Source organism: Bactrocera oleae, chromosome 6 (assembly GCF_042242935.1).
Source record: "Bactrocera oleae isolate idBacOlea1 chromosome 6, idBacOlea1, whole genome shotgun sequence".
In the NCBI taxonomy this organism is placed as follows: domain Eukaryota; kingdom Metazoa; phylum Arthropoda; class Insecta; order Diptera; family Tephritidae; genus Bactrocera; species Bactrocera oleae.
The window spans coordinates 37,288,716-37,349,663 of record NC_091540.1 but is presented as its reverse complement, the minus strand read 5'-3'; the positions used below and the strand labels follow the sequence as shown (position 1 = coordinate 37,349,663).

At 35.2% G+C, this 60,948-nt stretch overlaps 3 protein-coding genes across 6 annotated transcripts; 1 reads left to right on the top strand and 2 right to left on the bottom strand.

Moving 5' to 3' along the window:
- The first annotated feature begins 313 nt into the window (after positions 1–313).
- On the top strand, positions 314–10,172 carry CNMa (CNMamide). Of its 3 annotated transcripts, none has more exons than XM_036364391.2 (4): positions 314–1,236; positions 7,689–7,979; positions 9,022–9,274; positions 9,557–10,172. In XM_036364391.2, exons 2-4 carry the CDS (start codon positions 7,749–7,751, stop codon positions 9,625–9,627), a joined length of 555 nt encoding a protein of 184 aa, XP_036220284.1. In that variant the 5' UTR covers positions 314–1,236; positions 7,689–7,748; the 3' UTR covers positions 9,628–10,172. The 3 variants fall into 3 exon arrangements, 2 of the variants coding, with proteins under 2 accessions (XP_036220284.1, XP_036220280.1); XR_011396961.1 differs by lacking the exon at positions 314–1,236 and adding an exon at positions 5,481–5,598 and having other exon boundaries at positions 9,022–9,467; XM_036364387.2 differs by lacking the exon at positions 314–1,236 and adding an exon at positions 5,481–5,598.
- A 3,819-nt stretch (positions 10,173–13,991) lies between these two features.
- Pym (partner of Y14 and mago) lies at positions 13,992–16,164 on the bottom strand. The gene has a single exon (XM_014237039.3). The coding sequence runs from the start codon at positions 16,037–16,039 to the stop codon at positions 15,332–15,334; it is 708 nt and encodes a 235-aa protein (XP_014092514.2). The 5' UTR covers positions 16,040–16,164; the 3' UTR covers positions 13,992–15,331.
- Positions 16,165–16,559: 395 nt separating this feature from the next.
- On the bottom strand, positions 16,560–20,380 carry LOC106619069 (probable basic-leucine zipper transcription factor Q). 2 transcript variants are annotated; one of them, XM_070111150.1, is made up of 4 exons: positions 20,069–20,380; positions 18,190–19,976; positions 17,901–18,120; positions 16,560–16,828 (listed from the first exon to the last, which is right to left on the bottom strand). In XM_070111150.1, the coding sequence occupies exons 2-4, from the start codon at positions 19,831–19,833 to the stop codon at positions 16,788–16,790; spliced, it is 1,905 nt and encodes a 634-aa protein (XP_069967251.1). In that variant the 5' UTR covers positions 19,834–19,976; positions 20,069–20,380; the 3' UTR covers positions 16,560–16,787. The 2 variants fall into 2 exon arrangements, with proteins under 2 accessions (XP_069967251.1, XP_014092516.3); XM_014237041.3 differs by having other exon boundaries at positions 18,190–20,380.
- Between the last annotated feature and the right edge of the window lie 40,568 nt (positions 20,381–60,948).

Here is a 60,948-nt window from a genome sequence, read left to right as displayed (position 1 = left end):
CAAATCTTTCATTATCAGTGATTAGTCAACTCAAAATCCAAACCTGCCAACAGTGACGAGTTAACTTAATCGAAACGTTGAACTACTAAGAAGCAACATATACCATAGTATATGAAAGTGAAAACCGCTTATGTGTATGTTGGCTTTTACATTTATATTAATGCATTTCAATTTAGGTCCGAATTGGCGAGTCGCAGATCGTTCCAACGCTTGCTGATCGTCGGAGAGATACCAAACGATCCTCTGTTCGAAATTAGCAGCTTCATATAAATTATTGGCGTGTGCCATGTTTGGCTACAGTTTCACTTATGCTTTGAATGAATACGCTAGATTCTATTGGGGAATCGACCTACGCACCGCACAAACGCAATAAATTAACGCTGAAAGAGTGATGGAATTGCAAAATGTTAATTTTAAAAGTCTCAATTGCAAAAAGTCTGACAAGACGGTGGAATACGTGATTGTATGCGCCATAAAATATTCGCGGTCAATTTGCTTGAAGTTGAAAAAAAGAAATCAAAGATGAGTGATTAATGGAATATGCGGAAAGAAGGATATTCATCATAATATCCAACAATCGCATACTCGCTCATGCGAATTGGAAAAAGTTAGCAACGCCAAAAGACGTCAAAGCGCATCAATTGGCATATACATACATATTTATAAACTAATAACTAAGTGAAAGCTCAAAAGTCAGCATTAGCTGTAACTCAACTTTTGTTAGAAATGAGTGTTGGGAAGGACAACTAGAATCAACGAGTGCAGTCGGGTTATTTGACAACATTCGAAGGGGTTGAATATCACACCTCTGTAGAGGACTAACTTTCAGCTATATACATATATATATGTGTATATAAGTGTGTGTGTGTGCATGTTATAAAATCGTGTTTTTGTTGTGTAATCTAACTGCTTTAAGAGTTTTACAAGTGGCAGGCGCGAGGATAACACTTGAACAGTAAAGTGGTCAACAAAAGGGAAACGTTGAAGCACTTGTTGCTGTGTTTTTTGAAGAATGAAGGCAACAGTAATTATATTCGTGTCGCCATTTGCATATAAACCGAGTCTAAACCGAAAACCAGAAACATTTTAGTGCTGACCGTGGCGCGCTTAACAGGACTCGGTTTGATTCGTCGCGGAACAGGAAGTGTTTGCACGGCAGTTTATTTTAAAGTGTGAATTTAACAAGTGTTTGAGCAAAATTTGTTAAAGAAAATATCTGGAAAACGTGGTAATTTGGTAGGTAAAAAAAGTAACTTACTTCGAATTGCTGCAAAAACGTTAAAAATTTAAAAAATAACACTTGTTTAGTTTTCTTCTGAATAAACAAATTCATATATTAGAAATCCAACTTAGTTTAAGTCTCCTTAGGCTACTATATCGCTACACATTGGCAGATTTTGGGAAATTATCTTTTTATTGAGAATTTGCGCATTTTCACATAAATTAAAGCTCAAAAAGCTCCAAAGTAGTGATTAATATACATAGATCTACATTTTCTGTTATAATAAAGTTGACACGAAGCGAATCGGATTTTGTCAATGTATAATTTTGTCATGGCGTATAAAGCATTAGAGATAAAGCAGTTTCACTATTAAGCTTTGGAATTTATATACAATAGAGGTTAGGACCATTACTGATCTGAAAGTCATGCGCTCGTTTTTAGAAGAACTCATTTTTCTGGTACAAATGCGAATTGAGTAACTATTCGGTTAGCCGTTCGTTTTTTTTTTTTGTTGTTTTTTTGAATGAACGCTTACTATTCGAATAGTATAATAAGGTAAAAATTAAAGGCTGCTTGAATTTCAAACAATTTTTGAATTTGCAGCAGAGCAAGTATTTAAATAGTCGCAGAAAAACGACTATTACAATCCGGATATTCGAATAATCGGTTTTCCGGTTAGTCGAATAATTTTAAGAGCCCTAATACGAGTATGTATGTAAGTGTAACTATGGTGCCTAAGTCGAAAAAATTTGGCCAAACGGATGATTTGTCGCTCTGAATTTGAGACATAGGTATATACATATGTATGTATGTACATATTTATATATGTATGTATATACATATATATTTATATTATTATACATATGTATATATATTGAGAGAGATATTTACGTTCATATGTATCTTTCGTGATCACATTTTTACAAGAATTTAGTTGCATTAATAATTTGAAACGATTCTTCGCTTGCATTGCATCTTTCATCGAGCATGTGTTTGCGGCGTTTAAACTAGATTTTTAATAGTAGTTGGTGTTTTAAAATAAGACTATTATAGACAAGTAGCAACTGACGACTCTTAGTTTTACATTTACATATGTATGTATATGGTATCATCTGCTTTTATAGCTCCTTATTATAGTCCAAAATATTAATATTAAATATTAATTGGCTTCATGGAATATCTTATATATAACAAGTAAGGAAGGTCTAAGTTGGGGGTAACCGAACGTTTCATAGGAGTAGGAGTCGTTGTGATCCGATTTCGCCTATTTTCTCAGTCTATTAAGTATGTCTGAGTAACCTCACACACCAAATTTGGTTGAAATCGGCCAAGTAGTTCCTAAGATATAGGATTTCACCTAAAGGTCGGCGGTGCACAATTGTCCAATTTTTACAACTGATCCTATAAACCTATAATTTTACTCATTTTCACTCGGTTTAAAGAGGTGTTAAACTACTTCTTCTTAGCATTTAGTTGATTTAGCTTGAGTGGTTTTGAAGATATACATAATACATTCAAAGATTTAGGAGGCGAGACCTCGTCCACTTTTAAAAAAGTTTTGGCTCACAGGTGACCATGCCAACTGCAATCACTTCTACTAACTACCGTTTTATATCTTAATTTAGTGCTTGGCACCTTAAAATTTTTCGTTTAATAGTGTTTTGTGGGCCTGGCAATATCGGATTCCGTCCATTTGCAATACCACCCTCCGTTGGGTTCCAAGGAATATGTGTACCAAGTTTCATCAAGATACCTCAATTTTTACTCAAGTTATCGCTTGCACGGACAGAGAGATGCACGGATAGACGGACGGAATGACAGACAGTCACTCGGAATTCATCTCGTCCCGTCATTCCGATCATTTATATATACATAACCCTATATGTAACTCGATTAGTTTTAGGTGATACCAACAGCCGTTAGGTGAACAAAACTATTATACTCTGTAGCAACAAGTTGCAAGAGTATAAAAATTAAATGCTATTTCTTTATGTACTCGCAGAACGTCCGAACCACAGCACGGAAAGACATGAAATTTTGCACACTTATTCGTTTATTCATGCAGAAGGTCCTAACGAAGGCCTTTTTTGCAAAGTCACCGTCGAGGGGAGCTGCAGGTTTAGGCTAGTATTATGGTAAATAAAACAAAAAAAAAACGTTGCATCGAAGTTATAATACTCTTCATATATACAAAAGAATACACGAAGTTAATTTGGATCGGTCAGTTTGTAGGCAGCTATATGCTATAGTGGTCGGATTTAAACAATTCCTTCGGTGATTTTATTGCTGCTTTGGGCAATAATCCATGTCAAATCGTGAATCGTGAATGGTGATCGTTAAGATATCTTGCCAAATAAAAAGTTTTCCACACAAATACTTAATATACCCTTTTCTGGGAGACGGGGAATATTGCTCGAATGTAGTCAGGAGTAAGCCGGAATATTCCCATGAAAGAACACACTCTAATAATTGCCTCTTTTTATATTTTACACATTTGCGCCTGCAGTCACGCCAACACACTATCATCCCTTGTTTTTTAAAAAGCGACCGAACTGGAAACGAGTCGCAATCTAGGAAATAGAGTAGCTTTTGGTAGTCATTCACTCGCGTTTAATAGTACAAGGTGACCACTCAAGTTGAGTTAATCCGACATGAGAATTTCAGAAATTAGTAACTTAAATAACAAAATAATATCAGTCTATCTAAAGCTTCTGCAATTTTTTCTCCCTTGTGGCTCTATATATCGAAAATTCATGTATCCATGAAAATTGCGGTTGTAAGTAATTCTTCATAAAACTGTAGGTTAATGCCTTCCGCATCTTTATCGTACTGTTTGTATTAGATTGTTATTTACTTAATGTTACTGAGTTCAAATAAAGTGCAGCACTTGTGATTTGTGTAATTTTAATTGCATCTCGGATGAAAATTAGCGTTGAATAAAATTTGTACATATGTAAATTTCTTATGAATAATATGGTGCGCATTAGAATCACGTGAAACCACTTGCTGGTTGATCTACTCGGCCCTAAGCGGCATTTAGCGGTTTCTTCCGGTTTGATCGGCTTAGCTAGTTCTTATATACTAGTCGCATCTTGACATATATTTTATATATAATATATTTAAACGAGCGCGTGCATTTCTAGTATAAACTGCCACGAATTAAATTAATGTTCTTGTTTTATAATTCCGAGTGCTACAGCCTATTTGGTGGGGAATATTAATTTCACAGAGCGTGTGATAAATGCAAATTAGGTTACACCAACGTTATATCTCATATGAAAAGGTAAACAACCGGACCAAAGAGTAATATACGACATAATTGCGTAAGAAAGAATAAAAATATTCGGCAATAAAAATACTTCCGCTCACAAGTGTTTGGACATCATATCGTGGTGTCACTAATTATATGACAATTTGACAGCTGTGATAAAATGCTTCAAAATAACAAAAACGAGAACAAAATGTACATAGGTATATGTTTGGGCGTTGAAAATGTGAACTCCCTGTTCGCATAGCCAAAAGTAGCAAAGACCTATCCAGTTTTCGTGCTAAAACCTCAATGTAGCTCTCGATGTTGCCCAGCTAACCGACTGCTGTTTGGATTGCGCTGACTAGCGATTGACTATCGACATACCAAAAAGGAACTGTGAATTACGTTGGCTAAGCACATCTTATCACTGGAATTAAATTTTGCTCTGATTTTACTGATTGACATGGACGAATGTACAAATACCAGGCGACAGGTGACAGGCGGCGGCGAGCATGAAGATAATGCAATAGACAATACAACGAACGGACGTGGAACCTGTATACCCCTACACATAACGGAGAGCATAACCGAAGTTGCCAAAATTAGTTATCAGTATGTACATTTGTATGTGTAAATGTGTGTATTGGCAGAACGGATCCAACTACAGGCGCGCTGTGTATATTTGTAGGTGTGCAATGCCATATCCGTGTATACAAGTGTAAAACCCATTGACCTGTTGCATATATTTTGTACAATTCGTAATTAAGTATGTATGTCTGTATGTTTGTCTATGGCGTGGTGTGTATTCCCTTATTGTGCATATTTAAATGGGCTTGTAGGAAGGGGCTTAGAGTGTGCTTACAGTTTCGGTATGATTTCAAATAATTTTTGATAGTACCTGTCAATTAGTATACCGCTGTTGCTATTGTTGTTGTCATTATTGATGATTGTGTTGGTAGAGATGTCATCATTACAGTCACGCTATAAAGCGTTTGACCAGACAAACTGGTGCTTTATTTAGCATTGACTACTGCTGGTGCAAACAGCTTCAGCTTAACGGTGAAATAGTACAATTGTTTCGGTGCAATTTAAAGCCTAAATATTTTTTGTTGCGATTCTTCTAAATGTAAGTGCAAAATAGTATACTTAGCTTTATTTTAAGCAAATACAACCGAGTTAACGTTTCGAGTGAAAAAAATATTTCTTTTAAAAGTTTGCTTTAATAACGGTATACCTATATATGGCAAATGTGTGAATGTTACAGGTTTGGAATAAGCTTCGGTCTTAAGTCTATATACTGCAGTTCCCAGTGTTAATAGCGGAATATTTACTAAGTTAAGTCCGATAGAAGTTGAATAGTTAACCAATGTATAGAAGTTGTTTCTTTTTTCTTGACTTTGAGCATTGCCAATAAGTCCATTAGGAAGAGGATATTAGTTCAAACGGCATATCGTAATTGAGGTCATTTCAGCGACATTCTGCGACGTTGAAATCTCTCAGATGAAAAATGGAAGATTTCAAGTTCTATCCATTTCAAGTGACGTTAAGCGTACTTTTGATGCCAAGTTCTCAATAAAACAAGAAAAAATGCACCGAAGCTATAATACCCTCCACAAATAAAAAAGTTCCCATACAAGAACTTGATTTTGACCATTTAGTTTGTATGTCAGCTATATGCTAAAGTCATCCGACCGAAATAATTTGTTGAGAGATTGTAGCATTGCCTTGTCCAATAATCCATGCCGAATTTTGTGAAGACATTTCGTTAAATAAAAAAGTTTTCCACATAAGGACTTGATTGGACGATCAGTTTGTATGGCAGCTATGTATATGCTAAAGTGATCCGATCTAAATAATCAATAATAACAATATTGGAAGATCAGTTTGTATGTAAAAAAATTCTTGTCGATATCTCAAAAACAATGCGACTAGTCCGCGTATTTACAGACAGACAGACGGACATGGCTAAATCGACTTAACTAGTTACGTTGATCATTTATATATACATTTTATAGAGTGCCCGACGCTTCTTTCTGGGTGTTACAAACTACGTAGACGACTTAATATACTCTGATTCAGGTTATAAAGAGAACAACAAATATCGAAAAAAAGGGCTTTAGATAGTTTTCTAGAGAGATATAAAGAGTAATATTCGCATATCTGCTTTTACATTCTCTTACAAATTTATGCATGAATATTTAAAGATCATTTTTAATGAAAAAGGAAGCCCTTCAGTTTTTCTACTATTTTATATTTTAAATATTCACATTATCAATTTTGATAATTTCAAATGATTTACAATATTATTATTGTTTGCAAATAAGAATTTATTCGAGATGAAACATTGTTTTGTACACAATTGTTCTAATCTAGCACTCATGGTCCTTCTATCAGAATGAAATCAATATTATCAACAAATTAGTTGTACTACTTCATGTATCAACAGTTCATTGTGTTAATAAGTTACGTTACCTTGACATCCGTATGTGAGACCCTCAATCAATTTTTAATCATATATATAATAAAGAATTAAAAATGTGTTTTTAAAGAGATCGTGCCCAGCAATGAGTACTTTTGTGATTAATTACTTTGAACATATAAATAAAATAACTTTGAAACATTTGAGCGATAACTGTATTTTTCTTTAAAAGAGCCAATATTAGAAACCAAAATTATTGAAACTGACTGGAAGAAACATTCCACCTTGTTCAACTACAGTTACGGTACTTACGTGTGCCGCAAAGTTTCAATAGCTTTACACTGCAGCTAAGTAATGTTTCAGCTGTCACGTGCAAATGTGCGTGGTACCAGGCGTGTGCGCATACCTTATAAATAACTTTATGCAACGTGAGAGCCGTCAAGTGTTGAAGTTTCTACACTTGTTGAACTTTTGGTTTCAACTTACAAGTTTAATGCTTGCTGTAATCGAAACCCCTTAATGCACCCATCTCCTCAAAACATGTAGGCGCACCTGAATTCCGCTAAGCCCTTGAAATGCTTACATGCAAAAGAATGTTTTAAATTAAATTTAGGTAATATTTAAGAATTATAGCATACTTTATAGCGCTAAATGTTGTGCGTCATTGCGAATATCGATGCCACATGAATGTTGCCTGTTTATTATCCTCCAGTTAGTTGTTTGTGCTGACTTGTATTTTTTGTTTGCTTTTATTCATATTTATTTATATCAGTTGACATTTTCTTTTCTTTTTGCAGCGAGTGCCCTTGATCACGGAAAGTAACCAACAGCAGAGGGTCTTTCATTTCCCTATTAAAATGGCACAGCAACATACTACTACTGCATTGGCAGCCGTCAACTATCATCAGATATATCTCACTTTGGTACTGTCAATTGTGTGGCTGGCGAGTGACGCTTGCGCATCGCCGTTGGTGAACGCGTTGGCGGGCATACCGCAATATGGCACGCGTCAACAAGCCGATAAGCAACTGACATTGTTGAACGAATTGTTTAACAACGTTAATGAGGAAGCACTCTTCAGTGAATTGGTGAGTATAACAAAGAGTGGAACTTACAATGCATTCATGATTTCTTCAGAATTTTTAATGTAAGAGAGAGATACTCTCAATTTTACAATACTCGGATAAGGCTGTGTGGCTTCAATTAATACTTTGACTCGAAGAAAGGCGAGTAGAACAAACAGCAGGTTTCGATTCAAGAAGAAGTGGCATACTGAGCTGTGAAGCGGGGCCCGTGGATGATTGTAGGGAATTATTGGAGAAAAAATCTGCAAAAAATTGTTGCAAAACTCTGTGCTCCCCTAAGAACTCCGGGCCCGGGAGGAAATATTCCCGATCTTCTCCCTCCGTCTCTACTTCACTGCCATAATCTATTTGAGATAGAATAACAAGATATTATAACAAATTTAATGAGGTATCCTCAACAGCTCACCGAAACTTGGAGAGTGGCGATACGAATAAGCAATCAAATATGATAGTATAGGAATAGGTCATAACCCTTCATGAAGTACACTCTTGTATGCAGGACTGTAGAGAAAAACCGGGGTAGGATATAGGATGCAGATCGTGATCGATCAATTTATTCATATTATATTTTATTTATTTTGAGAAAAAATTAGTTTTTTTTTTACTATATGTATGTATATTTATTACTGCTGTTATATGTGCTCGAGTACATATTTATATGATAACATGAATGCTGATCTAAACATTTTTTTTATTGATGATGACCGCTGAGAAGTCTGCAGGAGCATTATTTTAAATTATAACATTACACACAATTATTATTGTGAAATGATAGCAATTCATAATAGCATCAGCTATAGCATTGTTAGAGAAAAAAATTCTGAAAATATTGTTGCAGAGCACCGGGCACCGCTGAGAGCCTCGGGGCTGAGAGGAATTGCCCCAATCTGCCGCTCTCTCCTTCACTGCTTGTTTGTATTAGACTCAGATGTAGATTATATTGGAGCAGAAAAGTATTGAATTGTAAGCGACTATAATTTTTAAAATAGGTGTGGGTTTTTGTATATAACAATTAGGACTGAACTCTTTAATAATTTTTTTTTAGAAAAAATATCGTCGGGATCAGTCCAATTATCTGAATAAGTGGCCTGGTCTACGTGATCTGGCGCTAATGGCTGACTACGGAGAAGTCGCTGTCAATAACGAGGATGGGGACGATAACTACGAGTTGCCGAGCATCGAGGAGCGTCTAAGACAGATATCAACAAATGCCATAGATGGCGCAGTGATTGCTCATGATTCTCCAGCAGGCAAGAAAGACACCTACAAGAATCAAGGCGTTAAGAAGAATTTACAATGTAAGTCATGAGTTTTGGTCGTAAATGATTTTCAAACGATTTCGTAGCATAACATTGTCGGACTAAATAACTCTTTTATATCATTATTGCATTCACATGACGCTGGGGCCTCCTGTTACTGACCAAACTTATTTCTGCATGCCTCCATACACCCACATACCCATGTATGTCTTATATATAGTACATAAACAATGTAAGTATCACAATAACAATTAATCATCGTTATTTACTCACAATGTAGAAATGTAACCTCAAAATTAATATTGTGTTCTCTCTCTGCAGATATGTCGCCTTGCCACTTTAAAATCTGCAACATGGGACGAAAGCGGAATGCCCGCTACTTCGAGGACTAATTACCGTTAGTCGCTAATGTCACATTTGTGTAATAAAGAAAGAAATTCTGATCGGCCAAAGTTACTTAATAATTCAACTACATACGTACATACATACATGCACTAAATTATAGTATAGAGAATATAACGGAGTTGTTGTAAATTTGTAGGGAATCCATCGCTGGGTGGGGGAGACGAACGAAGAGTATTTACATGTAATTTAAACACATTCATTCACATTTATGGTACATACAGTTTCACAAAAAGAAGAATCTACAAAAAAAAAAAAAAAAAAAACAGTTATTGGTGTCCAAATTATGCAGTAGCCAAATAAAAAGTATTTATTGTGTTTTATCGTATTTACATGTACACATCTACACATATACATATGTGCGTAGCGCTAGTTTTACTTAATACCTATGTCAACAAATTATACACGATGTGAACACACACCTATTTATTGAATCTACATATTAAATTAGCGAGAATTGTATCACCAAATTATCAATAATTATAAAAAATTAAAAATGATTGAATACCGCAATACATTCATACTTACATACGAATATGCTAAGAATGTACATATTTTATTTTTGTTTATGGTGAAATTATATGAAAACCACAAATTGGTAAGTTTCTTGTTTTAATGCTGTTATGACTAACTAGTAAGGAAGGAATATATTTTTTCTTGTCATAAATTCTGTTACAACATTTACAATGCATACACCGAGGAAAAATTCACAGAAACAAATAAGGAAGTTCTAAGTTCGGGTGTAACCGAACATTTTAAACTTTCGCAACTTGCAAGGATCAAAGCCCGATAAATTACTACAGGGGTTGGCAAAATTTTATATTAAAAGAAGTATTCATCCGATTTAAATTATATATCTTACACATTAACCAATATTTTCGGTAAAAAGCCAACTATAGGCACTATGGTCCACATATTCAGTACCTAGCTTGAACAGTTTTGGTTCGATTTAGACAATTTTTGGTCACAAATGGTATACTTTAAACGCATTATTCACGCAAAGTTTAACCCCGATACAATTATTGTTGCTTGATTTGCATAGTGGAAAGTGAAAAAATCAGATGATTTATCAGAGAGATTTATCGCGCTTTCAGTAGTTTTTAACAGTACCGTTATATGGGGAGAGGGCGGAGTTGTCACCTGGTTTCACCCATTGTCCCACTGTCGATAGAGGTGAGATCATTTGTTCTTAGTGAACTTTTGTTATTGTAGCTTTAGCGGTTTAGGATATCAAATGACAGTCTTGCATCTTATTGTGGAGTTTAGTTATGGCAATTTATTTGTTTTTGATTAATGGCGTTTTGTGGGCGGGGCAGTGGTCCGATTACGCCCATCTGCATTATCAACCATCTTACGGTACCAAGAAAAATGTGTACCAAGTTTCATAAAGACATCTCAATTTTTACTCAAGTTGCAGCTTGCACAGACGGACGGACGGACAGACATTCACCTGGACTTCAACTCGTCTCTTCATCCTGATCATTTATATATACATATCCATATATTTAACTCGATTAGTTATAGGTGATACAAACAACCGTTAGGTCAAGAAAACTATTATACTCTGTAGCAACAAGTTGCGGGAGTATAAAAAATAATCAGTTCAGTGTTTGCTTTCTCTTATTAACAATGGAGTGTGGAGCTAAAGAACATCGTATGTGGTGATTGCCTTACATATGTGTGGAAAACGAGCAAGTGAAATGCATGAGCCTCTCAAAAAACTTAATATTTCGAGAATGTTTGTTTACCGCACTATGAATCGTTTTTTCTAAATATCTACAGTTGATGACAGAAAGATCGAGGTCAGTTTAGCCATAAAAAACTGTTCATGAACACCTTTACAAGGGAAGTGTATATATCGGCAAGATTATTGTCAAGACTTATTTGAGATGACCTCCACATGAAAGCCTACTGTCGGTCACTGGTCAGACAACGAGCTTGAAGCAAATTTGATGCAAGCGGCTTCTTCAGTGACACGCGGTTATAGGTCATGAAAGTATCCTTTTTACAGATGAAAAAATTTTTCATGTTGAAGAAGTTTTTAATAAGCAAAACGACGAAATTTACACAAAAACTTTCACAGACTCAAACAATGTCCTTTCAAGGGCTCAACGTGGTCACCATCCAGTTGCTGTAATGTTTTGGTAAGGAGTCTCCTGTTAAGACGTTTCACCTCTTCACTTCTGTGATAAAGAGGTTAAAACTGGGAAAAAAGTCTATTAGATGGAAGTTTTAGAAGACGTGATTAAGCAGTTAAACAATATTCTCTTCAATGCAAAGCATTGGATCATCCAGCACACAAGGCTTCATTTAATAATCCTGGTTTTACAGCTGCAGATGATTAGCCGTCGGAAAGTTTAGAATCCACCGGACTACAGTGTATGGTCAGCGTTGGAAAACATGACCTGTCGAAAAATCCACAGAAATTAGGAGAGTATCAAAAAATCTTTAGTTCAAACAGCGTCGTCAATACCAATAGAAACTGTGCGTCCTACAATTGATCAATGGCTGAATTTTTTGAGGGCTTGTATAAAAGCAAAAGGGGACCATTTCGAACGAAGTTTTGTAGATAGCTGATGTAAAATATGCATTATTAAATAAAATAACCTTTATTAAAAAATATATTATAGTTTCATTTCTATAATGACCTAAACTTGTAACAGAACTTATTGCGGAACTAAATATACTATTTGAGCATTTTAAAACTTTGGCAATTATTTCGATATTTCTCTGCGACTAAGACAACGACTTTTTGTAAAAGTTTTTCACGGAAATATAGTTGGTAAGGTTGTCGATCAAGATAATGGAAAAATGGTATATGTCTTCATTTGCGTAATCTGCTGAGCAGTGAGTTGCGATTAACCGTTTCTCTTAGAGCGCACATGCTGTAATTTCTATGTCACGAAACTCCAGCAACCATCTAAATGAATTTCCATTCTCTCATATGCAGATGATTGTCGGATATTGACGACAGGCTTTGGAATTAATGATATTGTGTTCAAAAGTAAGCAGCTATCTCACCAATCTTCCTCGCTTCATCTCTGCAAGGACTCTGACACTCTCTCATTCTATATCCACCGCTACCATATTCATAAACTGGACAAAAGAGTACAAACCGTATCTTAATATCACAGTCGGTGGCATTATAGTTCTGGTTAGCGTTTATATCTCAAAAATTTTGTGTCGGCTGTAGCGGTTATCCAATTCCCGCTTGGGTGGTAAGATTCAGGTTGATGAGTCAATTTCGGTAACATAGAAACGGCTGTTTTGGGAATTGTTGTGTCTCAAGAGTTTGATGCTAAATTAATGAATTTATGAATAATATTTTTACAAGCTTATCTGTCTGATTTATTTAAAGTGTTCCGAAAAATTTAAAGTTGAAATTTCGTTTTTGGGCAGTTATGTATATATATACGACTTGAAATACGATTCACTGTCTGTCCGTCCGTCTGTGTAAGTGATAACTTACGTACAAATTAAGATATTTTACTGAAACTTGGTATACGTGTTCTTTGGGAAAAAAGGGAGGGAGGGAGTTCGTAGATGGGCGTAATCGGACCATTGCCACGCCCACAAATCGCCATTAATCAAAAACCTACAAATTACCATAACTAAGCCTCAAATTAAGATATAAACAGTAATTTGGTACAACGAATCGCAACAAGAGATGACACAAAGGGCGTTTTGAGAAGCAGGTGTCGTTATTTGGACGATGGGCGTGGCACCACAGGTCTACTCCACAAATTTCTACCAATTTTGGTACATATGAATATTTTGACATTCCCATACAACAAAACTTAAAATTCCATTCTTTCCATTATGAATTTTTTACTTTCCAGTATATAAATCAAGCACTAATAAATATATTGGTATCGGTAAAATTTGCAAATCGTGCCTTAGCTCCCATATAACTGATATTCACGATTTTGAAACGTCCGGCTGAATTTACTCCATATATATAATATGTTTATATTTATATATTTATAAAATTGCTTGAAAATCAGGTCCCATGTATACCTGAGCAATGTCAAAAAATATTCAAATCAGCTCTTTCATTTATATATCTCCAATGATTTTTGTACAATTTTCGATTGCGGGAAGTTGAGCATAGTAATAAAACTAAATGAGTCTATGACCTTCAAAATAAGTTAATATGATACAAAATTTATTGTAATCCATTTACCATTTTGTCGAACAATGAAGTTGAACTTTTTCGCTAAATCTCTTAATATAATATAATGTTTAGCCAACATCTGAAGGTATTTCCTCTGTTTTGACCCTTGCAAATTTTTAAACAATTAGCCTTGTTTTACGCGAATTAACCCTATTTCTCCTGAAGAAAGACGAATACAGATTTAATAGTCATCATAATTTAAGCATTTTATTGATATTTCATTGTACATAATACGTATTTTCTTACTTATCTTTACAAACACTCTTTATTTTTTGATAAACATTTATTGAATTTTAAATGTCGCTGGAGCTTATATGATTCACAACTTTGTTAGTATTCAATATTGATTTCACCGCTGCAAACTTCACATAAATACTATATATGTATATATATATACATATATATGTATGTATACACATATATATATATTTTTCGTTTAATATTTATGCAGTAAAAACTACAATAGACCTCACATAAAATTGTAAAACTATTTTAAAAAGTAAAAGGACATATTTATAATTCGTTTTTACTTACTCTTATTTGAAGCATCTTCGTACACATTTAAACTCTATTTTACAAATACCTACAGTTTATAAAAGTAACATGGCTGCTTTATACAGTTCTAGTTTGATTTATCGTCTTCTTTGGATTAATGTTCACTTATTTTGTTTACTTACTTAATGTGTTTTTGACAATCTCTATATTGGTACGGACATTTTTTAAATGCTTTTCGAAATTTTTACACATGCTAAAACACCCAATCATTGTTTATTCTTATACTAAATCCATGATAATTTCGTTTATATTATTACTCTATAATTTTGTCTTTGCTTGGAAATTGAATGTGCAAGTTTTAGGCAGTTGTATACTTGTCTTATTAACGACTTAAATATGTAGATGATCATTGATTTTAAAAGAACATCACAAAGACTTCTAGTTTTGCGTTTTATAAAATAAAGATTGCTTCACTAATTTGTTTTTGATAACCTAGTGTACAACGCACCGATAAATGTATAAATATATTTATATGATGAAATTATGCAATTTTATATTAATAAATATTTTACGTTTTTGTAAATAAAACGAACTCATTATATCGGCGCAACAAATAATTAAATTACCTTAAAAACATGCAAAATTATAACGCTTGCACAATACAGTACATACATAATTTAACACTAAATTGAACTCTGGGCAAACAGGTCATTGTTCTTGAGGTTTTAATATACAATATTTACCAAACTGGTATTGTATTCACAATTTTTTCGCAAGTACAATAAAAAAAATAAAATATTATTACATCTATAAGACGGCTCTTTTAAAAGAACAAGTAAAAACCCAAAAAATGTATGTAAGAGTAAAATAAAATAATGAACTTTTAAATAATAACACTAGAACGATTATTTATGTGTACGTATACTCAGTGGGTGGTGACGCACAGCAAATATAGTGCTTCGCTTAGTTGTTCCATGGCACTTTGGAGTTTTATGGTGTGCGCATAAGATTTCGGCATGCTTATTTTAATCGCTTCCTTTGACTTTACACTGGACTTCTTCTTCCTCTTCAAGCTGCTTGATTTCTTTTATCACATCCTTTTTTCGCTTCACTTTATCTAATTGATCTTTTTCGGGTTTCTTAAGTTCTCCACTTTTGATTCTTTGCTCGATTGTCTCTATTTCACGTAACTTTTTTCGAAGCTTTTTCAATTTTTTCGATGTATCAAGTCCTTCATCTAACTGCACTTGCAGCGAGGCCTGCAAATCGCTGGCTAGTTTAACAACAGCGTCGTTGTTATTTGTACTTGTCTTGTTAGCATTAGAATTAACTTTGGAGACTGTTGCCGTTGAGGTTTCGTTCTTGGGAAGAACGAGTAACCCAGGTATTTGTTGTGTTTGTGATTGAGTTTGCTTAACTTTTTTATTGTTACTCGTTCCACCACTAATTGATTTAGAAGCTACGGAATTTTCCTGCTGCTTTGCGACCTTCTTTGCTTTGGCACGCTCTTGTTTTTCTCGCTCTTTTTTGGTCTGTTCGGCTACCAGTGGACACATACCAGGCGGAAGCGTGTTCTTACGTTGCGCAAATTGCTTACCTTTGCTTTCGTACAAGGGCACCTCTTCCTGTGGCACATAGCCATCTTTAACGCGGCGAGCTTTGCGCCAAGTACCATCCGGTCGTTGAGTCGCTGGAATAAATTTTCCATCACTGTCGGTAAGATAAGTAGTCATTTTTTGTAATGTTGGTAATGTTTTCTTTAATAGTACGAAAATCACAAAATCGGCGACAAACTGCTTAATTTTTGCAGTAAAACAGCAAAAAAACGTTCACTGTCAGACGTCAAATGTCAAATTATATGGAATAGTGTTGCCGGATGTATCTAAATAACCGGAATAGTTACATTGACAAAAGACTTTCATAGATGGCGCTGTTATTGGAAATATTATCCTAAAACCGAGAATGTTAATTAATAGAGAAGGCGCAAACAGAGAATGGTAAATAATATATAATTTAAAAAATTAATAAATAAAGAGGGGAAAATTAATTTTTGACGTGGTGTAATTTAATTTTCGAATTTGCGCATTTTCGATTTTCACTTTTAATAATTTACATCTTAGTACAGCTAACATTTGCGCCTTCTCTATTTATTAACATTCTCTGGTTATATACTGAGTACATTTTTTGTGGCAATTTGGAATCTTCAATTATGACACTAACTTAATCGCGCACAAGTGAATACACATTTGTAAGTTTATTTTTAAAATATTATGTTTTATTATTTTTTAACAGCATTTCAAATTAATGGAATACATAAATACTTTTTACAAACGAGTCTAAATAGAAACTTGTAAAACTAAAGAAGAATAAATTAAGAATAAATAGAAAAAATTAAATAAATTAGAAATTCGCTAAATGTCAGTTAGTGCGGCCTGCCATTGGTGTTTCGACACCTATGTATTTGATCTAAATAAATTCGGTCTACCGCGTGTTACAGGATCCTTTGCTTTGCACCGTTACATCTATAAAAAAATAAAATAAATGTGAATTCAATGTTTTCAGATAAGTGGTTATGACAGTAGAATTAATTTTTTTGTTTGGATTTACGTAAAGTATAATATCTTTGAATATTCTTTGAAAATTTGAAGTAAATCCGTTTTTTCCCGAAAATCTGGAAATGTTTTTCTGAGACCGCCATGTTGTTAATTTAAAAAAAGATTATCTATTCATAGAAATACATTATCTTTTTGTGCGTTTAATTTTAGATGAATCTCTAGGTAGTGATGGTCAGCGCAAGGAGCTTCGGTTGGTACTTTATTAACACAAACAGCCATTACTTTTAACATTATTATTATTTGTTTTTTTTTCAAATATCTGTCAAGTCAAGTCAAAACCTTATTTAATGAATGAGTAAAATAATTTTCGGCCAAAACAACAACAAATAATAGTTTGAAAAAACTAAAAAAAAACGCTTTTCGATAGTTTCTGATATATAGGATTTCACCTAAAGGTTGGTGTTGCCACGCCCATTTTACAATTTTTACACCTCCTCCTATAAAGCTCTTCCATACCATCTTATTTGTGAAATTTAATGCTTAAGGCGCATTTATTTCGACAGTTATCGCACTTTTAGTATATTTTAACATAACTGTTATATGGGGGAGTGAGCGTAATTATTATCTGATTTTGCCTATTTTCCCAGCGTATGAAAAAGGACTAAAAGGACTTCCTCTCATCAAATTTGTTTGAGTTAGCTTTAGCGGCTTGGAAGATATACACATTAAACCATTTAGGGGGCGGGGTTACGCCCACCATTAAAATAGTGAGAAACTGTTATCAAATTATTGCATTGTCATCGGTCCTTGACACGTCAGCAAAGTTTCAAGTCAATCAAACTTCTGGAAACCGGTCAAAATTGAGCTCTAAGATTCAATTACATACATACAATCCAAGCTAATAAAAGCGTATTAAAAATGATTTCAAATTGTAATTTTTTCATGACTCAGAATTCATCTAACCCCATAATTCAAATTAATAGCGAGTAATTGTATGTGGGAGCCTTGTAACGAGTATTTAGGATTTGTATTTACTCACCAATGTGGAGGCATGAGGCATAGCATTCCATTTGGGACTCGCTCGTGTACATGTAGCCATCTGAGCCACATACGATCTCTTCGTCCTCGTCTTGCACATTGGCGCACATTCGCTCGCAATAGTCTTCGGTGTCCTTCTGTTCGACCGGTGCTGGTGGTGTTGACATTGAAGGCGCATCAGCTGGAGTTGATTGATGTACTGGTAAGCGCCCATAGAAGTCCTTAATTTGACATTAGCGTCTGTCTTGTTAGAGCTACTTTTTTAATATGGAAGAGTTTTGTGGACTTACCGAACTACCGCTTTGTACATCCTCGTCGTCCTCTGGGTCATCCGAATTGGACGATATAGCGCTACCGTAATTGTGGGAACTTGATACAGGCAAGTCTTGCGTAGTGGAAGAGGATAATGCCGCAGCAGCGGCTCTAAAGCGTAACTGCTCATTTCCATTTCTGAAAGATTGCAGTGGGGAGTTAGTGTAGGACGAGTGCACAGCATCGCGTTCAGTAAACTCGAAGCGCAGCGGTTCAGGGGTGCGGCTATGCAGCGCGTTATTGCGCACTTTAGAATATGCTGGAGCCAACGTTGTGGGCGCGATTGTGGTGGGTGCAGGTATTACATGTTTAACGGCCTTATTACCATCCGAATTTACCACGAATAAGTTGCTGCCGGTCTGATAGCTGCCACGTACAATTGCGGGGACGGGGTCTTCTTGGTAAAACAGCTGCGATACTTGCATGGGACTGTTAAGGTAATTGTTAGCGGCGAAAGAGTCCGAGCCAGAGGCTACATTATCATTGGTTGTCGATGGCATGTCGTATTGAAGATGTTGTGTATGCTGCTGCTGAGATTGCGTGTAGTGTGAATGGCTTCGTTGAACCTGCTCTGATGTGGCTGTTTGCTCACGTTGCAGATACTCTGGGTGCCGCAACTGATGTTTATCGCTTTGTGTGTCAAGCTGTTTATAGTTCGGTTCATGCTTAGGTAGGAAATAGTCATTTGAGTTCATAAATTTTATATATTCTTCAGCTTCTTGCGCCGCCGCGCTTTCCGTATCTGTGTGTTGTGGCTGCTGACGCATGTTTGCATAATGATGCGTAGCTTCTTCGGTCCGTACAGTGGGAGGATAGTGTGCATGGGGATGCAAGTACGACTCTTCTTCTTCAGCCAGGTCATTATTTTCATAGACGGCATATCCCGCGCTATTGGGGACACGGTGCTCATGCTTTACGTGCGGATGCAGCACAGGCTCTTCGTGCGGCCGAATCATTTCATAATGAAAAGCTGGTGGTCCGTTGGGCGATTGTTGCTTGCTTTGGAGCAATCCTGGATAGTGCTGTTGTGTGTGTGGTTTCTGCACCTGTTGTTGTTGTGGTATGGGATATTGTTGTACCATATGGTGGGATTTGCCAGCATACTGCTGTAGCTGTTGAAGGTGTTGTCTATAATTTGGATCATGCGGTTCGAGTAGGGGGCGTACAATCGCCTTGCCATTGTATGGTAGCGATGCCTTGAAATTATATTCTTCGTGTTGTTGCAGCTGTTGTTGGTTTTTTACCGATTGAGCAGGCGCCGTCGACTGAGCTATCAAAGCATTTTGGTGTGTTTGTGGCTGTGAATGCGCGAACGGGAAAGGCGGTCTGTATACGGACATTTTGCCAGCGTTGAATGGGACCGGGCCTTTGGAAGGTAAATGGTTTATAACCCCCTTAGGCTTCTCAAAGGTAAAATGCGGTGGCGCGCCATTGAAAGGAAGACCGTTCTGTACGCGACGCATAATGGGCGGACGCGGTTTTTGCTGAGGTGGAGAGCCCGATAGTGGCCGTCGGTTAGGCATGCCTGATGCTTGTAAATTATCACCGCGCGCAATGACGCGTTGTGCTACGGCCCGGTAACGTTTGGCTGCTAAAGCTTTCGGGTCCTGCAATATTTTCATTAGTCGAGCATAGCGTGTGCTATTTGTAGCAGGTTGTGCAGGGTGGGCTCCTGCGCTTAGAGGAGCTTGTGTGGACGGTAATTTCGGTGAAGGTATGGCTTCGGTGGCGCATTGCGCGAAGCTGCACAGAAAAGCAATCACAGCTAATAGAAATGGGAAAATAACTGTTAATTTCGTCATTTTCGAAGGATTCGTGACTAATATATTTCGAAAAATGTTATGAATAGTTTATTACTGTTTATTTGTTTTCGTTTTATTTATGCGGAGTTTTTTGTCCAACACTTTATTTGACTCAAATACATTTTCATTTATTGAAGAAGGTGGGCACTATTTTTTTTAAATTTATATCGTTATTAGTCTTTTCACAACGTAACACTTTACTTAAAGTCTTTTTGGCTTTTCATTACATTAGTCTTGCTCTCCATAAAAGTTATCACTACTTTTTTAACTTATGCTTGCATACAACACTGACAAATCCTTTAGAGCATTTAGCACATCCGCGTATGTTGACCGTTTAGAAACGCGTTCAAATCACGTTTAAAACTGTGATGAGTGTTCGCGCATGCTCTTAGCAAAGTTCCAGTGCCGGCGTCGGTCTGCACTCTGTCTCGCTGTTACTTTTACAAAAACTGGTTATATCTCTTTCTATTGTACTCCATTGTTTTATTTCTTTTCTCGTGCATTTTCTGGCTTTGTGGCTTCTCGTTATTGCTCCGTAAGCGCAACTCTCTGGAAGTTTATAGGCTTTGTACAAACGCGCCTTCTTACGTACATACATATGCGTATGAGTGGCTAGTTGGCAGCACCAGTTTTGGTTACTGCTCAGCTGGATTGAGCTGCTATACCAAATTATAAGTGCTTACGTACGTAGGTGTATAATTTTCTTATCACAGTGTTCGAAAAGGAGGGTTCAATAAGAAGATTTGAATATTTTACGAAAAAGTTGAAATTTCAAATACTAGGAACTTTCAAATGTCCAATATCAGCTATTAAAGGGTGTTTTTTGGACACGTGGTTTTCAAGAGGAATTAAAACGCATATAAATTGGAAAACGCGGATGGCACGAATAAATTTCAGCCGAGAGGCCTGTGTCCAGCAATAACGCGCCAAATATTTAATAATTATTATTATTATATCTAATATTACAAAATATTAGACAAGCAACTTCACATAACCCCACAAAAAATCGTCCAATGGTGTTAAGTCGCACGATCTTGGAGATCACGCCACAGACAACCGACGGGCGGTAATGCGTTCACCAAAGTTTCCTTCAATAAATTGTCGACCGAATATTGAACGCAGCGAGCGATGTGTTGTGCAAACCGAACTATGATTTTGGTAATAAATTTGCACGAGATGTAAACGTTGTTCCTTAGTAAGTTTATTTATTATGAAATGGCAAACCAAATTGAGTATAAATCAAGTAACAGCTGTTAGAAAGATCCACTTCGAGAAAAGTATTATCTCATTGATGTTCTTTAAATAAGAATACCAGATATTCCAAATTTAATATCTTGATTCCAAATTACCGAGTTATAATAATAATGTTGTCAATTTAGTAGTAAAAGGGTAAGTTAAAAAAGTTCTGTGTAAAAAAGGTATAATTTATTGCAATAATTTATTCTTTATATTATATATTTATAACGCAAAGTTTTTATACTCTCGCAACCTGTTGCTACAGAGTATAATAGTTTTGTTCACCTAACGGTTGTTTGTATCACCTAAAACTAATCGAGTTAGATATAGGGTTATATATATATAAATGATCAGGATGAAGAGACGAGTTGAAATCCGGGTGACTGTCTGTCCGTCCGTCCGTCTGTCCGTCCGTCTGTCCGTCTGTCCGTCCGTCCGTGCAAGCTCTAACTTGAGTAAAAATTGAGATATCTTTATGAAACTTGGTAGACATGTTTCATGGTACCGTGAGACGGTTGGTATTGCAGATGGGCGTAATCGGACCACTGCCACGCCCACAAAACGCCATTAATCAAAAACAAATAACTTGCCATAACTAAGCTCCGCAATAAGATACAAGACTGTTATTTGGTACACAGGATCACATTAGGGAGGGGCATCTGCAGTTAAAATTTTTTTTAAAAAAGTGGGCGTGGTCCCGCCTCTAATAGGTTTAATGTGCAAATCTCCTAAACCGCTAATGCTATAATAACAAAATTAACTAGAAGCAAATGTTTTTAGTACTTCTATTGACGGTGTGAAAATAGTTGAAAGCGGGTGGCAACTCCGCCCACTCCCCATATAACGGTACTGTTAAAAACTACTAAAAGCGCGATAAATCAAGCACTAAACACGCTAGAGTCATTAAATTTTATCTCTGGGATGGTATAAGATGACTTTATAGGAACCGCGTTCAAAATTAGACAGTGGGCGTGGCACAGCCCACTTTTAGGTGAAAACCCATATCTTGAGATCTGCTCAACCGATTTCAACCAAATTCGGTGCATAACGTTCTTTTCATGTTTTTATGTCACAGTGCAAAAATGGGCGAAATCGGACTACAACCACGCCTACTTTCCATATAACACCATTTTAAATTCCATCTGATTATTTCACTTTCCACTATGCAAATCAGGCAACAATGACTGTATCGGGATAAAACTTTGCGTGAATAATGCGATTAAAGTATGCCACCTTGTGGCCAAAAATTGTCTAAATCGAACCAAAACTGTTTAAGCCCCTAAGTACTAAATATGTGGACCCCAGTGCCTATAGTTGACCTTCTACCGAAAATATCAGCCAATCCACAAAGAAATCTCAAACGAGTATACTATTTGACTTTGCGAGAGTATAAAATGTTCGGTTACATCCGAACTTAGCCCTTCCTTACTTGTTTTGAAATAATTTTGGCCTGACCACAAAACCAATCCAATATTATCAACAGATGTCGCTATCAACTCCAGCTTGTTTAGGAAAAAACCACTTAAACAGAAGTATGAATGCATTGACATACCATGTTTAACACTACTTTATTATATATATTGATTTTATTCGATCTTTTTAAATAAAATTATTAATAATATATTTAATTTTTTAGTTTTTTTCAGTTAAAGCATGTTTGAGACGTCTGGAACATATATACATTTTAACCATATAATTAAAGAGGAAGAATTAACTTATTTAGAATACAATATTATATTTAACAATTTTTATTTTGAATTTTCTTCATTTGTCCCACTGTGTTCCTCGTAATACTACAAAATTCAAACGTAGTTATTGAAGTTTAAGTGCAGCTAATGGCATGTAATGTTCGATATCTACTAAAAATATAACTTTATACAGGTGCTCACATATATTTATGGGTGAATTGTTAGGAGGAAGTGGGATCAGAAGATCAATCGTATGTATACACAGTGGAGCTTAATAATTTTGTGGCTTCAACACGCCACTGAATGGTTGCTGTATAGGGGTCAATTTGTAACAAAAAGTACACATATTCAATCAAGTTCGTGTTAAATTAGAAAAAGAAAGGCATGAGAAGGTAATTTGCTCAATTTCCGGCCTAACGAACTCCACTGCGATGGTCAGATTGCATAGATCAAAATATTCGAGAAGTTGGCATTTTTTCTAGTCAAATTACTAGCTGCGCGTATATTAGATTAAAGTGGCATTCGTTTCAAATATGCTTACATAAGTATATATGTATTGTACATATGTGCGGTTGGCTTGTAATAAACAAAATGATTTCGCTGTCGAATGCCGATAATAACTTTCTTTTTATTATCTGAGTTTTTTTCTCATTTTTGGAATTTCAATCCAAATCTGTTGCAGACATACCTATGTAAATAGAAAGAGTGAAGTGGCCGAAAGTCCAAGTCCGATGTCAAACAGCGATTGGAATTGAGTCAAATTAGCTTCGAGCAATTATCGCTGGCACACTGCGGCTGTAGCACGCTTCTCAAGCTAAACGGTTCGGTCGGCAAATAGCGGTACGCGAGTGTTCTTTCTGCCTCATTTCGTCTATCATTATACGTATATATTATTTGTACGTGTGTATTTGGAATTTCATTCAATTAATTGAACCGCATTGTTGCGGCTAACCACCACACCTCATCTCCAATTTTAGCAGCTCTGATTCCACTACGTCGGCCGTCTGCGATTCAAAAAGAAAATAGATTAAAATACTTTTAAAGCAACAGAAGTATCGGTTTGCTACTTGCAGCCAAACTACTTTATTCTTATTCTTCATCATGTGGCACTGTCTCGTCAGTCGCTTCATCTGGTGCAGAGCAAGCTGGTTTGGTAGTTTTCTTTATCACATAACGGTTTTTCTGTGTGTTCAATTTGCTTATGATATATACCAAGTCATATGTAAATATGAAGGTGTTCCATTCTACAGCATTTCGTTGGTTTCCTGAAATCGCAAAGTGTTTTGCCCTTATGCAGTTTATTTAAACTAAAATTAGCTAAAAACCAATCGAATATACCATTCTTAACTAATAACCGCCACAAATTCCATAAATAATAGTTTATTTGCTCAACTTCTCTTTAAAACTTATAAATGGGTGAGGCAGCACTTAGCGATTTGATATTGTTTATGGAGATGCGAATTTCGGGAATTTTTACGCTTTAAAACATGATTTACATCGATGGTCTATGTGATTGATGTGATGATTTCAACTGTTCTCATCAAAATTAGGAACCTGTTAAATATTTTTCGATAAACATCGGATATCAACTGTGGGATGAGCAAAGTAAGAGCGGCGTTTGGACGACTGCAATTCGTATCGAAAAGCTCGCAAATCTCGACAAGCACAAAGCTCAGAATATTTTCACTTGCGTGAAATCGACGCTGGTGTATGGAAACGAAACATGCTTAAATTCGCAACCTATTAGAAAGCATTCTTTAGCACGTGACCTAATTTTGGCCAAAACAATAAATAAGCAAGCACTATGGAAACAAATAAAGAAGCAACCAATACCGATACCAATTAATCGCTATTATCCAGCAGTAAAGCGTAACAACATAGCGGAGCTCCGGAGTGTTTTCATTTTAGTAACAGCGAGATTGAGATGCCTTTCCTCGCTACCTCATCAGTTTTACAGGTGTAGCATCATGACTTATGATTGAAAATTCTGCAATAATTAGGATTCCTGAAACTAGTCCTAATAATAGACTTCTCGAACAACCTTCCCATTCCTAAAAGATATCGATGCCACCCTCCTCCAGCGGCTCTCACTCATATCAGCTTCATTTATTCTCTTGGGGCTCATTACTTACTGAGAGGATATTTTCACTGGAAGTATTAAGTCTATTGTCTAATTGATCATTGCGATAACATTGCTTTCGCACAGAATTAAAGAGTAATGATGGGGTCTGAACTAAAGTAGTTAGATCTTTCATCAAATTGCTTATATAAGCACATAACATAAGTTGTCAGGTTATTTGGAACCTGAGTCAAAATTTTGAAAAAGTGGGCGTGGTTCCACCCTCTAATAGGTTTACTGTGCATATCTCCTAAGCCGATAAAGCTGTAATAACCAAATTCACTCAGGACAAAAAATTTTTAGCATCCCTATCGACAGTGTGTGGGTGAAATCGGATGATAATCCCGCCCACTCCCAATATAACGGTTTTCATTAAAACTACTGAAAGTGCGATAACTTATTAAATAAAAAAGTCACAGACGTTGAATTTTACACATAGTATGGTACAATTAATTTTTATAGGAGCTAAAACAAAAATTGGACAATGGGCGTGATACCGCTCACCTTTAGGCGCAAAACCATATCTCGGGATCTGTTCGACCGTTTTCCACCAAATTCGGTATGTAACGTTCTTCTGACATTCCTATGCTACAGTGCGAAAATCGAACTACAACACTTTCCATATAACACAATTTTAAATTCCATCTGATTCTCTCATTTTCTGTGATGGTATGTGAGGTACCTTAATGAACCCCTGGGAGCATTTTATTAGTCTATGTGGTATTGGCAAAAATTAGTAAAATCGGGTCAATGCTAAGCCCAACTCCCATATATTACTTATAATGATTTTCGTTATTCTTACAAGTATTATGCCGACTATGTCGGTCAGTGAGTACTATTAATATATAAAATTGCTTCAAAATATGTTCCCGAGTATACCTGAGCAATTTTAAAAATAATGCAATCGTCCCTATCTCTATCGCCAATATACCCAGCAACATTTTTTCCGTCTTTTCACCTGTCTTTAAACCTTTTAAGTTGGTCAAAATGTGTGATATTTTAGTGAAATTAAGTGAACAAGGAATTGGTCTATACCTTGGTCTAAAACTCATATCCTTAATATTTATAATGAATTGAATTGAAGTTTTTCACTTCAACTCAATATATTAAACTTAGCCGCTTTGGTCGAGTTATAACATATCATTTGTAGGTGTTTTTAGTATAATTGTAGCTGACGCGATATAAAATAAAAGCAATTAATAGCATTATAAGTTTATGGCCTTCAATATAAATCAGGAGATACTAAATTTGACTTTAATTTATTAACTATTTCATCGATTAATGAATGTTTAATTTTTTCGCAACATTTTTTAATATAAATTTTTCCAGCACCTGTAGGAGTTTCTCAGGCTTTGATTCTTGAAAGTTGCAAGATTATTAAATTTTCGGTTATACCCGAACTTAGCCTTTCCTTACTTGTTTCATTTTCTTATAAAAACACTTACTACACACACCCACGAGCATAAATAACTTTCTTGCCATTAATATTAAATGATGCATGAATGTGGATATTGCATAAATGAAGAGTTCGTTTTGGTATTGATTTGCAGTAAATGTGGTGAAACATAAAGTGAAACAAACATTTTTCAACTGCAAAGATAACAAACATTGCTTGAAAGTCATAAGCCAAGGGAAAAACGCACACATGAGAGTAAACAAAAGGACAGTAGCAGTAAAAAAAACAGCATAATAAACACTGACGTTTGTACACATGTTTGTGTGGTTGTGCAAAGGTAATCAACGACATGACAGTTACTTTCATAAATGTGATAACTAGAAGAAAAAGTGGACACAAAATACGTTTGTGGCAAATGTAAACAAAATAACATAAAACACCAACAAACATACTCATACACACACATATACACATACCATTTCACCTCTGTACCACCATTGACAGATTCAGGCTAACATGCAACGTTAGCCAACGTGGACGACATCCGCGTCAATATTTTCGCCGAACTGCCGTTATGATAGCGCTCTAGAAATAAAACCGAAAGTATCACAATAAAAATAATCAGCAACAATGCCCACCAAGAAATGGTATAATAAATAAACAAACAATGTCAACAGCCACTTTCAATCACAAACACATATGTCCATGCTTCGACGGCGCACTTGAATCAGTTTCATTAAGTCAGCAACATTACGTTTAGTAGTAAGCAGAAAGGGCCATAGAATTAAATTTGACGACTACGCAGACATTGTTGATATGTTTTCAACTTTGGCTTCCTTACAGAGGAGATATCTATTTTAGACAAGTTATAATTTTAGTGGGTAGGTGGATGAGCGGCTTTCGAGTTTTCATGCAAAACGTCCATCTACTTTTAAAAACTCATATCATCTAATAAAATGGAGATCATAATAGTTATGGTAACAAATGAAATTATATTGTGTATCCGCAAGGCATAATTTTTAGTTTTATATTTCACGGATTTTGGGCCGATGGGATTATTACTTTCTAATTTATGAACATATGAAACAAAGGTAAATGATTTGTTAATTCTTCGTTGTCAAAATATTAAGTATATGAACATAAATATTTCTTGAATTGGCCACCCAAACCATTCGAATAAGTCACAAAAACATTTTTTAACTTTTCGACCTTTAAAGTCAAAACTGACCAAATTTGACAAAGTCACTCTCATTGAAAACTTCAAACTGAAAACAAAAAAACTGGGACAATCGATTTTCAGAAACCTTTTTCGAGGCGAATTTTCACCAATAAAAACATTTGCCATAGACACTAACAGGTAGTAACCACTTGATGCCAGATGTAAACTATAAAGGTAGATGCATAAAAACATCCCAACCAAGCGCCCAAGCTTTTTTCAAATGCGTGGCCTGGCATTGTCCGGATGGAACATAATTCTCCCCTATTGACCAAAATTGGCCAATTCTGGTTGAATTTTTTCTTCATATGGTCCAGTTGTTGATAGTATAATTCCGAATCAAGAGTAGATAGATGATTAATATCAGAATACTAGAAGCCAATACTGCCAATCTCAACAATCACGCAGCAAACGCTCTCTTGCAGAGCATGCACCAAGCATCAAAATTAAGGAAGGAAAAACAAATCCAAATTGTGGATGATTAACTCCTCCAATATCAGGGCCATAAGCACTATTCACAATTTCAGCCACTTGGCTTGTGCTTATAAAATATGGTGTATTTTCTCTTTGCTGCGTAACCCAATCGTACTTATACAACATGGTATAGATATCTTGCCGATAGTGTATAAAATGTATTACTAAGTAATCAACAGTGGAAACGTACCAATAGCCTTGAGGGTTGGAATAAAATGATTTCCGGTTTGCGCTCTTGCAAAATTCATAGAGAACATCTGTTTGGATAATCTATTTGATAGCGACATTTCTTACAATTCCGAATAACATATAATTTTACTACTGGTAAATGTCGACTATACTTTTAAAACAGACGTGTTGATAAAGAACCCTTCAATTCAAGCGAAAAAAAAAAATCATTAATCATGGCTCAGAAGTTGTCCCATTGACTGTAAGTTATGACCGGCTTGATTTTTAAAGAAATATGGACCAATGATTCCCTTTGCTCATAGACCACACCAAACAATCACTTTTTGAGCATGTAAAGGCGTCTCAATAATTGCTTGTAGATTTTCATCACTCCAAATGCGAGAATTTTGTTTATTAAAGTACACATTGAACCAAAAGTGGGTTTCATTGCTGGTCATCTTGTTTTAGGCCCGTTCGGCTTCTTGCAGAGTTGGAATTTGCAAGCCCTCAAACCAAGGTCTTTCCGCAAAATCTTCCATAAAGTGGATGGGCACAGCTCCAATTGTTGCGCGCAATGACGGGTGGACTCATTCGTGTCTTGACCTCTTTTATATTGACCGAATTTTGGACGCATTGCGCGATGCGTTGGTAATAAATTTGCACTAATCGCAAACATGGTCCCAGCGAACGCCTCTTGTTTATGAAATAGTAAACCGAACTGAGAATAAAAACCAGACGTCTAAAAAAACAACTCGTCATCTTCGGCATAGTTTCTCTTTCGACTTACTTTTTCCTGTCGACAGTTAATTTTACTAAACATTCTGAAGAGTAGCGATTCCGCATTGTCGAAAATTTTAACATGTGTTATTAATAAATTTCGTCTTCAAATTCAACTTACCCAATTGAAAGAGCAACAAATGCAAATCCAGTGCAAACTCAAAGCATTTATAAAGCAAGGAAATTGGAACTAACAACGAACCTATCTGGCCGCAGCAGAAAGCATAGAATAGCAGAGAAAATCATAAACCAATTCCAACAAATAGTTGTGGAAATAGAGCAAGTAAAACGATACAACTAACATTCGCGTCTAGGTGTGTGTGTATGTATGTATGTGATTGAGTAAAGAAAACTGCAGTAGCACCAAGCGCCGCAACTTTGAACCTGTTGCAGTACTCAGTATCGTCCGTCCGTTCTCTACAAAACTGTACATGAGTATAGGTGTGTGTGTGTATATAAGTACATTTTTAGATTTGTGGGACTGACCGCCAGGTCGTTACCCAGTTGCCACAATTTTCTGCAACTCATCGTTGATGATTGTGCTTTCATTACCAGTTAACACCTCGGTTGCCAGTTGTTTTTGATTTTTTTTAATGATTTACGTATGCGTTTGGCTGTTAGACGTCTATGTACGTATGTATGTGTGCTTTTGCGATTTCTTATATGTATGTACATATGTTTACTAGAATACCGCTAATCTGAAAATTATGAAAAGTGAAATTTATGGTTTTTACGCCACAAAACAGCTGCAAAAGTCACATGCACAGGTATACATACACATACTCACTAAGTGGTATAAACATAAGTCCGACAATAAATGTAAAAATCCGTTTGGCTAGTAGGAAATATACATACATACAGACATACTTGTATGTAAGCGAATATAAGAAACAGTAAAAAATAAGTGACAGTTGTGGCGACATTGAATACTAAAACTTTCGCTTGGCAGCCACAATGACCACAGTAATATACATACATATACAAGTACTCGTCGATTCATATGCATATGTCAATAGTGTATGTTTGTATGAATGTATGTACATACACTTGGGACATTGACTTATTAATTTCTTACTGAGCCACATCTATTTGCTGGTGTTGCTGCTATTCATATGCTTATTCGCGAGATGCACAAAGAATGCCGATGGCCAAGTGGTAAGATTGTGGCTGATGTATATTGGAATTCGCTTCATTCATATTTTAATTTCTGCCGTTATATTGATTGTTTTCTACATATATATGTACATATACATATACACTGGTTTACCAGTATACATATAGTTTGCTCTCTATACAAATGGAATGCACAATGCTGCAATATTTCTTTACAAGTTTAGTGGATACAAGTAAGGAAGTCACAGCCAACGCACAGAGAGAGCAACTGACTTAAACGTTGCCATAAATAAATGACACAATCTGAGGAGCTAAATTGTCAAACAAGTAAAATATTAGGTCTATAATTATATTTGTGCGGTTTGCTAAGAAACCGTATCTCAGTACTCAGTATATGTCATTCATTTGAAGCGTAATTTTTTCAAAAGATGATAACTTTGTGTACATTTATCCGATTTAAGTCAAACGTTTTGTTTAAGATGCCAACTTTATTATACCCTTCTCGTAGAAGGCTGCGTCCCTATTGGCAAAAAACTCGGAGAGCCAATTTTCAGAGACCTCTCTTGAGACCAATTTCTCACCATTCAGCGCGTTCGCCATGGACAGGAAAAGATGGTAATCACTTGGTGCCAGGTCCGGACTATGAGTTGGGTGAATTAGGACCTCCCTTCCGAGCTCCCGGAGCTTCTGGCCTCTGTTGATCAAAGATTCTTCTGGATGAGTGCTGCCTTCAAGCGGTCCTGTTGTTGGCAGTAGAGGGCCGAATTGAGCGTTTGGCCATAAAGGAGCAGCTCGTAGTAGAGAATTCCTTGCCAGTCCCACCAAACATACCGCAAAACCTTCCTGGCCGTCAATCCGGTCTTGCAATTAAATAAGTGCTCACGTGACGGTCTGTTTTCACTATTTCCACGATTTTATCGCAATTTTCGACGACAGGCCTCCCGACGCGTGGTGCATCTTTGACATCGAAATTACCGGAACGGAACCTAGCAAACTACTTTTGTGCTACACGTTCGTTTACAGTATCAGGCCCATAAACTAAATTAATTTTTTTAGCCGCTTTGGCTGTTTTTTCGCCTTGATCGAAGAAAAATTGTAAAATATAGCGAATTTTCTCTTTGCTGGTGTCCATCTTTGACGAGCGCTCACAACGTACTGAGTAAATCAATCGAAAAACTGTCAAAGACAAACTTTTAGCGCGAATAAACACGTTTTCAGCGCCGTATAGTATGACATGATGCGACACGTAACACTAGAACTATGGACAATAACGCCATCTCTTAGATAAAAACCGAACGAATTTTTTACTGGACCAATATAATAATTTTTTTCACTCAATTATGTCGAACTTTGTGCCTGAGTTTTTGCGGGGAGTTCTTTTTTATAACTCCAACATGAAAAACACATCAGCCGAAAGTATTTTGATAAAAGTTGCTAGTGAACATGCTCTAGATTAGCGATATGAATTGAAGCCAAAAAACGTGAAAGACAATTTGGCAAGTCATAAATGCTTCTTCAACGCTGCAAAAAGAAGTTTTTTTGCATCGAGAGTAAAATAAAACATTAACTTCGGTTGCACCAAATTAAAGCGAGCGAAGCAATAATTTTCCATCATGAAAACGCTCGGCTTGATTAAAACCGACGGCTGGGCAATTTTGCTCCACCGCCTTCTAACCCAAACTTTGCCTCTTCTGACTCTGTTCGTTGCAAAACGCAAAATTTTGAAACAAATCTGTGCGACTCAGTAAATTGAATCAGCACTTCGGAGTCGGCTGAAAGTTTTTGGATTTCCTACGAGTCGGATACTATCAAAGTGGACATCGAAGCAAAACGTCAATTACATATACAATATTTAACATAATGGATAAAATTGAGGTCGAATCGTTTTAGAAAACATATTTATTCTTTGATTTAGTACAATATACAGTAAACCTAAATTCACACTGCGTAAAGGGAATAAATTTATCCATCTATTAAAGGTGTTCTGGTAGTAATATTTCATCTGGTCAGATTAATGTTTTACCTACATTACATATTTAACGAATAATCGCCAAACAAATAAAGAAGTACTACGTTAAGGTGTAGTCGAACATCGATATTCTCTCAATTCGGAAGAGTTAACGGCATGTGAGATATTATAAAATGCCTAGATAATTTTATTATAAAACTTTTAATTAAATATAGTTCTCTTATTTCATATTATACTTCTATTGTCCTACATTTGAAATATCTATTTTAAAGACATCATCACTAAGCGAATATATCATACCAATTTAGTAGTTCCCGGTGGAAATGTACAGACCGATTTCACTCACTTGTTAACGCAAAATTACAAAAATTTAATTTCAACTCACATACTTAATTGTTTCTGTGCCCCACATTGACTAATATACAACGCATAAAATCCTTCAGAAGAACAGAAATAATTAAATTGAGTATATGGTGGTTCGTAAATGGTGTATGTATGTAGATGATTTTATTCGGTTTTGGTAACGAGTAACAATTTCCTAAGCAATAGATTGTAAAAACAAGTAAAAACGTTAACTTCTGCTGCGGGTTATAATATATGTTCTGCTGAGGTTATAATATTATATATTTCGGATTTTAGTCCGATTAGTGTTTTAGTTTGTAGGTTATAGGTTTGCCTTGGGAAATAATCTATGCCAAATTTCATGAAGATAACCATAAACCATAAAACCATAAACAATAAAAGTATATATAACTTATTATTTTAATTTTGCAATTGTCTCAAAGAAAAGAAATTTTAAACATTTCAATACGTACTTTAAGTCACGTTATTTTCAGCACGTGCACCGTTATCATCGTTTGTATTTATGTTTGTTTCATTGTTTTAAGATAATTACTTTTGTGATAGCGAAAAGAAAGTTTAAACAAATATAAAAATTATAAATAAACAAATATTAAGTAACAAATATTATATAAGTCGTATGATTTTACATAGTTCCTGAGTTATATACATTAAGTCTGTTACAGGGGATTACCATTTCAATAAATAAATGCAATTCAAATAAACTCCGCACTGCAGCTTTTCACATATTTTCGGAAAATATAATTTTGGGAGTGTGACAATTTAAAACTATGTCCCATATGTACTGTGTGGGCAATGTAAGAAGAAAATTTAATTACCTTCTACTGGACATAACATAATTTCGAACACCTCTTGTTAGGGACTCCCAAAAAACCATGTCCCCTCTGCAAAGGATTATTACCCATATACCACTTAATTCACGACTGCAAAAAAATATAATCCACGCGAGAAAGAATCTTCGATCAAGTTGGTCCAAGAGATTTACTTACAATCATCACAAAAATAAACATCGAAGTAATAAATTAATTTTCTAGGAACTAGACTTAAGCAAGAAAATCTAATGAAGCAAGTAAGGAAGGGCTAAGTTCGGATGTAACCGAACATTTCATACTCTCGCAAAGTCAAATGGTATACTCGTTTTAGATTTCTTTGTGGATCTTGCCGCCTTGTTCTATGTTGACCGATATTTTCGGTAAAAAGTCAGCTATAGGCACTGGGGTCCACATATTCATTACCTATGGGCTTGAACAGTTTTGACTCGATTTAGACAATTTTTGGTCACAAGGTGGCATACTTCAAACGCACTGTTCACGCAAAGTTTTACCCCGATACAATCATTTTTGCTAGATATGCGTAGTGGAAAGTGACAGAATCAGATGGAATTGAAAATGGTGTTTTACGGGAAATAGGCGTGGTTGCAGTCCGATTTCGATCAGTATGAAGAGACGAGTTAAAATCCGGGTGACTGTCTGTCTATCCGTCCGTCTGTCCGTCCGTCCGTCCGTGCAAGCTCAAACTTGAGTAAAAATTGAGATATCTTTATGAAACTTGGTAGACATGTTTCTTGGTTAAAGACTACTAAAAGTGCGATAAATCAAGCACTAAACACGCCAGAGACATTTAATTTTATCTCTGGGATGGTATGAGATGACTTTATAGGAACCGCGAAATTAAACAGTGGGCGTGGCACAGCCCACTTTTAGGTGAAAACCTTGGGATCTGCTTAACCGATTGCAACCAAATTCGGTGCATAACATTCTTCTTATATTTTTATGTTATGGATTACACCACGCCTATTTCCCATATAACACCATTTTAAATTCCATCTGATTCTTTCACTGTATACTATGCAAATCAAGCAACAATGATTGTATCGGGGAAAACCTTGCGTGAATAATACGTTTAAAGACTGCCACCTTGTGACCAAAAATTGTCTAAATCGAACTAAAACTGTTCAAGCCCCTAGGTACTGAAAATGTGGACCCCAGTGCCTATAGTTGAACTTAACTAGAACTTCCTTACTTGTTTATACAATAAAAATAAAAATTAAAATTAAATTAAATTAAAAATTTTATCCTTTGTAGATAGTTTCCCAAAAAAGTCGCCACATCTCAAAAACTAGTCCAAGGAAATAATATTGATTTATATTTCTATATATTATGTTTTTTAATTCAATACATATGTATATGTAATGTAATGTATGTAAGAAATGTATCTGCCCCAAAAGTAGTGCTGACCGATGTGCTACAATTTCTACTAAAATCCAAAAACATATACACTTGTTATGTTATATGTATGAAAGAATATAATGTAAAGTACATGCCTTCAATAATAATAAATGAAAGTGGAAGTTATACGTGTACTCTTGGTGAAGAAAGTGCATACGCTCGTGTGTACTTATAAACAATATATACATACATATGTACTTGTATGTACAAGGCGTGGTAACTGTACAAATTGGCACAAAATGTGCAATTAATCGACGTAGAAGACGTTGCTGCATGTGAATTAATCAAGCCTTGTTTATGTAACGTAAGTGCGTCAGTTATACATATTATATGTATGTATGTGTAATCACACGTTGCACAATGCTATATGTATATTGTACACCTATTGTTGTTGTTTAAAACAGCTGTCAATTGCCATTTGGGTAACTTTATGATTCCTATATCAAAGGCAATACGTATAAAGCCCAATCAGTTTGTTAACGGTGGCCTCTAAGCGGCATCAGTCCTTGGTCTTCTTTTTCCCTCTTATAGAAATTTGGCGGTTTTGAAATCTTCCAATTGTCTCAACACTATTTGGTTTTTGTTGATTATTAAAAACTTCAGGAATGCGTCGATAGTATTCGGACATAAACATAACCTGTTAAACGATATAATACTATATAGGTATTACTATAATTGTTTTGTTTCTCTAAATGGATTTCTAACTTTCCATCTACCATTTAATATACCTAAATTTATTATGACATGTCACAATAAGATTATATCCCAAATGTTTATAGAGCTTTAAAGTCAAAATACTGTTTTAATTCCTATAAACATGGGTTCCGCCCTATTACTTTAAGTAATGCACCAACTATTTTCGAAGAAGATATCGTACTTTATTTTAATAATGCAAAATCTTCATTAAATTGTGGCTTACCTGATACCTTCATGCTTTTAATACTTGTGACAAATATTTACTTGCCTTTTTATACTCTCGCAACTTGCTAAATTTTTTATTATTCTTCCTTCAATATGGAAACAGTCGTTTATAATGCTTTGCCCGTTATAATTCGTATTGCGAATGTTTCTGTTTCGTGGGCAGGATAACTGAGACCTTAAGGATTCAGTGGCTAAGCTGCCAATTCTTGTTAGTCTTTAGTTAGCACGTATCACCAGTGTGGCTTTTCCTTTGCGTTATTTTACAGACAACCTGTTATTTTGATAGTAGCCTGATAACGACGTATTTTAACATAAAACTGGATCTTAGAACCGCAGCTTTGGCCGTGAATATAAATGTATTTGCATATGTGAATGTATGCTTACAAAAGGTAAGCAATACATTTTTTAAATACTTAATTTCTTTGGCAAATAAATACTAAATCATTTTTCATAGATAATGTTTTATTTAAATATTTTTATTAAATTAACAAATTACATTTTAAAATGTTAAACCATCAATCATTTGAAGAGAGTAGCGTCACACCAGTTTGCTAATTTATGACATTTAAAACTTAATTAAACGCTTCTGCCAAATTCAACCACTCCGTGCCATAGCTAAAGTCTTATTAATATTGCTTAATAGCTGCTAATAAGAAATTTATAAATAACTCTATACAAGTAAAAACACACTAAATTAAAGTTAAGCTATTGTTTTAATGAATCATTGTTACGATTATGGGGTTCGAGATTATAATTTGGTAAGAATTTATATTTGCTGGCATAAATTAACTCGTCTGAAAATATATCCTCCTTCATACAATTATACCATAAATATGAGTCGTTTAAGACTGTTTGTCACTTCTTTACTTTCAATATCGAATATTCAGGTAAGTTTTGCATAAAGTTCATATTATTGTTAACTATTTTACGCGTAATGTATGCATTTTGAATGAACAAGATAAATATGAATTATAAAACTTCAAAAAACAAAATGCAAAATTGTATTAAAAATTTTTTTTAAAGGGCATATTAACCTCGAGACTGTATAAGTTCTACAGACTTTGAAAGTACAGCGAAATACCATCTCAGATCTTATCAAAATAGTTTATCAGCTATTTGTATTTTTTCTATCGATGAGAGGAATTGGTTAGTTTAAGAGTTGGTTTTTAAAAATATGCTGCAATAGTTTTTTAAGAACATTAAGTGGTTGGCTTGAAGGGAATCACAAGTCTATGCCTTTTACAATTCCAATAACTTGTAGTGAAATAACAATGCCAATATTTTGGAGTGAACTGCCGAATCGAAAAAATAGTAGAAATAAAATAATATTAATGTGTATAACCGAACATCGGATCAAAGAAACCAATCTCTCGTGGTGAAGGCATTTAACTCCAGTTCGTCTTTTAAAAAAGGTGGAAAATAAAAAGTCTTTTTCTTTTCAATCGAGTTTTCTTTTTTACTTGGGCGGTTTTTGTGTGTCAACATTTTTTCTGGAAAATAAAAATCTGAAAGCTACTGACAAATCATTCAAAAAGTTCAGATTGATCTTATTTTTTACATACAGACATATTATTTTCAGAAAGGATAACTGGGGTCCACATTAAAGAATCATATGGAATTTAAAATTGTGTTATATGAAAAGTAGATTCGATTTTTGTCAGGTTTTGCTCATTTTCGTACTGTTATGTAGAAATATAGAAACTGCGGCTTAGTTATGGCACTTTATACGTTTTCGATTAATGGTGTTTTGTGGGCGTGACGGTGGTCTGATTACCCTCATCTCCAGAGGTTCACAGTAGTGACACTTGTGGGCTAAACATTGTACTAAAGTGAGCGTGGCCCATATCTTCCAAACCACTGAACTTAACTTATGCAAACTTGCCGGGAAGAAATCTTTTTAGCATTTCTTTATACACTGTGAAAATATGTAAAATTAAATAATAACCACTCACCATATTATGGTTATGTTGAAAATTACTAAAAGTGCGATAATTTACTGAATAAATGAGCCACGAGCATTAAACTTCACAACCAAGATGGTAGAGAAAGGCTTTATGGTAGCCGTTATAAGAATTGGACAATGTGCCAATTGAATTTAAACGCACCCAATTTTCAATTAAACTGATATTCGCAATGGGGTTGAATAACTCACAAGACATAGGTACATCATGCTTTCCGCACGGACAACCTTATGAAACATGTTCTCGCGTGAGCACACCATCCTGTTTGTTTGTATTCGCTAAATGACCCAGAGTATTCTACACGATGCGAAATAATTAGAAGTAGATATATGAACTATTTTAACTATCAATAATTGTATGTACATATATTTTATATTTATTCCTATTTCAAATATAATTACATCCCCCATGTACTTATAGTGTTAGTTATTTTCAAAAATATTTCCTAAAAAAATGTGTCAGCTGGTATATGTAGGTATATATAAATGATCAGAATGACGAGACGAGTTGAATTCCGACTGTCTGTCCGTCCGTTCGTCTTTCTGTGCAAGCTGTAACTTGAGTACAAATTGAGATATCGTAATGAAACTTTGCACAAATAACGCCCTTAAGGTGTTTCATCTTACACCCAAAAATTGAAATCGGATGAAGACTTTTCAATGTATATGTGTACCCCAGTGCTTATTACTGATTTTTTGCTGATAATATCAGTCAATATGTGAAATATATTGTTGAAATTCAGGAAAACTATTTCTTTTATAACAATATACCCTTGTGTTAAAAATGGGTTTATTCGGATCAATACTTCTCCTGGCTCCCATATACGTAGTATAAAGATTTTCTAACTCCCAATTGACTTTATACCACATATATCGGCCAATGTGCTAGTTATTTTAATGAAATCGAGAGAGCGAGTTCTTTTAGGAACAGTTTATCCTTGTGCCTGAAACGGCGAAAGCTTGCCTTAGCCCCCATAACTTTACTTCGTATAGGTACATACATATATGTTTATATTTATATTATTATAAAATAGCTTGAAAATAAGTTCTTGAGTACCTAAGTAATGTCGAAAATTAATGCAATCAGCCCTTCCATTTCCATGCCTCTAATGATTTTATACAATTTTTGCTGACGGGTAGTAAAATATATTAATAATTGGCTATCTTTAAAACCTATTTAAATTAATAAAAAACAAGGTTTTTTTAAGAACAAGTAGCAATGAAAAGAGAGATATGCACTCTAATCTGAAAAGTAATGTATTGTAAATTAAATGTATCAGAAATTCAGGAACTAAAAAAAAAATTATGTAAAACTATGTTGTTAAATTTTTAAGGTAAGAAAAAATTAAAACAAAAAAAAAATGATAATCATAAATACAAGCACTTGAATTTAATTGCTGTCATCATCAGTTACCTTAATGCGTATAAAATTACTATCATTGGTAGAATTATTTTGAACTAGACTCGCTCTTGCTCGTTCGGCATCTACATTTTAACAGTGCACTCTGTTATGAGCCGTAGTTTGCCAATTATTCCTACGGCTTTGTATAATTCTTTGTAACGACCCATATAAGAATTCAGCCCACGTTTAAATTGAGCAGCTCTTTCGACAATTGTTTGTGACGAAATGGTATCCCAATTTATTTTCAAGTTGAAGCCCTTCTTGAATTCAATTTGCAGTAAGTTTATCAAGTTCTTTAGTATCACTGCTTTCTATAGAGTCAGGTTCTCTGAGGGAAAATGTAATATTTCATCTTCTCAACCAGCAGTTCATCAATGTCATCAAATAACAAGTTATCAAAACCATCCCCACAAGCTGAGTGTGCCAAAAAAGATAATTCCTCTAAATTTGTGCTATTTGCCATTACTCTCACCAGTAAACTTGATGGCCAAAAATTTCCAAAAAAAAAAATTATTTTCAAACCTTGTTCAATAAAAACAGTGTAAAAACAGAATTAGGTGTATATATATATATATATATCAATATATAGTAGTACAATATATTTCATTCATAACAGTTGCTTATACGATTCACAAAGCTAACCGATGATAGCTGTTGCTGAATCTATTCGATTGATTTCTTTAAACTTAACTCCTACTTCTTAGTAACTTATTACAATAATAAATACATTCGGATACTTTTATTTTTATTGAATAAAATTTTTTACCAGGGGACCGTCTTTAAAAAATACTTTTAACCTTACAAACTTTTTTACTTAAGTTTTCAAACTGATCACAATATTTTAACATGACATAATATATGATTAAAACGGATATATCACACATCTGTAGTAAAACATATATGTCGAAAGTGTTTATGTGTTTTGATAATAACTAATAATACATTTTTACAAACAAACATTAAAAGCTAAAAAATAATACCATGTGTGACAATAAAACACTGTTGTATAAATATAAAAAGAGCTATTATGCACATTTGCATTAAAAATTGACACAAACTTTTAATTGTTTACTTGTAAAGCGAAAATAATTTTCCGGTTTGCTAACTGCAAATGTTAGTGCAATACACCGATAAAAAGAAAGAATAGCAACACTTTTTGTCAACAAATTGTTTACATAATTATTGAACCTATGTATTTTCGTCTGTCAATTATTTTGCAATTTTAGTGAAAATTAATGCTAATTACGAGTAACTTTCCTTGATTTGAATAGATGTGAGGAAGGAGTTCTATCGGATTTGATAATATAATATAAGGACTTTAATCAAGAGGCCCTCGTATATCAATTGCTTCAACTTATTTACAGTAATATTATATATACCTTAGGCTGAAACAATATAAAAATTTTAAAAATTATTATTTACGATTTAATGCTGGAACTCGACTTCTAATAACTTTTCAACCTTTTAGTTTTCACTAAATTCCCTAAGTTGTCATTTTTACTATCTCTTAATATTAATGTCAAGAGCTCAAACTTTACCAGAGTTTTTTTTCGACATTTCGGATGATATTTTCACGGTATCGAGGTAAAAACATTTAAATTTAAATATATAAATAAATTAAATTTAAATTTCCGTTTGTAATATTACGTTGCACACCGCCGATATCGGGACACTATAGCATAACCTTCGAACCACCAAGTAGCGTTTTATAGCTCGCAGCATAAGATCTTAGATGTTTGATTGTGGGTTGACTAAGGCTATCTGTGGCCGTCGTGTTGATTTGGATAGTAAAGCGCACTCACATTTCATAAGCTCTCGAACCCTTGGAGAATAACCTCATGAATGTTCTCAGAGGCTTATCAAAATTGTTTCCAGCTGCATTAGAAGAGTGTAAACAATATTTTCGCTTTCCGTTTACCAAAAGCGTCGTGCCAGCTATATACAGTGCCGGTCTTACTCTTTTCATCTACTTTCCGGCACTTTTCGTGGGTCATGACAGGTCAACAATGCACTTAAATTACAGCAACAGTGGTTTTTCGACAACTTAATTGCTGGGACTCTTTCAAAGCACATAAAAAACATTCGAAAACAAGTTTACGCTTACAAGCATAGTTAAAAGAGAAAGGTCAGAGGAAGCGCGGCACTTCACGTTGCGCTATTTCCATGAAAGTCTCAAATGTGTGTGTAATAATTACATCCACATGTGCTCAAATCTACTTAAACCAAGTTGAATAAATCGATTTTGTAAGAGTTAACAGCGAAAAAGTGGCAAAATAAACAACGACGGAAAGAAGCGAAAAATTATCTAAAATCACGCTCTTCATATGTGCTTACGAATGTATTTGATTACATGTCTACGATGGAAACGCGTGAAAATTTCAATTCATATAAAATTGGCTTCTATGTGCATAAGACCAAGTACATAGGCAAATATTTATTTGACTTGATTTTGAGTTAAGTACCAAGCATATGTATGTACATATATGTAAACGATGTCTGCTGCTTGTTTGGTGTCTACACTTGTCAATTGTACCGATATATGTATATACCTATGTATGAATGTAGGTATTTAAGCAAGTACTTATACATACATATGTCTAGATTTTACATATTTTATTTTCCGGTCTACATTTTTCGCGCTTTCAATTGGTTCAACAGCCAATACAAGTCTTCTTATCCCTCCATATTCTTCTCAATATTATTCGCATTCTGAATCTGTGGGAAATCGCAAGAACCTCCACGACTCGGCATTAAGAAAAAAATAAGCAAAATGAAAGAAACGCGGAATGCGACCAATTGGTCGACTGAAGAAGAGCGAGTCAAAAGTGAAATTTCGGTAGTCTTTTGTTTTTGTTTTCACGATTTTATTGTGTTTTTTTTTATTGCCACTTCTTTAAAGCGCTTTTATAAGTAAACGCGCACGCCTTGAATATTTTATTTTTATTTTCTTCATAATTGGGGTATTATTACGTTTGCTTTGTTTTGGTTTTCCGAAATTTTAACGGTTCAATTAGTTTATTAAATGTGTCTGTTAGCTGCTATGGCTGTGTGTGCGTTTGTACATATGTAAATAATTCTCCATTAGCGGGCTGAGAAATATTGTTGGGGGAGTTTGATATTTATACCTAAGCATAACAGGTCTCTCTACGGTATTTTTTATTACTGTTTTATTATTCTTATTATTCTTATTCCAATATATATGAATATGAATTTGCGACGATATGAAGAGCAGCGTAATTCGACATAGGGAAATTGGATCCTTGGTTTCCCTTAATTTCGTTTGTAGACTTTTGTATTAGATTGACTGCGATGCCACTCTTATTTATGAGGATTGTCAGATTTGCTGTAGGACTTTTCGTGTGCTGCAGATTTATTTGCACGCATTTAAGCTTCTTGGCCATCTAGTTGCTCTATTATAACTACATCCCCTAGCAACTGACTGGCGTGGTGGACCTCTTCTGTGTTGTCCTCATTAGATACTTTGTCGCCTTGGAATATCTTCAATCTGCCGTTGCGGATACTGAAGCTGCTTTTGTTATCAGCTTTAGATAGAGCTTTGTTGGGTTTCTCTTTAAACTTGTTCTGCAGCTTGATTTTTCGCCTGGCTTCTCTAGAGGGGATAGCCAAATGCAAGCGTAAAGTCTTCAAGGGATATATTTGGCGGGGTTAAGCTTCAATTTGGGTCATACACCTTAGGGTGTAGCTCCTAAGGTTTCTGAGAAGTCAAACTTCGGATGGGGATCCTCCGGTTTGTCGAGTACATGTATAGCTTAAAACTAGACTCCACCTATCTCTCCTGCAAGCTGTCTCTATCCACTTCACAGAAATGTCTTGCTGTTCCTTCTTGCTTGCGCTTTTTAGGCAGAGTTCTGTGAGCGATTCACTTATAGGAACCGGTTTTCATGTTGGTTTCTGCTTGAGGTTCTGATTGTTTCTGTTTTTCAGGAAACTTGCATACTCCTCCACTATCTGCTTTTGGCGCTCGCTTTGCTCTTCATAAACTGAGGTGCCAACAGCCTGACCTTTGGCTATCTTACCTGGTATAAAGTGATACCGTCTTTTTCTCATTCGATTTAAGGTTTCTTTCTTCACTTGTGCTAATTCTCTTCTTTGGTAGCCAGTGTATTTTGGTTGGTACTTATGACAGCTTTGGAGGGGGAAGATTATATATTTATGATTTATTTACTTTGGTTGGTACTCTCTATATTAGCTTTTGTCACTACCGGCGTACCATAGCTGGTATATCTGGAAATATTATTTCCACGTTTCTGACTGTAGGCGAGAAGCGTGTCCTCATCGGTCTCCGATAGGGGTCCAGGATTTCGACACGCCGTTGTCATTTCCGCTGTTCTCATAGTAGTATTAGTATACCACCCATTACTTCTACCTTGGCCTCTTCGTCTTTACATTTTTTAAATATCACCATTTTCAACATATTTATTATTATTATTTGGAGTTGAATATAGTATACCGGTCAACCGGAAAGTATAAGTAGATTGATCGGTTGCTATTCTTCATAAATGTCAGAATGATGATTATTTTGACAAATCTTTATTTTTCCATCATATTTTTTCAACAAATTATTTCTTGAAATAAAAAAAATAAAATTTATATATTAAGGTGTGGATACAGTAAATTTGAAAAAGAAAGTTGATAACAACCGCAGAAGAAACTATTTTGCGACATTTATATTCACTAAATTCATTGGGGAAAAGCGTGTCGTAATTCAGCCAAATCAGGGAGCAAGTTGTACCTTGTGGCCCAGATTTTTGGATGGGTAATATACGACCGGACAGCTGATTTATTTGTTGAAGTCTTGCTTTTAACGAACTCAGCGGTAGTGAAAGAGACGTCCGACATCGCAACAGGCACAAGCGAAAAGGAAAATTGTGTAGAGATGGAAAGGATTTACATTCTTGCTAATCAATCCGAAACGGAGAAGACAATTTGAAAAAAAACAAGAAAAAACGTTAACTTAGGTTGCACCGAAGCTAGAAAACCCTTCACAAATAAAAAAGCTTGAATAACTTGATTTTAATCGGTCAGTTTGAATGTCAGCTATATGCTATAGTCATACAATCTGAAAAATTTATTCAGATATTCTAGGAATTTTTTAGATCATAATCTAAAGCCTATTTCGTTAATATATATCTCGTCAAACGAATTAATTTTCCTTACAAGAGCTCGATTCTGATCATGCTTTAGAAAATAATCCGTGAAAATATCTTGTATGATAAAAAAAGTTTTCTATCCAAGAGCTTGATTCCGATCGTTTGGTTTGTATGGTAGCTATATGCTATAGTGGTCCGATATCGGCGGTTCTGACATTCAGATCGAAATTTCAAAAACTGAGGGACTAGTTCGCGTATATACATTTGTCACTCTGATTATTTATATACAATACATACATATATAATTTGTAGGGTGCCTGAAGTTTCCTCCTGGGTGTTACAAACTTCGTGGCAAATGTAATAACCAGTGTTGTATAATTTTCCATCACGACAACGCTCGGCTTCATTTTGCAAGACAGGTTAAAAACTATTTGGAAAACAGTGGCTTGGGAGTTTGGCCTCACCCACCTTATATCCAAGAGCCTGCCTATTCTGACTACCAATTGTTCCGGTAGATGCAGAACGCCTTCAATGGAACACAGTTCACATCAGAACAGAGTATCAAAAGTTGGCTGATTCATCTTGGTCAGAAAGCCGGAAGCAGTTCCTTTGGGATGAAATCCACCAATTGCATGAAAGATGGGAAAGTGTTATTGCTTCAGATGTGCAATACTTTGAATAATACTTTCGTTGAGCTAATAGCAATGAAGGATCAGTTTGAAACTATAACCTCACTAGTTTGCAAGTTTATAGCATATAGCTGCCATTCAAACGGAAGAATCGGTATCAAGTGCTTGTATGGAACACTTTCATTTGACGAGGTATCTTCACGAAATTTAGCATGGATCATTATTAGGCAATAATGCAATCTCCGAAGAAATTTAGATCGGATCACTATAGCGTATAGCTGCAATATTAACTGGACGATCGGAAAAAAGCCATGCAAACTGAAAGATCGGAATCAAGTTCTTGTAAGGAACCTTATGTATTTGTGAAGGGTATTATATGTATAAAAAAGATGAGCTGTTCAGACATTCGTTTATACGCAAACCTCCAGTTACCTAAATTTATAGAAAAAAATTATTTTTTAGAAGAGATTTTGAAAGAAGAGGTTCATGTATTTGATAATTTTTAACTTAAAAAGATACCAAAATTTATTTAAAATATCTTAATTATTTTTCTTTTCATTGAAAAGTATATTTTAGGGAATCTATAGACATATGTTTAAACGCACTTAAAAAAAGTAAAAGTTTGTATTTCAGTTTTAGTATTTCGTGTGGCCTCCTTTATTTTGAATGACGCAAAAAATTCAATTTGGCATATAATCAGAACACTATTGTATTGTTTCCCTTTGAGTAGACTTTAGCAGCAAGTATATCCCAAAGGTTCTCGATAGGGTTGCAATCAGCATACATGCAGGATATTTATTGTTTTTTGAAGAAACCCACTCTCTCAGCATTCTCTCGAAAGTTTTGTCCACTTTATTGTGGGTATGGAGCTAAAAACATGTGCGACATGTCTGGGAATGACGGGAAGATCTAATTTGTCCTTGATTTGTTGAGAAGATAATCTATTCTGAGTGGCTTCATAACGAATTTGTCTCCATTGTCGCAATGTAAGCTTAGCGTTTCCTCTAATTGGAGCTTTATCGCCATAGTTTTGGATCTCAAACTATACAAAATGCATGCTATATCCAAAACATTCCAAATTTTGAAAATTATCATGACGTAGTGATTAATACGAGTACAAACAACAAAAATGTCTATAAAAAATAATTCATCTTCATATATATGTACGTATAGTATAAATATATAGAAAAATTAATCTGTATGTCCTTTCTAAAATCGTAACCTGTTCATTTGATCATGTAATGATTTTTGGTGAAGTTGTTGTGAATGAGTCAATGAAAGTTTCTGAGTTGGTACAACCAATTTTTATATACATAAATGAATGAATGTTTGTGGTAGAATTGTAAACTATGCATTTGAGCATGGGATTCATTTTTCTTCGAATCATACATATACCACGACTTTGTAACGGATCCAGAATCTCAGTCAAGAAATTAATGAACAATGTTCTCTAGACAACAATTATGACTGGAAAATTTAAAGGTAAAGAGTTCTCATATTCGATTACGCACCATATGGAAAAATTAAAAATATTTTCAGCTTCTAGCGTGGAAATAAATGACCTTCTCATGGACATTTGCTCAACTAATTTCCCGAGAGGTTCAGAGGTGTTAAAATCTTTAAGCGCGCCCAGTATGGCCTTAGGCTGTATGTTATTTAAAGCGCCTTCTACAAGTATGTCCAGGAAGGCTAAGAGAGTGTTTTAATTTTCCTTCAGAGTTTTTTAAATCTCTGTTTTCACTGAGCTTTGTGCTGCTTCTGTGGATTTTTCCTTAGAATACGCATGCTGCGAAACTGGCATTATTTTTGGGTTTAAGTTGTTTCTTATGCGTAATTCTATTAGTGTTTCCAATGTTTTTAAGAGGAATGAGAAACGACAAATTGGTCTGAAATTCTTTGACTAGTATGTGAACTTTTGCCCGCCTTTGGTACATATATCACCTTGACTTTCCTTCATAACGAGGGAGTATAATGTAATTGCAATGCCCCTTTAAGAATGGTTACTAGCCAGACTATTATGTACATTAGGGACTGCCCTAACTAAGTCGAGAATTAATCGTGGCGTCCCTGCGATTTGACGGGCTTGAAACTGCTTATCGTTCAGTATACATTGACACCATGTCAACAGGAATGGAATCTGTCTCTACTCCACTGTCTAGTGTTCCCCATCGTGTGGTTTTCAGAGCTGCCTGGAAAGTATGCGGAGTATTCATTAGCCTGAAGCTCTCCCAGCTTACTGCTGTGGTGTCTTGATTACTATAGCTATGTAACATGAAAACATTAAGTTTTCTACATTTTTATACATGTTCTAGCTTTACCTTCGCAGTTTCCCATGTATAAATTATAGCCCGGTGTCATTCAGAAGCTCACTCTCAATATATAGTTCTGAGGGCCTGTCTGCAAGCTCAGACCCCGAAGAACACTCACCTTACACAGTGTTTTGTACGTCACTCGAGGACTCGAAAAGATCTGCCTAGACTTCACGCATCTCATTTTCCAATGCCAAGTGATCTACTGCATCGGCGTCGACTTGTAGGTAATGACCTTCACTTTCGAAAATCCATAGTTAATCTTTCCGCCACTTTTCGCCAGCGGTTCTATGGATTATTTTATTAACAACAACAGCGAAGGTGTAGTCCGGATCCATCCCCTTGCCCTTAGTCGGGCTAAACCTTCCCAACTTTGATTATTGCGGCCTTATACAAGTATAGCTGGACCAATCGCCCGTCATCACAGGCTATCATCGTGATTTGACCCGGCATCCGTGCATGACAGTGGTAGATCTGGATTGCTTAATAGCACTGCCAGAGCTACATTTGTCAGTGCAGTTCGCACCCATTTCCATTGGGCTCTGGGGGTTTCCAAGCATATCTCTTGTCCAGAGTAAAATGTTTGGTTACACTCGCATATAATCCTTCTGTACTTGTTTTAGTTGGAAGCATTCAACTGATATTAGATATAATTCGTAATACCAAGAAAGGGTTTAATTGATTAAAATTTGAATTGCTTTAACTTTAATTTACTGAGTAAAGATACAAATCGCAATAAGAATATTACCTACTTCTACGAACTACGCGTTCACGTGTGCAATGTCTTCGGATAACATATAATTTTGCATGTAATTTTCCAATTTGCTCTTTAGAGTTTTTTTTTATTGTTGAAGAAAACTATTTACGAATCTGATCTGCTCAATGAAATTGCTTTACTTTATTTCCCTTTTCATAGTAGTGGTTAGGTTGTCGGTCAGGAGGCTGCCTGCGGCTTTTCGTTTGAAGTTTTATTGATTTCCTCTTCCACTTTTGCGTTATGACTGTTTCCTTTTTATACTATCGTAACCTGTTGCTACAGAGTATAATAGTTTTGTTCATCTAACGGTTGTTTGTATCACCTAAAACTAATCGAGTTAGATATAGGGTTATATTTATATAAATGATCAGGATGAAGAGACGAGTTGAAATCCGGGTGACTGTCTGTCTGTCCGTCCGTCCGTCCGTGCAAGCTCTAACTTGAGTAAAAATTGAGATATCTTTATGAAGCTTGGTAGACATGTTTCTTGGTACCGTTGGTATTGCAGATGGGCTTAATCGGACCACTGTCACGCCCACCAAACGCCATTAATCAAAAACAAATAAATTGTCATAACTAAGCTCCGCAATAAGATACAAGACTGTTATTTGATACACAGGATCACATTAGTGAGGGGCATCTGCAGATAAAATTTTTTTTAAAGTGGGCGTGGTCCCGTCCCTAATAAGTTTAATGTGCATATCTCCTAAACCGCTAAAGCTATAATAATCAAATTCACTGGGAGCAAATGTTTTTAGCACCTCTATGGACGGTGTGAAAATAGGTGAAATCGGGTGACAAGCCCATATGGATCCCAGTGCCTATAATTGACCTTCTACCGAAAATATCAGTCAATCCTTAAAGAAATCTCAAACGAGTATACCATTTGACTTTGCGAGAGTATAAAATGTTCGGTTACATCCGAACTTAGCCCTTCCTTTCTTGTTTTGAATTACCTTTATTTATTTATAAATGATTCTTTTTTTATTCATTTCGACGTCTAACATTTCTAATAATTCAGAGTTGGTGTAGTAAAAAATTGCTCTTGTCATTCGATTTCTCAATTCCATATTGTTCGTTTCCTTTTGGGCTTTCTCTTCAGGGTCGAGCTTTCGTCGTCGAGTTAAAATGTGGGTTACATATTAAAAACCATCTGTGTGATGTTGACCTTTTGTTGAATTTATGGAGTATTAACATGCATATACAAGTATTCAAACGGTGTGGGATAAAGTACACTGCGCATCACCAGGTTAGCATACCTTCAGCAGCCAAATATTATACAATTGCTTCTGATTTTTTTGTTATTAACTTTCGGCTACTTTATTGTTTGTTATTGTCTGATTTTCTCCCTTTTGAATGAACAATCACTGGTAAAGAAAACATGCGATAGGAATGTCCCGTTATATAGTTTTTGCTGTTTTATGTTCGTTTTGGTCGAAAAATTTGATTTAGTTTTGCGTCATCAGTTTAGCACATGCAACTTGATTTGCATTTATGGTATATTCGGAGTTTGAATAGGTATGGAAACCAAAATTTTTGTATTGCTTAAGTGTTTTATTTCCTTTAATATGGTTACAGAAAAATCCTTATCGGTTGAAGAGAAAGCAATAATCGAAGCTTATGAAGAGTTACAGCTCTTAATACTTCAACTTTCGTGCGTAATTAGTCAAAGTACAGTAAAATAATGAAGGCGGAATAAGTAAAGTGATTTCCGATCTTAACAAAAGAGCAATTTTGAGAAAGGTCTCATGAAGGAACCGTTAAAATACGGATAAATTCTGCCGTTAAAGTGAGTTTATCTACTGTTCAAAGGTTGCGAAGGAATGTTCCGTATTTGAAACTACCATATTAAAACTAAAGAAAAAATTACCACTAAAGATTTCCTGAAAAGTAAGTAACACTTTTACATTTTGCCCCGGGGCACATAGCCTTAAAGTCTGATTGGCGCTATGTTGTTTTGTCAGATGAAAAAAATAATGATAATTTGGAAGTGCCGGTTAATACAATTATTTTTTCCATGGAATGAGGAACATCAGTTGGAACGACTACATAGTCGTGTGAGCGGTGTGACGGTGTAAGAGGCATCGTCAAATATGGTACATGCGAACTGCAATTTTGGAATAGTACAAGTAATATGAATGCATAAAACATACTGGAAACTGCTTTTCTCCATTTTAAAAATTAGTTTGAAACTTTGCACGACCCGATATAGCACTGATTCACAATGTCCGAGTGTTTAAGTTTAGGATTGAAAGACAAAACGTTGATTTAATGCAGTGGGCGCCTTAGACACTTGACATGAATGTAATTGAAAATATGTGGGGATAGTTGGTTTTCGAGTCTAGCCGACAATATTCCACTAAAGAGGAATTAATTGAAGGTATTATCGATGCTAACATAGATCATCAGTTTCTTTAAATTTTATTAGAAAATTGTACAACTCGCTACCCAATCGGATCTTTGAGATCATTTTCAACAAGGCGGGATCGACTTATTATTAAAGGGATATACAAATGTTTAAATTAATTAATACATAAGTTTAAAAATGATTTCTTGGTTGAAAATATTTAAAAATACTGGAAAAGAGGATATGTCCTAACCTGATGACCTTAATTAAATTAAATAAAAAAGGTAAAACACTAAGAGCTATTTCATTTAGTAGAAATTTGATGCGTAAATAATCAGTTATAATTTTAGAATTTTAGCTGAAAGAAATTAACCAAAACTGCTTAAACCCGAGGTGTGCTAACCTGATAAAGCGTAGTGTATATCTAAATAAATGTACATATGTGCATACTAGATATACAATTTATGTTGATATCCTGTTTTGGTTGCACAGATATATTTAAAAAGGGAAAACAAGAGAAGAAAATAAATAAGGAATGGGACCAATATTTTCAGGTGCTGGCAAAGCTTTACATTAAACAAGTAAGGAAGGGCTACATTTTATACTCTTGCAATTTTCTCTCGATATATGCGGTTTAAAGTCAACCGGAAGTTAGAAATTCGTACACCTGGTATACTTGTGTAATTAAGTAATTTCATTAACGTTTATACTTTGGTGTAATAAAAATTGTTAAAGAAGGCACTTAGTAAGAAATAACTTCCGACGAAAACCACATGCGTCAAAAACAAATATTTCGCAGCGTGTTGAGGACATACGAGTATACGCAAAATTTGAATTACGTATTAATTTAATTATTTGACCACACTAGACCCCCCTTACGATCCGATTTTATACAATTTTGACATAATAATATATTATTATCAAACAAATAAAGAAGACTTAAATTCGGGTGTAACCGAACATTTCATGGTTTTGCAACTTGCAAGGAACAAAGGCGGAGAACCCCTTCAGGTTGTATACAACTAAGGAAAGTAATGCCGTGATTTCATTCTTCTAAGGAAAGGGGATACACTGTTATTCGAAAAATATTCTTTCGGAATTTCATTAAGATTGCTTTAAAATTGACCGATAGATGCGGTGTAAAGTGAACCGGAGGCTCGAGAATATTATTATATATTAGGTATATGGGGACTAAGGAAAGTATTGACCCATTTATATTTCGATTTCGACAATTTTTCAAGGCACTAGTTCCGAAAAGAGGGCAGCATTTGCAACGTGCTCGAAAACACCCAGTACAAAGACAGGAGTGAAGCTTGGTCTAAGTGCAAGGGCTGGCACTAGCAAGGGAGTTGAGGCTAAGCCTAACTCCAGGAAGGTAACAACACCAGCGGCAGCCGCAACCAAACCCGGTAGTCACAGTATGGCAGCCAAGCAGGGAGGGGATGGAGATGACAAAGGTGTTGCGGCTAATAGTTCGTCTACCAGGGAATGACCTAGTTTTAAGGTCGATGACCCAACGAAGGCAAGGTATGTGCTGTCTACCTACTGAGAAGCTGCATCCGCCAAGCAATGAGGAGCTTACGAAGGAGCGCCAGGAATCCATTTATTGCGCGAAAGCAGTCGTGCCTAACTTTAAACTGAGACAATGAAAAGCTGCGCTGACAAACGTGGCGCTGGAAGTACTTTTAAGCAATCCAGGTTTTAAGCAATCATGTACAGATGCCGGATGACTGAACAACTGAACATAATTGAAGGTTGGAAAATCGTTAAGGCCATCTAGGATTCCGCTGGCGAAAAGTGGCGGGAGATTTACTACGGATTCACGAAGGTTGACTTAGACGCCGATGCTGCTGACTTAGCATCGGAAAATGCGATGAGAGTGTTCTTCGGGGTCTGAGCTTGTTGACAGACTCTTTAAATAACATACTGAGAGAGAGCTTCTGAGCGACTCTTAAGAAGATACTGATAAGACAATTGTTAATACATCTTCTTCAAATTAATACCCACCATAGCAAATTAGCGTTTCTAACCCTAATTAAAGCATGGCGACAGAATAGCCTGAACTCGTCTTCATTCAGGAACCATGGGTTATTGGAGGGTGCATTTGCGGGCTGAGGGCACCGAACTACAAACTATACAAGAAAAACCTTAAGTCTTTCATGTTCGATAGATATAGCACCCAAAACACCACAACCATAAGCTGGGAGACGGACACAAATAAATACCGGCTGGTGTCATTCTAGATGCTTTATGAAGAGGAGGAAGTACCATCGCAGCTGATTAAGGAGCTGGTACGAGACAGCGAAGCATACTGCTGGATTATATTTGGGCTCTTTAATAACTTACTAGGAACTAAGCTTTTGTTGTGCAACAGAGGCAGTATGTCAACATTTGTAGAAAGAAATCGATAGGAAGTATTAGACATTACACTCGTACAAGGAGAGGCTTGCATGGTGGTCTCCCGAACTCAAAAAATTACAGAAAGCAATTTAATTTACCTAAACTATCCCAAGGCGAAGATGAGTGGGATAGATATTACAAGCTCTTAAGGACCCACAAAAACGAGGTTCGGAAAGCAAAAAAAAAATCTTCGGAATCTTTTTGTAAGAAGATCGAGAGTATGGCGGAAGCGTATCGACTTAGGAAAATAATGGAACAATCGGTGCATACCATTGAATATCTTCAGAAGTCAGACAGATGGGTGGTATCCAGTGAAGAGTCGTTAGGCTAATGAATATTCACTTTTGATGCAGCCCTGAAAATCATAGGGCTAATTACACTCAGCACAGTGATGTAGAGATAGATTCCATTCCTGTAGATATAAGTTTATTCCCGACTAAGTTACAGCAATCCCAGAACTATATAATAGTCTAGCTAGTAACCATTCTGGAAGGGGCAGTGAAATTAAACTATCCTCCCTCGTTATGGAGGAAAGTCAAGGTGACATATATACCAAAGCCGGGCAAAAGCTCACACACAAGTCCAACGGATTTCAAAATCGCTGAAGGATAAAGAATCTTTCAACAACTTCCATCATAAGGCCATACTGTGCGCGCTTAAAGATTTGGATATCTCTGAACCTCTTAGGTAATTGATTAAACCGATGCCCACGAGCAGGTCAATTATTTCAACGCTGTGAGCTACAATGATGTGCAGATCTGTTCAAAGAGGAACACCTCAAGGAGGCGTGTTATCTGCACTTCTCTGGATCTAAACAATGAATAAGTTGTTGTTAGGTCTAGAAACAGCCATGTTGTGGCTGATATGTGGCGGTTTCGGTTAGAGGTAAATTTCCGAATACCCTCGCTAACTTTATGCAAACAATATTAAATGACATAAATCGTTGGGCCGTATCGTGCGGACTAAGCTTAAATGCTAGTAAGACGAAGCTAGTATTGTTCAGTACGTCAGAAGTTATGCCACTCTTATTAAACAGCACCACGCTAACAATAGGAGTTAAAGCAAGCTACTTGGTACTAATTGTAGATAAAAAACTGTAATGGAAACCAAACTTAGACACTAGGGTGAAGAAAGCAGCTACAATACTTTACACCTGCAAAAGGTTGGTAGGTCCAAATGGGGATTAATGCCTCGAGAAGCTCATTGGCTCTACACAGAAGTTGTAAGAATGATTATGACATAAGGTATATTGGTATGGTGACCAATAATGGAAAATAAAAGCTCAATAGAAAGCATACAACGAACAGCTAGTGAATGCATCAGTGGAGCTCTTAAGCACTAAACGTCATTTTACAACAAACTTGTTCTGTAAGATACTGGCAGCGAAGTCACCTCTAAGACTAAGGGAATCTTCCCAATTGTCTGTAATAAGGGGAATTCTATGATACTTAACATAGTAAGTTCCCATTTCCACGCATTTCCACGGATTTTCGAAATCCTACAGAATTGAAACTTAATTCGGTCACCAATATTGCCTTCCCTTTCAAAGAAGAGTGGGGAAGGGGTGAGGTGGACAAGGACGCAGGAATCTATATTGATGGGTCCAAACTGAATAATCTATTAAGAGATGGTACCTTTTCAGCCAAACTCCAAAGTGTCTTCCAAGCGGAGATCACAGCAATCAAAGAAAAAATTATTGTTCTGACAAGGAGTGTTATAACAACAAGGAATATATTTATATATACAAATAACCAAGCAGCTTTAAAATCACTGGAGTCTCCTAGGGTTTCGTCAAAGATAGTGAAAGAATATCTCTTAGTGGATCTAACATCCGATAAACCTGCGATGGGTTCCAGGGCATATTTACATCCCTGGTAACTGTGAAGCAGATGAACTAGCCAAAACAGGCTAAGAAAAAGAAGGAATACATATGCCTCTGGCCACTTGTAGATATTGAATAGACGAACATGTTATAAAATTAGCTGAGTCTCGGTGGAGTCAATCACTGATTGACCCTAGATTGATTTTACCCCCAGGCTAAGCAAAACAAAAATTTTTATTTTCGCTCCACCCTAATTCAAGCAACCGTTAGGAGAACAAAACTATGATACTCTGTATAAACATGTTGCAAGAGTATAAAAATTATGCTCTTTGAGTTTCATTAAGAGATGTCTATTTCACAGGTTGTTCAATATACTCATATATGGTATATAGTTAGAAAATCTTTATATTAGATATATGGGAGCTAGGAGAAGTATTGACCCGATTTTATCCTTTTTGGTATAAGGATATTTTGTCATCATAAAATCTCTCCGCATTTCTATAATAAATATTAACGTTCACATAATCGGTATTTTAGAGGCTTGAAAGCTTATTGTACAATTTTACAATTTTTAGACGTAAAATTTAGGTTGAAATTGGTCAAGGTTATTGAGATATAGGATTTCATCTAAAGGTGATAGGTGGGCGCGGTATCACACCCATTCTCCAATTTTGAAACCGGCTATTATGAAGCCCTTTTGCATCAAGTAGGATATGAAATTTAATGCTTCTGGCATAATTATTTAGTAGGTCATCGAACTTTAAGTAATTTGTAACATAACCATTATATATGAGTGAGTGTGAAGTGAGCGAGGATTTTAATAATTTTCACCTTTTCGGGGAAGGTGTCTAAAAAATTTGTCCAGAGGAAATTTGTTTGATATAGCTTTAGAGGTTTGTGAAATATGCTATAAAACTTCTTTGAGACCGGGGCCACGCCCATTCTTTTTTATATGAAAACTTTCAGCTGACTTTATACCGCATCTATAGGTCAATATATAAGAAATCTTAATGAAATTCAGAAAGATTTTCTTCCTAACAACAGTAAATCTTCTTTCTTATGTTTGTAACTAAATAATGTGAGCAATATTTTCTAGTTTTATTCAAAATATATATGAAAATAATCACTTTGCCATGCGGGTGTATAAAATGTTTGGTTACACCCGAATTAAGCCCTATTTTTACTTGTTTTAATTATATTTTACTTTATAAATAATAGCATATCAACTAAATATAATATTTTCTCTCAAATAGCAATTGTAACACTGTAAAGTTCAGTGCCATGAACAGAGCACACTGAATTATTGAAAACTGAATACCGATTTCTAATATTGCGATACATTATCGATAGCGCAGTACTTCTTAAGTTTCTTCTTGATTAATTATGGCCCTATTTCAACGATTTTGAGAGAACACTATTTGTGAAAAGTTTTCTTCCGATGACTTCATTTGTGTCTAAATTGTGTTGTGATTTGTAAAATGAAGAAAATAAATGGAATTAAACATTTTTTTATATGGAATGTTTTATATGGCGTGGTTGCATTTAGATTTCGATTGCTAAACTTGGTTTTGTACTCCCGGAGGTATATGATTTCACCTGAAGGTGGGCAACGTCACGCCCATTATGCAATTTTTGTGCCGGCTAAGAGTTTTCATCATAACCGTTATATGGAGAGTGGGCGTTGTTTTTATCCGATTTTATTCATTTTCACATTGTAGGAGGCGGTGCCGAAAATGATTGTTCTAAGCAATTTTTGTTGATTTAGCTAAACTATATAAACTATAGATCAATACAGATAATGATCGAAGGGATCGAAAAATTAATTTTTGACAAAATGGAAATAATGAAAATATTATATTATTATATTATTTCTTTGATAATTGCCCTACAAATATATATGAGAAAGTCTTTAAAGTTTTCAAGCCGATCGTTCCAGCCCTTTCGGAAAAACTTTCTCATCGACTCTCAGCGTTTCGAAAACAATGTGTTTAAAGTTTTGGGAGTCGATTTTACCAAGTTAAAACTTTTTTACTTATATGCTCCTATTTACAAAACTACAATATTTGCCATATAAAATTTTTTGGGGATAGTATAACATATTGTACATACATTCCATAAATATGCAACAAGTAAGCTAAGTTCGGGTGTTACTGAACATTTTATACTCTTACGATTTGCAAGGATCAAAGCCGCCGAAATACTTAGGTGTTGGCAAAACTTTATATAAATAATTTTCCAAAAGAATTCAACATTCATTGTTCGATAAATTTGGTATTTTATTAAGTTATATAATAGGTAATAAGCTTACTTATTTTTTTGTTTGCTACATTTTACTTCGCGTTAGTTAAAGTTTTATTAAAATCATCTATAAATGAGACACATGTTATATAACCTCATACTTAGACATTTCCCGTTTCTTCCCATAACCATGGATTTTCGAAATCCTACAGAGCTGAATCTAAATCCGGTCCCAAATATTGCCTTCCCCTCCAGTGAGGAGTGGGAAAGAGGCGTAGTGGACACGGAAGTAGGGATTAGCTTCTGTACGGATGGTTCCAAACTAGATAATCGAGTAGGTGGCGGTGTGTTCTCAGCTAAACTAGATACCAAAATCGCCTATCGGCTTCTAGACCACAGCAGTGTCTTCCAAACGGAGGTCACCGCAGTTAAAGAAAGCCTTCTTGTACTGACAGAAGTGTGATCACAACAAAAAATTTATTTATATATACAGACAGCAAGGCGGATTTGAAATCTCTGATGTCTCATAGGATTTCGTCTAAGACAGTGAAAGAATGCCATGATTTTCTAGCGGATCTGACATCCTATTTCACGTTAAACCTGCAATGGATCCAAGGACACAGTGATATCCCCGAAAACTAGATTCTGGTAAGAAGGACATATATATACTTGTAGATACATAATCGACAAACATGTCATTAACATAGCTGAGTCTCAGTGGAATCAGTTCCTGACTTGCTCAACTAGCAGGTAATAGTGGCATGAATGGAAAATCCGCACATGCCGACTGTTAAAATTCAAACGGAATGATATAAGAACTTTAGTAGAAGTACTATCAGGCCACTGTCTAATAGGCAGACATGCAAATAGACTTGGTACGTTATACCTATAACGACTGTTGTAAAAGCTGTCAGGAAGTAGATGAGAAGGAGACCATTAAACATCTTCTATGCGATTGCGCGGCACTATATAGAAAAAGAATCGCAGCCATCGGTCGAGGGTTTCTTGACGACGTCTCGGAGGTTGCACAGATAAAACTTGTCTCACTGATGAAGTTCATCAGAAGTACGGGGTGGTTCAGAGATTAGCCAATAGAGTGAGGGGATCTTAGTCCCGGTAGTATCACAATGGGCCTCCTAAAGGCCTCTTAAAGGCCTAGGAGTGTCGAAAGACAGCCACTCTACCTACCTACCTATATAACCTCAACCCAAGAGACGAAATTTAATATATTGAGTTGATGTGAAAAACGTCAACCAAAAGATCGGAATTGATGATATTAGGGATATGAGACTAAGACCAAGCTTTAGACTAATCCCATTCATATTAACTGGTAAACAACTCAATTTTCAGGGAAACTGATTGCACATTTTAACTAACCTGTACCTTAAAGTCAGGTGGAAAGTCGGATATTGAGGGCAGAGAAAGGGACGTTGGACATTGCTCAGGTATACTTGAGAACATATTTTCAAGTAAATTAATTTTATTGTCAGAAAAACGAAAATCATTATATGTAGTATATTGGAGTGGGGATAGTTCGTGTATATGGTATAAGGCCAACGGAAAGTTAGAAATTTGTATATTAGGTATATACCACATACTATTAACATGCCATATACTAATAATATGTTCCGTGAGTTTCATTAAGGCACACTTACCATGGAGTAATGTCAACCGAATCTTCAAAATAGTAGTATTAGTTAAGTTTTGTATATTTATTTATGAATTCTTTGCAAGACACACACATATAAAGTTACATATCATGTCTGGGCATATTGAAATATAGTCGAGCATGTCAATAAATTTTACCCTTGCTTGAATACTTTTGAGATTTTTATATGGAACAGACTGTTTTGTTTTTATTTCATGTCTTTACTAATTTTTGATTATTTGTTTGTTTGAATTGAATAGACTCTGAAACTACTTTATGGATTTGAAAAATTTACATAAGCTCTATTACAATATATTTTCAAAAAAGTTAAAAAATGCATCACATAGCGTCCGCTGTGAATACTATTGATTATAGAACAAAATAGTTTACTACGACTTTGCAGAACATATAATTATCTATCAAAAATGTCTTAATGCGTGTTCCTTTATAAAAAAAACTAATTAAAATCCCCCTCTTTAAAAGAGGCTCTTCATTTGTACCTAAGTATTAATCCTTATCCAAATTAATTACGGCATATTCAAGACTAATTCAATACCTTTATACTTTTGAATTATTGAATTGGGAAATTCCATTCGAAAGATATGACGAATTTAAAAATATATGTATTATGCAACATAAGTTAAGGAATGCAACTTCTTTGCATCAAGTTCTGATACCACCAAAATAGCTGACACGTTAAAAGAACACCTGTATTTTGTTTACATTAAAGTCAATAGTCATAATAGAAAGTTATTAGAAATTGCGAAGCGCGTAAGAAGAATAAATGGTTACACAACAATTACCCATTGTTATAATGCATACATTTTTAACCACTTAACGAGATTTTAGGAGATTGAAAATCTAGAAAGTGATATTCTAATAGGAATGAATTTGCTAAGTAAAACGAAAATACAACTACATTTTGAAAATAATACACTTCTAATAAACGGAAAAAGAGAACGATTTTATACCTTTGACGAAAATGAGCTAGGTCAGATAAATAACCTGCAGGATAACATCGAGCAATAAATGAAAGAAATAATATAATAGATACCTCATTACCTTTCAGAACAGACGTAAACGCAGAAATCAGGACAGTTGCGGATATCCCTATCTGTAGTAAGCAATACCCTTACCCACTATCAGCCAATTAATTCGTTAATCAAGAAATAGAAAAATTGTTGAAACAAAATATTATAAGGGAAAGCAAGGGTCCTTATATTTCCCCTATATGTACACTAGTTGCCTTAGAAGTTTTTTATGAATGACAGGTTATTATAGAAAGTTTGTGGACAAGTATTCACACATAACAAAGCCATTAACAAATTATTTAGCAGGAGAAAACGGAAGGGTTTCTCAAAATCAGTCGAAAAACGTTGTCATCGGATTAGATGAAGAAGCATTAAACGCCGTAAGCAAACTTAAGAACGAATTAATTCAACATTTAAAATTGTCCCAACCAGATTTTAACAAGAAATTTATACTAACGACAGACGCATCAAATGAAGCGATGGGAGCCGTCCTTTCGCAGAATAATAAGTCCATTACGTTTATTTCAAAAACACTTAATACTACTGAATGCAATTATGCGACCAATGAAAAGGAATTATACGCAATCGTTTGGGCCTTAAAGTGTCTACGAACATCTATTGTTTATTGTAGTAATTAAGTTTATTAATTTTATTCAAATAAACAAATATACCAAAAAGTGTCTACGAACTAACTTGTACGGAGTAGTTGACCTGGAAATTCATACGGACCATCAACCTCTAACTTTCGCGGTATCGGTGAGAAAGCCGAATTCCAAAATGAAAAGGTGGCACGCATTGATATATAATATGCACCCAAGATTATATATTACAAGTATATAAGCCAGGAAACACCAATCACATAGCAGACGCCCTCTCTAGACAATTTTTAAACAATAATAATGTAGAAAAAGGAAATGGCAACTTAACAGATACAGCACATTCAGTAGAAAGCCCAGATATTTTTCACATTAAAACAATCAAAAAGCGCCTAAATTCATTTCCCTAACAAATAATATACATGTAACATTAAATAGGGATAAAACAAGTGATAATTTTAGAACGAAAAGCTTTAATTCGTCATCATATAAAATATAAGGACTTAGAGTTTTTCAAAGTAATTATAAAAGCTCAATTGATTAAGAACTTGCTAACAGGAATCCATTGTAATTTGGAAGACTTACATGAAGTAAAGCAAATTTTAAGAATCATAATAATAAGAAAAACTTTTCACACAGATATAATGCCAATTGAGGTAATTAACGAGGATGACCAAGAGAAGATTGTAAAACAAACTCACACGAGAGCTCATAGAAACTATAAGGAAAATATTAAACAAATCTTTGAAATGAAAGCAATTGTTAGAAATTGCGATATCTGTAATAAAAATAAATATGACAGACACCCCAAAAAAATTCCAATTAGAGAGCACCAATTCCAAACAAAGAGGGAGAACATATTTATATTGATATATTTTCTGCGCTTAACTTAAAATTCTTAACACTAATAGATGCGTACTCCAAATTTTTAGTAATTAAACACATCGACGATAAAACTAAATTTCAGGATAGAGTATGAGAAGTAATACAATGCTTCCCAGAAGTAAAAACAATAACTTG

Coding starts and splice junctions, on each gene's coding strand:
- CNMa (XM_036364391.2), top strand. CDS start 7,749: ATGGCACAGCAACATACTACTACTGCATTGGCAGCCGTCAACTATCAT. Junction 7,980..9,021: donor AAGCACTCTTCAGTGAATTG/GTGAGTATAACA, acceptor ATTTTTTTTTAG/AAAAAATATCGTCGGGATCA. Junction 9,275..9,556: donor CGTTAAGAAGAATTTACAAT/GTAAGTCATGAG, acceptor CTCTCTCTGCAG/ATATGTCGCCTTGCCACTTT.
- Pym (XM_014237039.3), bottom strand. CDS start 16,039: ATGACTACTTATCTTACCGACAGTGATGGAAAATTTATTCCAGCGACT.
- LOC106619069 (XM_014237041.3), bottom strand. CDS start 20,013: ATGACGAAATTAACAGTTATTTTCCCATTTCTATTAGCTGTGATTGCT. Junction 18,121..18,189: donor ATGTACAAAGCGGTAGTTCG/GTAAGTCCACAA, acceptor TGTCAAATTAAG/GACTTCTATGGGCGCTTACC. Junction 16,829..17,900: donor TGCCTCATGCCTCCACATTG/GTGAGTAAATAC, acceptor ATTTTTTTATAG/ATGTAACGGTGCAAAGCAAA.